The sequence below is a fragment of the Parambassis ranga genome, chromosome 21, assembly GCF_900634625.1.
Source record: "Parambassis ranga chromosome 21, fParRan2.1, whole genome shotgun sequence".
Lineage (NCBI taxonomy): Eukaryota > Metazoa > Chordata > Actinopteri > Ambassidae > Parambassis > Parambassis ranga.
This window is the reverse complement of record NC_041041.1, coordinates 12595237-12658079: the sequence shown is the minus strand read 5'-3', so window position 1 is coordinate 12658079 and position 62843 is coordinate 12595237. Positions and strand designations below refer to the sequence as shown.

Here is a 62843-nt window from a genome sequence, read left to right as displayed (position 1 = left end):
GTTTGAAAAAAAATGTCCTCTCTAGCTCTGAGGCATTGTCATCGCCACCATTTCTGGCCAAACAGAAGATCCATCTTTCTCCTAGGGACATTTGCTACAAGAACTTGTAGATTTGAAATAGATTTAAGAGCTATAAAAAATGAAAGAGGATAAAAAAAAGGGGAGAAGGATATGGATTGAGACGGAGAAGTAGCAGGCTGATTACAAGGTGTCAAAATTGCCAGGAGCAAGAAGGTGAAAGCAATCAGGGGTGAGAAGAGTGCAGCATTCGTGAGGGGCAACTAATTATCCATCTCATTTGTGGAGAGAAGCATTTGAGGCAGCTCTAGCCCACTGAATGGTGACAGATTGGTGCGGAGGAGAGGGGAGGTGTTGGAACAATGGAGCCCAGCTCACCATCATTACTGCATGCTAATCAGCAGTGCTCCTGCACCACCAGTCGGTGCTGCAGAGAGTTTGGGGAGACAGGGAAGTCACTGGCTTCAGGGGACTACAGTCATTTCCGAGAAGTGAAGAGAGGGAGGAAACTCATGCACTGTATAGCTGCTGGCACTCGACCACTGCTGCGTCCTATGTAGAGACTGATTAGTGTTCCATGTTTTCGGGTCTTAGAAGATACTGAGTGATAAAAAAGTGCATTATGAAGAATCATAGGTCAGTAGACGGTGTAATACGTCTGAGAAATTCATTAAAAGACTGAAGAAAATTATAAAAAAATAAGTGTTAAAGTGACTGCACTTAATGTCTGTTAGTGACAAAGTGACAATGAAAAAGTGAATAACATAAAAATTATGAAAAGTAAATAGAGAAAAATTAAATGAGACCCTAATTGGGTTAAAGCTAGTTCATATGCAGGGATGCATTGTTTTTAAAAATGTATTTCACTACTGATTACAGAAAACATACATACACTTATATATTATTTGATTCAACATTATCTCACATTACTATTCCAGGAACACTGTGAATGAATGCAGCATTCACACAAAAGTGTTACCTGAGTAAACTGAATGAAGATTAAGAAACCTTTATTAGTCCCACAGTGGGGAAATTGCAAGGAGTCACTCTGATGATGTTTTGCTTGGAATAAGTTGGAGTAAAAACTGGTAAACAGACTACTGCTCTTAAAATGAAAAATGTCCAGCAGCACGACTTGTGTGAAAATGATAAAGGCATAAATAACCGTAATGTAAAATCTGCAACACTGCACAAAGCAGGCACGCTAGTACAAATGCTAACATGTACTCAAATACTTCTAAAAAGTTTCCATATATTTACATGACTGAAATAACTGGTCAATAATACATCAAACATCATGCAGGATTGTTTGTTAGCCAAATCTGCTTAGTGAGCATGTTGCTGACACAAGCTACTCTGCACTCAGTACTCACTTTGTAAGCTTGTTTTACACCTATGTAAATTATAACTGCAGCCTAAATACAGACAGTTTAAAGTTACGCAATTTTGTAATGCAAAAAAACATTTTGTTATTCCATATGCTACTTTCCTTTTAGCTGAGTTCTGAGTGACATTAAGGCTACAAACAGGGCTGCCTAATGATGATCCATCTGTAGATTTAGTTTAGAGTTTTTGACTTTTTTTTTATTTTTATTCACTAATGTTAGATATACAATCCATAATCTGGTTGTGCAAAAAAAAAATGTATTTCTGTATATCTACATTGTAATAGGCTCCTGGACAACAGCTGCTGTTCCAATCAGATACAGAGTGAAAATAATAATCTGTTTAAGTGATATGTTCAATCAAATTGTGAAAATGTATCTTTTAAACTATCTTTTAAGTTATTTTGTTAAATGAGAATAAATATTAAACAGGTATTCTAGCTTTCTGTGTCACTCCTTACATCATTCTTTTGCACAATGTATACAATATATTCACAATTACTCTTCTTGTATTACATTAGACACCACAAGGATGTTTGGTTTCTGACATAAACTGATATCAATTAGTGCACACAATATAATATCCAGATGACAACAGTAATTAAAAGATTTCCACTCTTTGAAACAAACATACCTTATTTTGTATTGGCTGGTAATTGGATTATAACTGCAGTAGACAATAGGCAAATGAGACACCATTCCACTAAGTCATTATTTTCCACAATTACTCTTTCAAATATTTAAACAATGTTTATTAGATCGTGCCTTTGCCAAGAAGATATGATACATGTGGGGGAAAAAAGGAGAGATTGTTAAAGGGTTTAATCAAAATGAAACAAAACAGAGGGATAGCAAGTGGATGAAGGTCACATGGCTGGAATGGCCTCTTCACATCAATGTCATTTAGATAATTAACAACTTAGGAGAGAAGCATATTCAACTGTCTGTGCATTGGTCACCGATGGCATGAGAGACTGCCAACTCTCATGGCATTGCGAGCTGAGAGTATCACCTCACAGTTGTCTTGCCATGCGTTGGGCTCCTTGTCCTCTCTGTGCAGAAGTGGTGGAGCTGACTTTGTGTTCGATTAAATGTGTTGAAGCCATCGCTGCCTGTGCAAAGTCTCAGAACAGCCCCTCTCCATTGTGTTTGTTTCAGTGCTGGTCTGAGAGCCCTGATTTCTGGAGCAGAGATTTGGCAGTCACAGCAAGTGATGACAGAGGCAGTGGTGAGATCGCACCCGGAACCCCAGAGGAGGCTCACATTTCAGGCGGCTGAGAGGTCCGTTCAATACACACAACACAAAAGCACTGATCAGCAGAGTTTGATGATGCTTTTGTTCTACTTTTTTTTTCTTTGTCTTTTTTTTAGGGAGGGTTGGAGTGTTGGGTATTTGTAAACTTCTGAACTTTTTGAAGACATTTGGCTGCCAATTTGAAATAACTGTACAACTGAAAGTCTGGCTCTCAAGATGTCATCCTCCTGTTATTTTATTGTCTCTGTTAAATCAGTGTAGGTTGTTTTTTTCCCTCTTGACACATGGGGGTGGGATTGAGCATGGGGATGTTTGCGGAATGGCAACTTGCAATTCAAGGGTTAAGGCAGCATGAAAGAATCCATTCTCGGTTTAATGACCTAGCCTTGCTGGGCGAGGACGACAGGGAACATGCTCTTGACTTGTACTGAATTTGCCAATTAACACCTCCAATAACAGGCTGCCTCTGAACATCACCAGTGTAGAGAAAGGAGGAGCAACTCTCATGCTTTGTTTTTCAGCCTCTGATCTCGTAATGATAAGGTCCACGATTTCTTTATATACAGAATGTTATTTTGCCTTATACGCAGTTTGTAAAATTTTCTGTCATAGTAGAATTGAGCATAAATCAGCCTGGCAATTAAGTTACAAATACTGTATTTCTCCACATGCTGCTTGAATCCTTATGTAGTTATTGGGCATTCTATTTTTCACACACAGCCATATGGCCATGTGCAGCTTCAATTAGACACATGGCTGGTATCTAAGATACACCGTGCTTGATTAGCTTTGTCCCTTGTTATTGTTATACATGAAAATACAACAGCATTGTCCTGGATAGATATATTAGGGAAAGATCTCTCTCTCCAAATGAAGAAGGTCCCTGTTCTAGTCACCCCTCTGGTTTCACACATGCTTATCAGACTCCCAAACAACACCTAGTACAGGTGTGAATATCAAAATCCCCAGTGAAAATCACAGTGGGTACTCTCATGTTGTCTTCTGAGTCCTCTTACATGCAGCAGTGGCTTTGCATTGGGGCCGAGATGCTGCTGGCTAACAGCAACTGCAGAAACACCTTTGGCTAAGTGTAAGGTGGACCTCCTTACACCAAATTCGCTTAATGACTGGGAAAAAAACACCACTATGATCTAATTGAAAAAGGTGCCTAAGTGTACAGTAGCTGGTTATTGCCCACTACAATCACACCACAACACAGTGGTTTCACAATTCATTAGCAGGTACTTTCACAATATACAATAATTGAAAGATGGCTGCATAATTGATAGTAGTTCACACCAAAGTGAAAGTGCAGCGATCCATCTAATGATAGTAAGTGTAGAGGGTTGGAATGAGGAGGATACCACTTGAGGTGTGAGCTGTGTACATTTGTGATGAGAAAGGCCTTGTCCTAACACTTTGTCAACATAACAGATACAAACACTGCGCGGATGTTAGTCATGTCGGTGAGGAGACTCACAATGTACCTCGTCAAGGTTAGCAGATCACAGCTCTTATTCTCATGCTGACCACCCTTGTGTCATGTGTAGAAGACTATCATCCATGAATAAGATGCTATATACAAATCAATTCATTTATTCAGTGTTAAGAAACCATCTGGCTTGATTAGAGCTGAAAGTCATCCTGGCAGGCCAGTTTCCTGACTGACACCTCATAGAATTAGTGGGAGGACGGCTTAATTTACTGTCTCTGCTCGGCTCAGACTACGCGGCTTCTCATCTCGCTGTACTCTGTAAGCTCAGTTGTGAACTGAAGAGTCTCCGTTACCTTCAGTCTTTGTTACAGCATTCAGCATATCTGGTTGTTTATTAGTCTTAGATAGTGAGATATAACACTTTTTGTGTTCTCTTTGTGGAAGCTGTGAAAATGGCACGCCATATGTAATACACTTGCTTGCTGTTGGTCTTGCCAATTCCCCCGAGATTGGTAATTCCTGTGCCAATGCTCACACTCTCTCTTTGTCCTTGTGATTTGATTGAGCTTGCTTGCTTTAATGCTGCATCTAGTTGTTGATTTGATGTCACTCACAGTCCAGTTAAATTTTGAACCAGAACATACGTGCTCACTTGTACCTCTAGCTAAACTGAAATAATAATAGTAATAAAAAAAAAACAGTAAACAATCACCCAAAAAATGTGAAACAGATACGGACAAACCAGAGCATAATCCTGTCATGTTTTTTTCTCTCTTCTAATTCTGCACAAAACAAATTGGCTGCATATTTTGTTCACACCTTGTGTAACTTGGGGATAGTGAGCGCAATTCTCCCTCGTCCTACCTGTGACAACAACCTGCAAAGTGCTCCCAGTGCCCTAATCTGCAAGGTAGAGACCTGCTGCTGCTGCATGTAGATGTTTTCCTTTTCCGCAGACGCTTGTCCCTGTGGTTTTTTTTTTTTACATTTACACACCCACCAGAATCACACAAGGTAAAAGAAAAAATATGTGTGTGTCTCGCAAGCTCCCAATTTTTTTCCCTCCAAAACATGTCTGTGTCGAGTAGACAGCAATAAAGGCTTACTGATGGTGTTTGATTTAGAAATGGCAGTCAGTCCGTGAATTTAGCATCAACAGATGGCCAGTAGATTGGTTTAAATGAGTAACACCACTGCCTGCCTTAGAGTTGGCTCAAGTAGTAGAGTAGTGTACTACTGTCTTATCATATCTGCTTGTGTGAATGATGATGTCACTGTGATAGATGCTACTCAAGTGGGATCAGACCTACTCAGTGATGCCTGTGGAGACCAGCTCTGGGAGATCCCTGTCTGCCTGCATTATTCAACAATACTCCTTACCTCTCCCAGGGAAAAGGGACTGCTGAATATTTGAAAGATAGATTTGATTTTTTATTTAAGTGTATAGATGTAGATGGAAGAAAGGGGGGAAAAAAATAGAGATAGTGCCAGTCGGTGCAGCCTGGATGGCCACCAAGGCAACTTGCCGAGTTTTTCTAACCGATCTACGGGACTTCTTGGCTGTATCACTGGGGGATGATTTGGAAAAGTGTGCTACTTCGAGCGCCTTTTGACTGTGACTACGAGTTGTCAGATCATTGATCATTTCAGTTTCACAATTATGTGTACCAGTTAGTTTAGTCTCTGTACTCATCACACCTTGCAGACAGTGTTGGACGTAAATAAATGGCAGAATAAAGTATATACAATATAAATATGAGTAATTCTTTATACTTCCAGTTACACAATGAATAGGTAATAATCAAATAGAATCCAATTAAAAGCTACATATGTGAAGGTATTGTTGCATCATTCACTCTAAACGGTAAAGGCAATGTAGTGGAACACTTTCTGATCAAACTGCTACCTGGTAAGCTTCCTACTTAGCTGGATTGCTAACAGACTTCAGATCAGCCAGATCATCAGTAAGCATTGTTGTTAGTTAGTCATTGCTTTCAGTTTAGCAACAGTGGCTTGGTAAGCATTTTCAGAGCTCAAACTACTTTTCACATTTTGCTACTACACATAATACATGTATAATAAGTAAAAGGTTTTGGGTCTCCTCTGGAATCCTGGGCTGTTTGGTTAAATTGAATGAATCAATATTTCAGTTGCAACATAAGAAAGGAAATCTGCTCATTGATAACATACCAGACATTGTGCCAGACAGTGATAGCCTATTTTCAAAAACGGTGGCGTTTAAAAAAAAAAAAAAAAAAAAAAAAAAAGACATGGCTGCAGAACCACTGCTCAGATCCTGACGAGCCAAGCTGAGTATTGATCCATCTGGCTCTGAAGACACTGTCATGTCACCTTTGCATTTAAGTGTTATCTTGTCAGCTTCAAATGATCTAGCTGTCAGATCTGGAAAAAGCTGGCCTGGGTGATGCTGCTTTGTCTCTAACACCCAGTTGTTGCTACAACACAAAGATATTTGAATCCAGTGTTTACAGAGCTTTCTCTGGTTTTGCACGTTCTGCTAACGTGTGTCAATCATGTTATAGTTTTACATGTGGCATGTCGGCACACCTGTGTAATAGCAGAATATTTCCACATTAAGTCCAGTCAGTTTTCATCTCAGTCTTTCCTTGATGTCACCCATTCCTGCAGATAATTAAACAGACAACTTACAGTGAATGTTATTAGAAGCGCAGCAGCAGCACAAACCAAGTGCAAATTGCTTCAAAATTGCTTCCTTTTTTTGCAGCAGATATAACTGATAGTTAAAGGGTGGGAATCTAGTCTTATGGTGAAAGGGCACAAACTCTTTCAACCAAGGTGTGGTAACAGGGTGAAAATTTGAAAGCAAATTCCCCTCCCTGCTAATGTAGCCTCCAGTGCCCCTAATGATAACACTCCCACTGTATTGTACTCACAGCGTTAATTTTCATGTTTTCACTCAAACGTTTGCTGCAAATGTTTTCTATGATTTTTTTCTTCTTCTCTGATACACAAAACAGTTTCCATGTCTGGTTTTGTCTCAGTGTATCAGTTTACGTCTGTGGTCATTTAAAGAGTGGATCAGTTCCTAAAGGCTCTTGGAGATGCTGCAGGCCAGCGAGCATGTTGGGCTACTATAAAGGCAACAGTAGGACATCGGCCAGTGGTTCACACTTGTTGGAGCACAGTGGTGAGGCTGTGAAGATGGATTCTTTCTTGATTCTACGGTACTGTCTGTATTTCTCATCTTTCTAATCAGTGTGAAATAATAATGGGACTGGATTCTGCTCTCTGTTCTGCAGCATGCATCACAGCTCATTCATATTGCAGAGGCACAAATGGATCACTATATTTATTTTTATTCCATGAGAGAAAGTTTGTCAAGAAAATAAACTGGTGTGTTTGTTTGTGACAGCTATAGATGTAAGTAGTGGAGACATAAATCATGTCCGATTTATTTTTCCTCTCAACTTGGAACAGAGTTCTCTTCCCTGTAGAATTCAGAACTGATCATTAACCTTTCCTTTAGTTCCTTCCCTTGCCTGGTCACATTTCCTCTCTATTTGGTTCCTGGCCCCATATGCCACTTTCCTATTTCCTGCCTGCAGACAGCAGGGAGTAGCTCTATTATCACCTTCCTAGAGCTGTCTTTGAATGTGAGAGGCAATTCCATTTCACTCAGCCATGGGGAGGAGGAAGAGAAGGAGGAGGAGGGGGGAAAAAGCACACCATAGAGCACACAGAAATTGGTTTATAGGTTTAGTTCTTATCGTCGAATGTAAGACTATTTTGCTTTTCTTGCTTGTATTGCCGAGATTTAAGGACTAAACATCGCAGAGTCTGCTGCAGGTTTTTTGTAGTTTCAAATCAGAGCAAAGGTTAAGTGTATCATGCCTGGCTGTTGTGTGAACACTTTATCGTAAAACTACATTTAGAAGTGATCTTTTTAAATATTTACAACCCTAAAGCAGTTATATTACACTACTGTGAAGCTGTGCTAAACACATCGGAAGATGCCTCTAATGCTTTCACTCTCATGTGTGCTCACAGTACATTTTGCGACATTTTACTCGAAGCATGGTGTTATTTTTGGGCTTCCCTGAGCCTTATATTCTAGCTTTTATCAGCATCTAGTTCTTTTGGAATGGTGGGGCTCTTGACAATATTGCTCCTAGATAAATTAAACATGAGTTACGTAGAGTGATAATCTGTGGGCCTCTCTTTTCACACTGCATTCCCAATGAGCTGCGTGTTGGCCTGGTGTTGTTGCCTGTGATTTTAATGAAGATTATTCTTGTAACACGACAGTCGCCTGTTTGCTCCTTATTCTCCCCCAAATATTTTCTCTTCAAACTGAGAATTTTGATTTTTTCTTTCAAGCGGCCTGTGCAGCATTTGTGTGTTTTATTTTTCTAAGTATTTCTATCACAGGTCAATCACCAGTTTGTCGTGGACATAATTAAAATATAAATCTGGATTCTGAGCTGTTGTTTTTGGATCATCATCATCAACCTAGTTATCGATTAAACAATAGACTGGCAGACACAGCTGTGACTAGGTAATTAGTAGGGTGATTTTCTTCCTGTCTAAGCAATGCACTGCAGGCTCGCGTCAATAAAAAAAAACAGACAAAGATTAAGTTAGTGGATTAGATGCTCTGTTTCCTATTGTTCAGATTTAGACTGATAGTGCTCAAGAAACCTCAGAGGATCCTCACAGGAGTGAGTGCACACTTCATGGCATGGCTACTCTTAAAATGGAACTGATGTTTTATAAATAATTCCAAAGTTACAAACATCAGCCTCACAATCACAGCGATTCAATGATATTCATTTGGCATAAGTCAGTTTCATTTCTGTGTGCTTTTCATCAGAAATGGCTTAAAAAGTAGAGTTAGCCTGAATTTTTCATGCCATGGGCTTACTGGGGACAGTGGCCATGTTCTTCACTTGCAGACGTCTGACAGTGCATGGCAGCAGAAATAACAAAATGGTCACAAACCCCAACTGCACTCCCAGGGTCACACAGGCTCTTTAAAATTTAAAAGGACTAGCAACGAACCAAACAGTTGATAACGGGTCAGAAGCAGGTGATAAAAGAAGTTTTGGTAGGGACATTAGCCCTTCCACTAACTTCCTGACATTAAATCCTCACAATTTGTTAAAGCAAATAATACACATCAGAGGGCGTGAAGCAGTAGCAGGCAGTACTCTCAGGGACTGCACCCAGAGGAGTACAATATTTCACAAGTGTTACTTTGCTGCAGGAATGGTATTAGGTTAAAATTCACACTTCTATAATTATGCATAAATTTTACATACCACCACCACTATTCACATTATTCAAGGTTTTGTTAAAGGGGAAGCTCAGCTGAGCAGTGTGCATAGCTTAGATTTCGTAGGTGTGTGTTAAAAGTGCTGCTGTGATGTAGAGATGCAATGCAAATGCTCAAGTGAAAAATGACTAATAACAAGGTGTGTTTTATTTCAAGATATGTATGGCTGCCTCGAATGAACTGCAAAACAAACAGTAAAATAACAAGGGTGTGTAACAAAGTGGAACAAATTAATTTAAAGGCTAGAAATGTAATGATACTAATAATAAAAGCTAAAATGTAACTATTTAACATTGTTCACCTATTTAAAAAAAAAGTCATACAGAATGAATTTAACTCAATTACTAGAAGCACAGCAATAAAATCCCAAAACCTACATTCGGAGTTTTTCTTTGTTGTGCACATATTGTTTTGGAGTGAAATCCCTATAGTGCAGTTCTGGTATGGTTTTAACACTGGGGCCATGTTTCACTAATATTTCCACTGAACACCATGATCACCTGTCCTGGGGTTAATTTGCTGTAAGCTTTTGTGGTAAAGAATCACGTTTTGAGTCTGGTCTGACTGGGCGACCCTTAAAGGACATCAATAATGAGCAGGTGTAGGAGTGCACTTCTGCGTAGACGCATGTCTCTGTGTGTCCAGGGAGGACGGCTAATAAGGGTTTAAAAGCCACAACTGTCCACTCCGCCCCTTAGCAGGCTTCCAGCTGTCTTTTCTGTCAGAAAGCACCCTGATTCCCTCTGACAGAGCAGATCACTGTTGGCAGAAAACCACAGGGGGCAATAGTTATATTAGCATATAAGGCACCACCAACACTAGGTTGGATTGCTAGTTAATTAAAGACTTAAGGTAAATACAGGTTTTGTTGTTTAAAAAAAAATCAAAGAGCAAAGAGAAAAGAATGAAATCCTTCACTTTGATTTATTGATGGAAATTGCAATGTGACATCCAGCAAACAACATATAAATAACTTAAAGGCCATCTTAAATGCATTCCCATGAAATTTTTAGAACTGCTGTAATATAAGCCACTACCTGTCATGAATCTCAAATAACCTTGGCTCTATCCTCTTAGTTCAGCCCAGTGTGCCTCATTCCTTATTACTGGCCTGACAAGGAAATGTTTACCCATCCGACAAGAGACAAGCCACTTCATAGTCAGAAAAAGCAATTTCACCTGACTGGAGTAGCACACTATGTCCCCATATCCTTGCTGGCTATAATTTTGTTGTCATTTTGTGTGCTGTGATCATATCATTGAAGTGACAGTACTGGGCATTAGGTAAAGTCCCAAAGCTGGTGCTCACTTTCAGGCTTTTTCTCTCCTTGTCATTCACATTGATTGGATTAGACCCAGGTGGCGAGCAGATTTCTTTGGCACAACAATATAAAAATGGCGATAGTGTGCTTGAAAAAAAATGCATTGTGTTATTCTCAAATAAACATAGAAAGCATGCATATTCTTATTTTTCCACATTAGACAGGATTCTAAAGCTCTTTTGTTTGGAAAATGTAAATGTATACATCCACATATTTGCTTTTGAATACTATGTGTGTGTCACTGCATTATGCTCAGCTGGTCAGTGGAGGGTTTGTAAAAGGCGGGAGGCAGAAATCCTAACCTGCACTACACTACATCGTCCCGTGGGACAACGCTGGCCACGGGCATAACAAATCAGCTCCCCCTTCCCTCCCCCCCTTTTTTTCTTGGTTGTGTCCACTACAGCTAGCTGTGCCAATAAAGACAGGGCTTAATCTGATAAACAGGCACCTGGGGAGGGAGACACACAGGTGATTCAACAATTGGTTTGTTCAGGAGAAAAAAACAAGCCCACTTTGCTTATTAAAGATCAGTGATGGAAGTGAACCATAATCCTGTAATGAGTAGAGCAGAGAGTGGCCTCTTTTCCTCGGGCACAGACAAGCCTGTGCTTGCATGTTTCACAGGAATAGATTGCTGGACCCAGTAGCCTTTCTGTAATGACCCCACTTGTTAGCTTCAGAGATTCATGGCTGTTCATTAGAGATACAAACTGGTGGTTGTACCCATCAAATGCAACAGGCCATGAATTGGTGTTCTCTTAACCTTTGCTTCAGATTGTGCAGTGCACGCTCAATGGTTAATCACACAACTAAACCAAAAGTAAGTCAGTGAAGAAGACATAATCACACAAAAGCAACATTTAACTGTATCCAGCCCTATCTGCACACATAATTTAATCATACGTGTTATAATTTACTTTTTGACAGTGCTGCATAATTATTGCATATTGTTCCTGAAAGTTGGAAATCTAGTGTAATTTGCAAAAGACTCAAAATCAATGTGAGAGGAAAAAAAAGTGAAAAAGTGTATCAAACTGCTCCCCTCAAACAGCAGTATGTGTTAACTTGGAAATAACCTTGTTAGTAAGTTAAGTCGGAAGGCATTCATACTGGCTGCAGCTGCTCTCTCTGCTCCTGGGACTGAGTCACTTCAAGTTCTACCCACTTTATTTTATCTTTTAAAATCAGCACTAATTTATTAAACTAAAGTATTTATATTCCCAATCTTATTTATTTACATCTATAGATGACAATAATCTCATTATCGCTGTTGTCTGAGATTTGGCTTCGATCTGGCTTCTTTATTTAAAAAACTGGATTTTATGGAAATTGTAAATAATGGCTACTCTTACAACTACCTCTTCAAAATTATCAAATTAAACCCACTAAATTTGAACAATTTCAAATCAACAGCCCCGGATTATATTTCGTGTTTTAAGATCTTCTAGTGAGCTGCGTTTATGCCTCAGCATCCCCTGTTATCAGTGCACTGCTTCATAACTTTACTGCATAAAATATTTACCAGCACTGGGACTCATAAACACATCTTCAGTGGGACGCCATGATTTCACGCTATATCACAAACATTTTAAGGCATCAGATGCACTGCCTGTCATGGTCTGTCATTTTCGGGGTGTTAATAATATATCTTGGCTTCTCCGGGCAGACATACTTTGGCACTCATGGCGCATAAATAGGTAAATAACGCGTATTAAAGGTAAATAAAGCGTCTGACAGGAGAAAACAATCTTTATAAATATTCTGATTTTTTTTATTGTTTTTTTGTTTATATATCAAGAAAAACAGTCGGAGTCCATATGTTTTAATCAAATATAGGCCCGTGTCACACTACAAACAAATCGCAGTGCTCTTCAGATTGTCCTAATTGAGAGCTGTCTAATTAAATTACAGCGTTGAGTTAACCAATGGCAATACTTGTTTCATTAGCGAGGCAGGGAGAGTGATGGAGAGAAAATCCTTCCTGATTGCAGGATGGTGTCAATTGGCTAATTTGCTGCCTTTGGTACCTCAAGTCATCGCAAGGCGTTTTCATAGTGTTAGATTAGGAAAGGCGTGTGCAAAAGCTTGTGATATAGGTTCAGCTAATAGTAGCTTCCTATTGAGCTATGCAGGTCGAGAATTGCATCTCGCCGGCGAGTGATCTCTCCAAGAAATTTATGAATGTGGGCAGTGGCTTTTCGAGCTCCAATGGATCAGAGCTTTCGTTGCAGGACCATCCTATTATATCTGCAAGTGACAACCTGGAGAGAAGTTCACCTCTGAAAAAAAACTCTAGGGAGATGACGAATCAGTCAGAGGCAGACAATTTTCCCGACTCCAAGGACGCATCGGGGGACGTCCAGAGGGGCAAACTCTCTCCTGATCTTCACGGAGTCTCTGACATCCGTCATAATTTCGATGGATCTGCAGGAGAAAGGTGCATCTTTTCTCCATCCACCCAGCCGCAGTCAGTCTCAGCAGCTTCCAGTGCCATGTTTCCATACCCGAGTCAGCATGGACCCGCGCACCCGGCTTTTTCTATTGGAAGTCCCAGCCGCTACATGGCCCATCACCCGGTCATAACTAATGGAGCTTACAACAGCCTTCTAACCAACACTTCTCCGCAAGGCTACCCGACAGCGGGCTACCCTTACGCGCAACAGTATGGACACACATACCAAGGAGGGGCTTTTTACCAGTTCTCCTCGGCGCAAGCAGGACTGGTTCCGGGGAAAGCGCAGGTGTATCTGTGCAACAGGGCCCTGTGGCTGAAGTTTCACAGACACCAAACAGAGATGATCATCACAAAACAAGGACGGTAAGTACGCGCGCACATTTGTCTCCCAAACACCTGCAGAATGAGTCGATTTTTGGCTGCATTGAAGCTTTATTATTTAAAGCCTGAATTCAAATCTGATTTTAATTAATCAAATCAGCTTTTAAATCGACATAAACAGTAAAAAACGACAGAGTTTAGGTCACGAAAAAAATCCATAGAATTAAAACAAAAAAATGTATCTGCTTTTGTGGCTTTTTTGTGATGAGAGACGTTTTCTAATTCGTTGTTCATCTTTCTCCGCAGACGAATGTTCCCATTTTTAAGCTTCAACATTTCTGGCCTCGACCCAACTGCTCACTACAACATTTTTGTGGATGTAATACTCGCTGATCCAAATCACTGGCGATTTCAAGGAGGGAAGTGGGTGCCATGTGGAAAAGCAGACACAAATGTGATAGGTATATATTTTAAAAATTACTACTGCAAAGCTGAAATATCAAATGTGTTTTTTTGTTAGGATTGTTTTTGGGAATGTTTGTAGAAGTTTTTTTTTAATAAAAGAAAGTCATGTCATCATATTTAAGTTTCCTAATCTGATCTTTGCAATTTTTCATAGGCAACAGGGTTTACATGCACCCGGACTCGCCAAACACCGGCGCTCACTGGATGCGTCAAGAAATATCATTTGGAAAGCTGAAGCTTACAAACAACAAAGGTGCCAACAACAACACGGGGCAGGTAATGCAACAACAGATACAATACTAAATCATGTTTGTGTTCTGAATATTTATACAACACCAGATAGAAATTGTCCTCATTCTTCTTCGTTTTTTTAATTTTCCATCTGGATATGTTATTTTGTGCACGTGTCCTTTACGGCGCCTTTTACAGAGTGTTACGATATAAAAATAATAACGAGTTAAGTCAGTAAGATTTCTTGCTTAAATCTTTCCAAACTTCCAAAGTGACTTTCTGTCGTGCGTCTTTAATTGAATCTCCAGATGGTGGTTCTTCAGTCTCTTCACAAGTACCAGCCCAGGCTCCATGTGGTGGAAGTAAACGAGGATGGGACAGAGGACACCAGCCAACCAGGAAGAGTCCAGACTTTCACCTTCACAGAAACGCAATTCATCGCTGTCACAGCCTACCAGAATACAGATGTACGACCTCCTTTCATTTGATACAACACTGGACATGTCCATTCACAGAGCATTTCACCATTTAACACCACTCAAACTATTATAACTATTTTCCATTTAGGATATATTTGAAGGGAATTAAGAAAAATATTATAACTTACTGGGATTTATCCCTCCTCCTGTCACAGTGTTTGACTATAATATGAGTCCGTTTCAAATGAAACTAATTATTAGTATCCTTGATATTGACGCTGCTCAGTGCTGAATCCTATCACCCTATACGTCAGTGATAAATGTATTATTTTCCCCCACAGATTACACAACTGAAAATTGACCACAATCCATTTGCTAAAGGATTTCGGGACAACTATGACACGTAAGTTAATTGTTGCTGTTTTTCTGTTTACAGTATATTTCAGTACACACTGCTGTGGTTTTTAATCAATCAAAAAGTTATCACATTGCTTCCTATTAAAATATTGAATCTCTAAAATTGTGCGGAATGCTGACTAAAATCCTAAAATAAAGGGAGCGAATATTATTTAGAAATATGTTCGATAAATTTAAGCAAGTGGTCTAAATGACGAGAAATAATGTTTACAGTTTCATAAAAAAAATAGTCGCCATATTCTGTTGGTGATAGTGGTGCTTGTTCTTTTAAATGTGCTTTTCGCTATAAATGCGCTTGAGAAATGATTTTTTTAAACAACAGGACAACAACTTAGACCGACAACGAACTTTTTGGCATTTGATTATTTCTTTGAATAAAGTCGGAGGCCTCTTTCGAACGTAAAGTAAGGATTTCGTGCGCATTTTCAAAAAACCTTACAGTAATTCTCACCTCTACAAAGTGCGTTTGTTTCTAATTTATGAGATCTTAAGTTCCATATTTAACTGTTAAACAAACCCTCTCTTTTGACCTAATTTTCCTTTACTTTTTGGAGAGCAGACCGTGGCGCACAGTTCATTTTCTGAATTGTTTCTCTGTTTTTCTCTCCATCTTTTCAGTGTCTACACAGGCTGCGACATTGACCGCCTAACTCCATCACCGGGTGACTCTCCGCGTTCACAGATCGTGCCGGGTGCGAGATATGCCATGCCTAGCTCTTTCCTGCAGGACCAATTTGTCAGCACTTATGCCAAATCTCGCTTTCACCCTGGCGTGGGGACTGGTCCTGGCACGGAGCGCAGCGTCCCACTCGGCAACAGCTTGCTATCCCCGCAGCAAAGCGAGGAGCCCACTGTTGCCACCCCCCCGCAGCGATGGTTTGTCACCCCTGCCAACAACCGACTGGACTTTGCTGCCTCGGCATACGACGCCGCTGATTTTGCCGGTAACGCGGCCACCTTGCTGTCCTACGCAGCGGCCGGAGTGAAAGCTCTTCCCCTGCCGACTGCAGGCTGCTCCAACCGGCCCCTTGGCTATTACGCAGACCCGTCTGGCTGGGGAGGACGCACGCCGCCACAGTACTGTGGTGTAAATAGTAAATCCAGCTCGGTCTTTTCCTGTTGGCCCGCTAACTCCATCGGCGGCAGAGCAGGCACCAACTACCTGTCCGAAGAAGGAGACTCCATCACGACGGAGAGGTCACCGATCGGCGGTGGCACGGAGGAGACCAAACCAAAAGACATGACATCTGAGTCGAGCTGGATAGAGACGCCATCCTCCATTAAGTCAATCGATTCAAGCGACTCTGGTATCTTTGAACAGGCCAAACGGAGGAGAATCTCACCTTCTGCCACGCCGGTTTCAGAGACAGTGTCCCCGTTAAAATCTGAGCTCTTGGCACCGAGAGAGTGTGAGAAAAATTGCACAAAGGACATTGGTTATTACAGTTTTTATCCTCACAGTTAAAACAAATAATAATTCTATCTATCTATCTATCTATCTATCTATCTATCTATCTATCTATCTATCTATCTATCTATCTATCTATCTATCTATCTATCTCCAAATTAAAAACATGAAGGACTGTCCCATCATGGCCAAAGTGTAAAATTTCTTAGACTACTGACTTGTTTCCACGCTGTTCAGTATGAATCACTGTAATTATGAATATAATGTACATAAAGCTGGACATTTTGGTGATAGTGACTGGATGTACACAAAATAGCTTAAATCTGATCGATAAGTAGTGTTTAAAAAAAGCGAACCTTCTTCTGTTAAGTAGCCTAAATTGTTAGTAACAAAATGATATGGAGAATCCTGTACATGAAATGTTCTTGTGTAGCATATACTGGCATAATAACCCCTGTCAGTGGAAAGAAAATAAATATGTATTTTGTACTTTATAAAAAGCTGTAGGCTACCAAATGTTTAAATGATCACTGCTACATTCATGATACATGTGGTTAAAGACGTTATAAATGTTGTTATTTATGTAGATTTAGGGTCTTTTATTTTGTATTTATTCATTTGAGCCGTTTTTTCATTGCCTGTATGCTGTTGTGAAAATCTTTGTATCTGCTGTAACGTGATTGAAACATAATAAATGATCTTGTCATCAGGGCTTACATGTTTCATTACAATCCCACGGATATATATCAAGAAATAACTGAGGTTATAATTAGCTATTGTCCTATTTTAATTGGAAACTATGCTCTCTTCTGTGTCCACAGATTGGCCCGGAATATGAGAAAAAAATACAAATGAATTCAGTGAGACTTTTAGATGGCAAAAATTGAAAAGCGAGGAGGACGAGAGGGAGCAGGGGACAAAATGACTGATAATGGGAAACACTGTAAATGGTAGACTTTAAAATGCGGATGTGAACTTTTATACCCGTGATAACTTATGGATAATTGGCGGATCTACATTACATTATTTTTTCTGACTCAGTTACATGACATATGATTGGAATGACTTTGCCATTCAGTATATGCCAAGGACTGTAGAGTGAGATCTATTTTGTTTAGTTGTAGACTACATTACAGAAAACATTGTTTGGCAGCCAAACGAAATGACACAATAAATAGTCCCGACTATATAGGGATCATGGATAAATCTCCCAATACATATGATTTTACGCAGAACTATTGACGGCTTGTTTTGTTAATCAAACCTGTATTTATGCTCATTATTAATCGGGTTTTCATTGCTTCAGGTGAAAAATTAAATTATATCCTATATAATTAAAAAGGATGCATGGTAATGTCATTGCGCGCCTAATTGGGATTCAGCGTGAATGAGAGCGCACAGCTGTCAGCAAGAGGTGTGGCATTTAGCTTGTCATGATGCTCACTCTGTCAGGCCTTCCCGGGGATAAACAGCAGATGGCGATAACTGAATGCAGCTCCTGTATTCAAACAGCTCGTTCATTTAATGTCCGCGGAGCTTCGAGGAGGGAGGTCACTCAAAGGGATGCTGAACTTGTAAGAAAACTGAAGCGTGGCGTTATTTACTGATTTAGTCCATGCTTTAAAACAGATATTTATTCATAAAATTAAACTTTATTTATTTAACTGCAAGTCTGCCACTGACTCTCCTCTGGGTTCTGGTGATCTACACCAGATGGCGATACTTCACAATTTTTGTAGGAATGCAGCAACAGCAAACTGAAATCAAACCTGCAGATTCAATACATCCACAAATAGACTATTTTACACGTGTCACTGCAAATAACACAAGTAAACTGAACTGATTGGTACCAAAGTGTCCCCCCTGCAGCACCTATGCATCCTCAGATTTATGAACTAAATGTCCTCATGATGGAGTCATTTCACAACAATGTGATAGATGTTGGCAGAGGAGCACCACGTACAAGGATTCAACAGGAGAATTAGACAAATGTGCCAACAATAGGGACGCACGATATCTGTCGTGACGACGTTAGAGTGGGCACGCAGGTGCCACGTTGACATGCAATCTCTTATTTCAATGCCTAATAATCTATAGATGTACGTCTTTCTTCAGAGTTTTACGAGTTTTAGTAAGCACCGTGATGTAATTTAGAATAATGCATCCGTTTATTAACTCTGTATTAAGGTTAAGTTTAGAACAAGTCTTAAAGCAGTAAATAAAAAAAAACTCAATAAATGTACTTTTTTGCAAATGGTCTCTGTTCTTTAAAGAATGTGTACATTAAAATGAAATATTTACGTCACATTTATTTACAACTGAATTACTTGGTGAAGTTTAATTTCCTTTAACTTAGTGAGATATTGTTTGGAAAATGTGGGACAACACACAGGCAGCAGAGCGGAGAGACGGACTGCAGCCTCCTCTGCCGTTTGTTTCTGCGCTCACTGAGTCACAGTCTAATAAAAACCACAACCAAATAGTTATATAACTCGGAGCACATTCCATAAAAGCAACCCCGGAGAGAAACCATACTCTTTATCTCATGCGTCTGAATCCAAACATTAGAGGAGTGACGTGTCTGCGTTCTTTGCGCATGTTTCCATCATTTGATACTAATCACCAGCAAGCTACAGCCCGACAAAGATAAACATGTGAGTGACCGCTGAGTGGTGGCTCAGTCGCTGTTACACCTGCTGGGATTATAGCACACTGCTGCAGCTCTCTGTTAACGGTGAACTTGCTGAGAGAGGAGGATGGAATCCACGGATCAGGGGGCTCAGATAGAGCCGCTGCTGCCATCGGTAACCGTTCTCTTATAGGACAAATTATCTGCTGAATATTTTTAAGATTATATATATGTGCTGTGTGGAGACAAATGTAAATATGTAGCCTAAAGATGCTGCATCTGATTTACATCTCAGGTGAAGTAATTGAGCAGTTACCTGAAACTCTTCACTTAGAGCTCCAATGAATGACTTTGATTCGTCAGCTTAGAGCTTTAGACCTAACTTCACTTTTTGAGTGAGACTTTCCCTGGTTCTTTTGCAGAGTAACACAATGAGTGACTCAGGGGAATCCAATTACTTTAATATGCAATGCTGCAATACAATTTTATATATGGTAAATGACAGATGTCCAATACATGGAGAAAATTCAGACTGAAGTGACCCTGTACCATCATATTATGTAAATATATGTGACATACCATGTGCCACGTTTAAGTAAAATATTACAAACTGAGGCAGCTCTCATATACTGTACTTACAGACTGCACTATGATAAACAGATATACAGGTTTTATTTATAGTTTTAGAGAAATTATTCCATATGGAAAAAAGATAAAGTGTCATCAGGGGCTGTTTTCAGAGACAGGAGAGCCCCTGGCCTTTGCTGATCATTTTTGGAGATTTGTTGTCATTATCCACCAGCTGTTTATACCAAAAAAAGATTTTCCCATTTGGCTGAAGGATGAGACTTTCCTTGCTCTAAAACTACTTTAAGAGCTTTGGATTTTCAAATGTAAGGTCACAGCCTGACCTTTAAACTCACTGGACAGTTAAGAATCTAGTTAATCTTTTATGTAAGCGCATCTGAATGTGGATTTTTGATGGTTTCTTAATAACATCTGTGACTTTCCTGTTGAACTCAAGCAGTGATTAATTGCCTTTCAGGTCAATTCTTCCTTTGGGTGTTCTGTTGGTCGCAGAAGTTTGGTGAGTTATTCCAAAGATTTTAAACTTCCACCATGCTAAAAATAATTCAATTAGGACTTGGTAGTGTATATTAGCAGAACAATATATTTTACTGGTTTGATTTGACACAACAAAGAAGTGAAAGGGAGTAATGCAAGGCCTAACAGAGATACATATTTAGGTTATAATCAAGCCACAGTTACATACAGTATTAGAACTATTAGTCTATATGCTGAAATGTAAGAGTAGTTGTAGTTTTGTTGAACGTTTGCTGTTCAAACTGCTCCCAAGCAAGCTACCTAGATTGCAGACTAGCTACTTAACTAGCTTAAAATGTGAGTCTGGCTAACAGACAGACCAGCGAGAGGAGAGCGGTGACGTGTTACATATATGTGTGATGCACAATGTATTTGTGTCCCATAGCAATAATGAGTACCTAGATGTCTGGAAACTTTTAAACAGTGGGTCTTTTGTCATTTTTGCCTGACAAAACTGCTGTGGTTAGACTTCTTCTAGCATTACTGTATGAACAATCTATTGATAGTTTGAAAATAAACTACAAAAGGCTGTAGTTTATAGTTTATTATAATTAAATATTACAAAACCCATTTAAGGGTATGTATCCTGTAATCTGTGGTAGAATACCTTCACATGAGAGAGAGTGAGAAAAGCCTTTGATTAGTTGCTACTGAGAAGCAGTGATGATGTCACTGCTGTAATCTCATAGTGAGAGAGTGGTGGCACTGTTGATAGATGCTCAATCATAAATTACAGTTGTTTGACACAACAGAAGGGCATCAGCCTGTATCAGACATGGTGTGAAGCGGGGCAGCCGGAGTTTGCTCAGAGCTCAGCATTTAGACGGCACTGCACAGATCACAGAGCAGAAGACGCAGGGGCAGCTCATGTATTCTGAAAACTTAGAGGCTCCTTGGTCCTTCAGCAATCAGGTAGGGCAAAAGCTTGACTTGGAGTATTTTTACATGATGACACATTCAAGGATACTGCATGTGTTTTATTAACCTGTAGCTTCGTAGTGTGTGGAGTTATGGAGGTGATATCTGTAGTTCTGAGTGTATACAATACAAAACACTAACAAAGCTGATGCATTAAAGTTTTGGATAATTTTAGGGTGGCTCAAAACTTAAAAAACAACTTAAATAGCAGCTTGGTTAAAAAAAAAAGTGTGTTCTCTTACAGGAAGTTTAACACGGAGGCATTGAAGGATTACAGTACATTTTGTGCCACATGAAAGCCTGGGCAGTTAATGATATTGCTGCCACCGATTACGGTTTGAAAATTGCCCCAGCCATCTGTAGGGATCAGATCCAAGAATGTGCCACATCCTGCCATGTCACTTCAGCTGGGTAGCTTTGCCAGTCTGCTGTGTAGTGGCTCATCCTTTAGCTGAAAAGCAGCCTTATGTGTGTGTGTGTGTTTGTGTGTTGTGGGTGGGGCATGGAGCAGTCAGAGGCTTGGTTAAGTAAATTGGCTACTATACTTGCATCTGCATTTTATTATTTCATAACTTTGATGATTGTTTTATGTGTTTTTTTTTGTTCTGCTAATATAAAATGTATTAAAATAAGTCTGCAAATACCCCCACCCTTACAAAAGTACATGTTGTGTTAACACTTCAGCTTTGTTTATTAATCCGATCTTCTCCTAATCAGATCTCAGCTTCTTTCTAGGATGTCTGAAAATAGTATATCAGTCTGTCACTGTTATCTCCTTGCCCAGTAAACCCATTTAAATCGCAAGAAAAACAGTGTAAATACAACACAGTTTTGTGTGTGAGTCTGTTCATATGGTTTGATAGACAATCCTCGGCTTTGTTTTCCGAGGGCTCGAGGTAGGCTTCTATTTCTAGACATTAAAATTATTATTTTAGGATGCTAACGTTGACTGGAAGCACAGTGAAGATTTAATATGGGCTAATGTGGGTGGTGTTTTAATAACAGATCCTGGCAGTTTAATCTGGGCAGGGATGTTGATCCTTGGCTTGTGTATGTGTAGACAGATTATCAGCATCGGCCTCATGGCCTTGCCAGCCCATGTGTCACTGCAGCTGTGAACAGCAGCGTCCTTCATTATGATAATGCCTTGATGGTCAACTAATGGTCAATATCTCAGGAAGAGGCCAGTATAGGGCTTTCGAGATAAAAATACAGACAGTAATAAGTGCTTTAAGTCTGTGATTGCAAGTAGACAGAACTGCAGGACTCTGTGCAGCAGTTGCATGTTTGTATTTCCCACCCCAGCCATTGCTTCTTGGATTTACAGTAAATGACAGTGTCAAATAAGTTTAATTCTTAAGTCCAGGTGACTGCAGCACTAGTCAACACTAGCATAGTACAGCATTATGATTATGATTAGTAAGCATCTAGGTATCAGCTTTATTTACTAACATCAGGTATTGTTTGTAGTAGTAATGCTGCATTTTGTTTTTATTATTTCATGTCTGCTTCCCATGTCCAACTCGTCAACACCTCACTGTAAAACTGCATTGATTGTTGTATTAACACTTAGGCTTGGCTGCAAATTAAACACTGTGTAAGACAGGAATTAGTGAGATTAAGAGGTACTGGTAGAAAGTGCCAGAAGAGCTGTTTCCAGCATATATATTACAGAAGTATCAATTTTCCAACAATTTTCTCATCTAACGTAAGATAAAGGATGTCACAATCAAAGTTTTATAACGCATTTGCAGATGTTCATTCTTCTATGTCATACGGGAATACTCTGCTTCACTTCCTTTATCTGATTTACTAGACATTAAGAGTAATGTTTTACACCGTGGATAATTTAGCAAGCGCTTAAAACACAACACTGTTAATCTGACATCCTATAAAGAGCGAAGTGTTGTCACACTCACACTTAGATGCCTATGACTTGTTAATGGCTTTTTTTTTACTCCAACTTCGCACATGGTTTTATTTCAGTAAATGGACAAGAGGTATAATGACAGTAGCTCCACCTCCTGCAGCTACAACAGCGACATGCTGCTCACACACTATTTTACAGACTGAAAAACTGCAGTCATGGACAGTGACCTCACTCCAGCCTCTTCATACATCCTAACATGCTGGTTGTGTCACCTTGTCCCTTCTTCAGTGTTCAGTGTTTGAGGCTGCTCTGCTCTGTATTCATATTCAGCATTCATCTAAAGCTTGAGAGCTATAATGAATCTTTTATAATATCTCATTCAGCTGAGGAGGGTTTATAAAACACGTACAAGCTGGTGTTGAGTTTGTATCATTGTGTGGAATGAAATGTCTGCTGGTTTTAGTGATACCCTCTCACCACCTCCTCACTCTCATCATTCTCTCACATGTATTACATAAGCAGGCCAGCATTCACACCACAGACTGCTGGTTTTCTCAGAGATCTGAGTTTTATCAACAAAATCCATGTTCCGTAAATCCATTGTTTTGCAAGCAGAATAGTAAATTTACTCTTGTATAAGGTAAAGCACAGCATATTAATCTATTATAGCAGTTTATTCAAAAACTATTTGTGTATGTTATGAATCCTTTGTAAACTAAAAAGAATGCCTTGTAGACAGTCCAGTACAAAGCAGCTCTGCACCACTGCACCATTACCAGCTCCACTCACATACAGCAATTCACCTCCTTTGCAGCAATATGATTTGCAGTTTGAGCAGTAACCAGGTGATGCAGAATGCATCCTTTGGTGGACCTTTGCTAGCAAATGAACAGGGAGCAGGCTGCATGGATAACTAACTGTGCTAGAAGATGGATGTGTTAACAACCAATGAAGCCAAGCTGAGATTTACTATTTTAGCTGGGGTCCCTTTAAGACAGCAGAACAAGTCACTGCATCTTGAACAGAAGTTTAATTGTAGGTGGGGACTTTATTGTTCCGATAATGAAAAGCTTTCTGTTTGGACGAAGATGATACACTTTCCCTTTTCAAGATAAGACGTGCAATTAGTTTCCACGGCAACTGCTTTATTCACTGGGATAATGTGTTTGTTCATAATGCCCTCAACTGTGAGGGGACACTAAGTCAACAAACATTTTATATTCATGTTGTTGCATTTGCAGGGTTTATTAGTATACTGCAAAATATGTTTCTGGTATAATAATGTTTGTTTCTAGAATAACGTGTATGATAACAAACATGTGTCTGTGTGTGTCAAACAGAGGAATGATGACGAGGCGGTATTGGACAGGGGAGGAACAAGGTCTGAACAGAGAACCAACTTTGAGCAGGAAGATCTCGAAGGTACTATACCTGGAGGGAAGCTAATTGAATGCTAAAAGCATAAGGCAGCAGTGAGCGGCTGCTGCAGCTGAGTCCGCCTACTCTGTCCTTACAACTGCTGCTTTTCTCTTGACAGTTTTTAAAGAGATAAGAGCAGAGTGGGAGGCAGAAACTGTGGGTGAGCTGAGTTTGCATCAGTAATTTCATACTGAAAAACACAAACAATCAAAACAAAGACCATGCAACTACACAATCTTATAACTCGCAGCTTTACAATTTTCTGTGAAAGTAGATAGCAAAGTATTTCAAAATGTTTCACTAATTACCTTAATCCTACAAGAGGATCATGGTCATGATATTGGGTTAGTGTAAGAGAGTATATAACGTGTGTTGCTGTCTGTTTTGTCTGTGCCATTATTCTACAGTACATAGAAAGAACTCAAAGAAGAGATCCTGGAAATGAATTAAAAATGTTTTTACAAATGTCATGGCTATGAAAGCTGGGATGGGCCTAGTTTTTTGATATTTGGATTTGCTTATTTATATGTTTTTATAATACTAAGAGATAATCAACAATTCATCAATCCAGTTTTTTTAGCCTTCCGGCTTATGAGCCACAATTTCTGACAGACAGCATAGCATCCCATAAATCAATGAAAGGGAGTTGCACAAATCCTATGTTATGTAAATAATGTGTAAAACCTTTGGTACTCGGTAACTAGAATTATGCTGCCTTGCATTATGTCACTGCTGCAAAACACAAAATTCATTTGGGATGTAAGTACAGTTGGAAGAAACTATTTCTTTAAAGAATGTAACACTAAGAGACCCCAGATAAGGTTTCCCAGTTAATTTAAGAAAGTGAGACACACTATATTTGAAACATCTTTGCATGCTTTTTTTGTAGGATATTACTTGTGTCTTCACATACCCAGCATCTTGAAATAGCCATGCCAGTCATTCTGGAGAGTACTGTACTGTGTGTACCTGAATCCTCATGTCAAACTGCAGTGAGCTGAGTGGGCTGATGAGACATGCTCTTTCCTCTTTCTCTGTTGCCTCGTCTCTGTCATACTGCTTCATACCTGGAACACACATACCAAATTCTATATAAAATGTAGAAGGTGGAAAGAAGCCATACATTAACAAGGACTATACCTTAATTAAGGTCACAGGCCATGTATTTGTGTGTAAGCGCAGGGGGTTTACACACAAGAACAGATTCCATATGACGTATAGCAACTGCAACATCTTATTGTGTGTAGTTTGTAGTGTGTACTCTGAAGTAGTTATAGGTTCTACACCAGAACTATATTATTAAAATACATACTTTCAAATTCAAAGAGCCCTTTGGCTGACTCAATGCCTAGACAATGTCAAAGTCAGAATTTCTTGATTTAAATGAACAGAAAATTGAACTCATGATATTTATAATGCCTGACCTCCTTGTAAACATTGCTGCTTAAAAAAAACATTACACAAGTGTTTATTCAATCCAAGTTAATGTCTTTACTCACGTCTGCATCGCCTCAATAACACTAGACAGTTTTAAAGCTCATCATAGAATATAGATATATAATATATAGATAATATAGATATAATATATAGAATATATTAAATATATTGACTTCTTAACGAGACTAAGTCTTGATATTTGTTTCATTATATTGTTTACAGGCTTACTTAATGTCAATCTTATATTGTAATAGCAAAAATGAATGGTGATAATGTTTCTTTGTGTAACACAAAAGGCTACATTAAGTTAATGCTCAACACTGCGTGGTACACAGCAGCAGTATAGGCATTATATGATTACATATTATCTGTACTCTTAGAGACACATGATGAAGCTTAATGGAGTAACACAGAGACGTAGTGCTTAACCATGATCAGTGAAATCATGATTATCTGTAAAGCTTCTGAAAGCAAACACACACACACACAGACACACATGGGCACACTGATGTTGATCCTCTGTGGGATGTGTCCCCAGGCCACAGGACTCTCTACATTGGGGTCCACGTTCCCTTGGGCAGCACCAAGCACCGCAGCCATCGCAGGCACCGTCACCATGGAAACAAACACAGCAGGAGGAGCAGGGAGCGGATCCTTCCTTTGGTGGAGGGGAGAGAATCTCCTGTCTATGGTACAAGGTCCTAGTCATGGACTCCCATGCATTAATGCCAAACTAATATTTGGTATGACCTGTTCCATTTGTTACACTCTTTCCTCAGACACTCCCTCCCAGAGAGTCCAGTTTTTGCTGGGGACCGAGGATGATGATGAAGAGCACATCCCTCATGACCTCTTCACAGAGATGGATGAGATCTGTGTACGGGATGGAGAGGATTCTGAGTGGAGGGAAAGTGCCAGGTACTGCTGACTCCCATGTCACTATCGCACTGGTGAAGAGTCAAAATACACATGTCATTTCGGAAAGCTCAGCCATGCCTGTGATCCCACTTATTCCAATGAGAACTGTAGTTGTGTGTTTTCATTACATTTGGTAATTGCGTTTTTATTCCCTTTATGGATAATTGTCAGTAATGATAAAGATGCAGACTTTACTTATCACACAACTTAAATGTGTGAAATTAATGGTTTTCAATTTAGAGGTGATATCAGACATATTTTATTTACAGTGCTATCCTGATGAAAGGCAATAAAGGGACAGAGTAAATAAGTAAACTGAGAGAGTGCTTAATGTGAGGAGAGAAGAACTGTGAGTGTATGTATGTCTTTACTGAAGCTAGAACAGATGGTTGGCTGTCTGCCAACCTTACCTGACAAACGTCTCTAACTCCTGTTTCAGGTGGCTAAAGTTTGAAGAGGATGTGGAGGATGGAGGAGAGCGATGGAGTAAACCCTACGTAGCCACGCTGTCTCTACACAGTCTGTTTGAACTGCGCAGCTGCATTATCAACAGCACTGTGCTGCTCGATATGAGGGCAAATACTATTGAAGAGATTGCAGGTAACTGTCTTAAGGCTGCTATATTTGTTTGGTGCATTAATTTCCTATCGAAACTTTCTTGATAAAAATCTCCTGAGTGAACCCTGAATGCCAACAGCTTGTGTTTGTCTACCTCAGATATGGTCTTAGACCATCAAGAGTTGTACTCACCACTTGGAGATCAGCTCAGACAGAAAGTGAGGGAAACGCTGCTGAAACAGCATCATCACCAGAACCAGAAGAAGCTGGCCAAAAGGCTGCCGATCGTGCGCTCCATTGCTGACATGGGTCGAAGGAGCTCAGAGCTCCACCTAGACAAGAATGGTGAGAAAAAGTACAGAGTTGTGATAAAAGCTCATTGGAGTTGCTATGTAAAGAAATTGGACAACATTCCTGTCTTCAGGGCCTTTAAGTATTAAAAGGAAGTCACAGCAGTTAAAATACAGTGAAGAGGGAACCACTACATTACTGGATTGTTTGAAAACATGTAAGAAGGCAACTTCCTAGCTATACCAATCTTGTCTGCCAGAATTAGCAAGGTCCTTTCTCAACCCGCATGACTGCATGAGGATGCATATCAACATATACAGAGAAAAGCATAGCAAAACTGAACTACAGCTTTATGAACATTACTGGTTGTGCACACATTAAGGACATTATTCACTGTTGGCCAAGAGCCTAAATTGTTTTTTAAGATGAATATATTATGTTTATGTTTGACGTAATTTTTTGTTGACTCACTAATAAAATACCACTTCATGGCACTTAAACAGCACTGTTGAATATGCTGAAACTTGAAAACTGGACTATTATGCCATAATTTATGTAAGAGCATGTTTAAGTGCATATTTCTGTATTTCCACCACCCACCTGCAGTGGACAGCTGCTGATTTATATGGAGACTGGCCTTTACCTTAGCTTATATCTTATATTTAAAAAAAAAATCATTGCAAACACATTAGTAAGAAGTGAATATAGAAAGGACAAGAACAGAAGATGATATAAAGAAATGGGTTTAAAAGTTTGTATGCAAGTTTTATCTGGTACCAGAACTATTAGGTTGTAATCTGGGCTAAATTTAGTTCTGAACAGACTTGTAACTGGGAGCATTATACATCTTTGCCAACTACATATTATGGGCTTCTGAACGCCTGAAAGCCACATGACAAAATTAGCTTCAAAATGTAACAAACTATCTGTCAAATCATTTCTGATGAACACCAGAGTTTTATTTATCTAGTGTTGCATTTCATCAAAGTAACAATCTCTGATCTGCGTTTTAAACATATTAGACACTACTGTAAAGGTTGTTAGTTCAGTTAATTTTTGACCCTACCCTTTTTAACTTTTTGATAACTACAATGCTATATACTGTGGTTCATAATGACCTGGTTTGGCCTTTTTAGGTCAGATGACATCCTCCCAGTGTCAGTTAGCAGGTACAGATGGCAAAGGGGACATCAGCAGAGAGAACAGTTCGGTCGACTTCAGCAAGGTAGGATATACATGTTTTTCAAATTATGTGCCTGATAAATTTAAAAAAGATTTTATGATCAGAATACATTCATTAACATTCTGTCTGCAATGTTTACTCTGAAATTTACAAGTAGTTGAACACTTGCTGGTCAAAGTGCTACCAAGTGAGCGACCTACTCAGGTGAAATTCTTCAAACAGTTAGATAGACCAGGTAACACTGAATGATGTGTAAGTTGTTTCTGCCAAATTATTTATATCCAGCAGTCTTTAAAGCTCCAGAAAAAGTTTGTGAACTAAAACTCTGTATAAGAGCTAGCTTCCTCCTGTACAACTTTGCAGATCATTGCTATTTATAATCATCTATCTGCTATGGGAAAACAGAGAAGGTAAAATCTCTTCTGTTGCCATTTTTATTTTAAGAGGATTAGTTTTAACGCAAATAGAAAAACCTGATTCTGTGTAAAATAAAAGTGATACAAGTTTATACACTATTTTGCATACACACTGCTGGGACATATGTACATATTACATAAGTAATAATAATAATAAAAATAAACTCTCAATAAAATCTAAAATCATAAACGTTCAAAAATAAAAACAAGATAAAGCAAGATTAAACATAATCAGTCAATAAAAATCTGGCACTATTAAAAGCACGCTTATAAAAGTATGTCTTTAAAAGGGATTTAAAAGCAGATAGAGACTCTGCCAGTCTGATCTCCTCAGAAAGATTGTTCCATAGTTTTGGGGCCATAACAGAGAAGGCCCATCTTCAGCCTGAAGGTTTTAGGTTGTGACCAGTCACACAGGGCACAAGTAGATCATAAATATATCCAGGAGCCACCCCCACTGTGCTTTTAAAATCAGCATTAAAATCAATTCTAAAACTAACTGGGAGCCAGTGCAGAGAGACTGAATCAGGTGTGACATGCTCTCCCTTTTTTCGTTTAAGGAGTGAGGAGTCTGGATCCAGCATTCTGGACTAACTGAAGCTTGTGGTAGGCATGTGTAGAGGGAGTTGCAGTAGTCTAGGCAGTAATATATAAATGTATGAATCACTGTTTCAATATCATATCTGGAAAGAGTGGTGTTATGCTTGATAGCCCACGTATTTACAGTATTTAACAATAGGCTTGATGTGGCTTTCCAGATTCAGATCAGAAATAACCCCCAGATTTCTACAGCTGCTGGATACATTATCTGACAGACTCTACATGTTGAGACTAACCATTTCGTGCAGAGTCTGACCCAATAATGACCTCAGTGTTATCCATATTTAGTAAAATGTTTTGTGCTATCCAGCTTTTGAGGTCAGAGATGCAGTGATTGAGATTATTCATGTGGCCAGGGTCATAGTGATTTAAAGACAGATAAAGCTGTGTGTCATCGGCATAAAAATGGAAATTGACATTGTGGCGGCATACATCTCACCCAGGGGTAGCAGGTAAATAGAAAATAAAGAAGTCATATCTTTATTTTGAGTAAAGATATGGTTTATAGCACAGTGATTGAGAGTACCACATGTGTATGTCTTCCAATTACAGCAAAGTCTCCTCCAGCAGATAAAGAATTCCACTCAGCTGAATTTAGTTGTTACGTTTATACCTACGTTTTGTCAGTATCATTTCAGAAATTAATCGTTATCGGCCAAATGCCACGATTAATCATGATTAATTTTTTTGCCAATATTGCCCAACTCTAATTGTGTGTAGTGTAAATAGTCAGTCGTGTGGCACAAGCTGAATGGCATGCTGAGTATTTGCTGACACGAAACAGCTAAATCATTTGAAATGAATGTTTCACGTTTTTCAAGATCCTGTGCCGTTAAGAGGAAGTCAAACTCCGCTGTGATGGTTGAGAATGCTTCTGGAAGGGCTCTTCTCTGTTCTGATCAGATTCTCCACTCTTGGCTGAGAGTGACCTAATTGCCATAGACACTGATCCAGGTAGAGAGGAGGCACTTAAGTTGTGCTCATCAAGTGTGCGGGTTGGGTTAGAGGTCGTCTGTTTCGGGAAAGGAAGCTGGAGGGCTTCACCTGCCATCAGACAGAGCAGCAAAACAGTTAGTGGGGCTCAGGCTAGGAGGGACCTGCCCAAGCCTTTCTGATGGCTGCAGACAACCACCTTGGCCCAAGGTAGTCTGTAATGGTTTGGACTTCCTGCTACAGATGTCTTGGATCCCTGTTTAACAAAGTTGTCTTTGATCCTTGTTGTTGACTTTGGCTCAGGAGTGTCGCTCTCCTGTCATCCATGGTTCCTGGTTTGAGTGCACAGTGATTATCTTTATAGGTTTTACGTCATCTATACACTTTTTGATGTAATCCATGTGTCTATTCTGGTAGATCTATGTGTTCATTGAGGGTAGTGGCCCCTCTGAAGACATTCCAGTCTGTGGTTTCCATACAGCCCTGTAAGGCTAAGATGCTCTCCTCTCCCCCCAAAGCTGCTTGGAGCAGGAGCTCAAACTCTCGCAGTGCATTTATTGGAATTTATTAGAACAATCTTCTTATCATGTCTAGTAGAATTTGAGGACATATTTACATTACTTTACTTATATGTTTTTGATGGAGCAACCAGGGAGGGGCCACTGCAACCGGATGTGCCATCGCCATATTGCCAGTAGTCCATATGCAAAAAGTATGTCATGTCTGGCGAGCATGAGCAGACTGTTATTTAATGGTGTGCTTCGAACAATGAATCGGACATTGTTGTTGGTATTTTTAATGGATAGGACATTTAGTAAGGGATTAGGATTATAACCATGTTAAGTATACAAAAGTCCTTCCCTACAGATGATGATCACCACCACACACAGTGTAGACAAAAATAAAATCCTTGTTAAAACCTTTTGCATAATGTATATGAGTTTTATGTTTTGTTCAGGTTAATATTAAAATTCCTATTTACTGAGAAGTACATTTAAGAACCATTAAAATGAATGAGCAATATACATGTTTTTGTAAGTGTTGCATAATTTACACATAATGCAGGTAATGTTTTCTCTCTAAATGTTTAAAAATTAGATCAATTTTACTCTAAGTGATGACCCATAAGAGCGGTTCTTTTTGATGGGACATATGAAGCCCATGAATGAACAGACAACACTCCAGCCTTGTCATCTCCACATAATTATCACTGAAAAATCACCACTTAATATTCCTGAATTTCCTGTACAATTTTATCAAAGCGCAGAAAGCATTGCGTTTCAAAGAGGATTACTTTCACAGTCAGTGTCAGCTTTTATACACTATTTGTGGGAAATAAATGATACTCTCTTTTATGTCATTATGCAACACATCAATTTCATGTCTAGTATTTTGGAGTATTTCATATACATCTGTGACTTTATTTGTTGCATCCTGTGATTCGCAAACTGCACAGCGTGACTATATTTTTTCAAAAGCCAGTTAAATTCCTTAAACTAGGGCTTAACATCAGGAGTAGCACAACAATGATTCATTTTTTGAGAGCCATATTGTTGTTCAAGGTATGGTTTGCCCCAGAATCAAATGATCATGTCTGTGTGGTACCATCAGTACTATTTATCCATTTAGATTGTTGTGGTCTGAGTTGACTATTGGATAAAAACAGACCACAGGAAAAATATGAGTATTTTTAAGGTAAACTTTCCATTTCAGTTAACAGGAAAGCATTAAGATGATCATATTTATGATTTCAGATAGATCTTCATTTCATGAAGAAGATCCCCACAGGTGCAGAGGCATGTAATGTGTTAGTGGGAGAGTTGGAGTTTCTGAACAAGCCAGTGGTGGCGTTTGTCCGTCTGTCACCTGCAGTCCTGCTCAGCGGACTGGCTGAAGTCCCAATCGCCACAAGGTTACTGCAGGCTGATATACATACTACACACGTTTTCTTAAAATTAGAAGCTACTGTATATCATATCTAATTTGCATTTGATTTGACAGTTAATCAAAACATGTTTTTGCCTTTAGGTTTCTTTTCATTCTTTTAGGGCCCATGGGTCGAGCTCCACAGTATCATGAGATTGGAAGGTCTATTGCAACACTTATGACAGATGAGGTAAGATTTCACTAAGGAGCACTTTCTACTGTACTTGTTTTTATCCCAAAGGATTAATCTGATCAGAAAATGTTTTTGGGTCTGTGTGGATTGGTTTAAATGTTGACCAGATGTCAGACTCAGATTTTTGCAGGCACTTTGCATAAATTCACAGCACAGCACACAGAACTCAACAAATTCCCAAAGTGAGGGAACATTTCTCAGCGTGAAGCACAGCTCAGAGCTTTTTATGATGTGCCTTTGCCGATTAGTCAGCCCATCATGTTCTTCATTTTGGCCTGAATTTAGGTTTTCATCCATCATGACTGTGAAAAACAGATCTACTTCAATACAATAAAAACTTAGTCCTGTCGATGTGGAGTGTGTACAGTGTAATTTAGTGGTTAATTTAGTCTGAGATGTTGGACAGCTTTAAGTGCACTTAAAAGTGAATTTACTCAGCCTCTCACCTTCAGGTCTTTTGACAAATATGCTGATTTGTTTTGTATTTTTACTGGGCGTGCCTGAGATGCATGCACAAATGTGACTGACTTTTTGAGCACAAACAAACTTGAACCTTAAAGACCAGGTTTTGTGAACTCACTTACAGAGCTGCATACATTGCACCACACTCAATGAGAGACTTTCTCTGTTTCCAGGTTTTCCATGATGTTGCCTATAAAGCTAAAGACAGAAATGATCTGATAGCTGGAATTGATGAATTCCTTGATCAAGTGACTGTCCTGCCTCCAGGAGAATGGGACCCAACCATACGGATAGAGCCACCCAAAAATGTACCTTCTCAGGTTAGTGCTAGCCTTTTTTATCTCTACTTATATAACCTGGCAAGGGTGTTTATTATATAACCTGACAATTGTTTATTAAACAGGAGAAGAGGAAGAAAAGTAATATTTTAGCAAATGGATTAGTGGAGGGGGAAGAGGAAGAAGAGCCTGATGGCCATGGAGGTCCTGAACTGCAGCGTACTGGAAAGTAAGTCACACATGCAGATATTTTGGTTTTGATCAGCAGTATGAGGGGTGATAGATACATCTGTAACATAACATATTTTGTATGTATTTTGTATATATATTTTGTATAGGAAGCAAGAAGTGCAGTTAAATATAATGAATACAATGTGTGTGGTATTTTGCAAACGTTCATTTTTTTTATACAATACCACTAATATTCTGTTCTAAGTACAGAAAAAAGCAAAACAAAACATACATATCTTAGCATTGGCACAACAATATGTTTTGCCATTTGTCAATACATATAATCTTCCTATGTTTTCTAAAATGTGCAGAAACTGTCTTAAAATCAAGACACTATGCTGGAACCTAAAGCATACTGAAATGCTGACTGGCTATTTCTGGGAAAACTTGGTCTGTAGTTGCAGTCATTAAGAGGTTTCCATAGAAACATCCTACAGTATCTCCAGTTCTACATGTTCAGCTAGACTTTTCCACCATAGGGACCGACCACACAAGGGTTGAACAGTAGGTAGGGTAATGGAGCATATTGTGATTGACGCTGATATGACAACTTTCTTTTTTTTTCTCCTCAGGTGGTTTGGTGGTCTTTTTCTAGACATAAAGCGCAAAGCCCCTCACTACCTGTCTGACTACACCGATGCCATTAGTTTGCAATGTGTCGCCTCTTTCTTATTCCTGTACTGTGCCTGCATGTCCCCTGTCATCACCTTTGGAGGACTACTGGGCGAGGCAACTGAAGGACGCATAGTAAATTCTCTGCCTTTACCTCTAATTCTCCTGAGAACTGCACTAATCATTTACTTCATTAACTCTGAAAAGATTTAACAGTGAATATGGAAACTGATTTTTAAAATATTTGGATATTGTTAAATTATTTGTCCTTTTCCATCTTCCAGAGTGCAATTGAGTCACTGTTTGGAGCCTCACTGACTGGAATAGCCTATTCCCTGTTTGCTGGGCAGCCACTCACCATCTTAGGGAGTACAGGGCCGGTGCTTGTGTTTGAAAAGATACTGTTCAAATTCTGCAAGTATGCATACATAAATTAACTGTCATTTCATTAGGAAAACAACATTACAAACACTGAAGTGCCACTCTTTAATCTCCTCACAGGGAGTATGGTTTGTCCTATTTGTCATTGAGAACCTGCATTGGCCTGTGGACAGCTTTTCTCTGCATCCTACTGGTGGCTACAGATGCCAGTTCCCTTGTATGCTACATCACACGTTTTACAGAGGAAGCCTTTGCCTCCCTCATCTGTATAATCTTCATCTATGAGGCCTTGGAGAAGCTTGTGCACCTAGGAGAACACTACCCTTTCAACAAGAACAACAACCTGGACAAACTCACAGTGTACTCGTAAGTGGTTCACGCTCTGTGTACTGTTTGACGTAAGAAGGAATAATTGCTAAGTATATTTCTTGGAGGTAAAGCACATTTCCAACAGATAAAGGGTTATTAAGTCATGCAGATGTTCCTGCACTGTCACAGATGTTCATGTGTTGAGCCTTCTGACCCCACCAATGCCACCCTGAAGTACTGGGAGATCAACAACATCACTGCTTCAGAGATCTACTGGGAAGCACTGGAGGTCAAGGTACGATTGAACATTAACAAAAAAAAAAGAGCTGGTGTGCGATGGAAGCTTTTTTTTTTTATACATACAATTGATAGAATTATTGACAGTAAGGAAAAAAAATAATACATCTATGTTTTTTACCTTAAAGTGGCAAGCTCTTCCAGATGGAGGGAATGAATAGAAGAGATTAAGGGCATGTGGGCTGGATTATATTGGATTACACAAACTGCACTGCAAATCACTATAAAAGCACATTTTTTTGTACTGACTTACTAAGTTTTTTTGTGGAAACGGAAGCTCATAAATCCTGTTTGTTGAAACCTAGAGCCTGGCGAACCTAATGCTGGCGTATAGCTATTATAAGACTGATTTATGCTGCCCTCTTGCTCCCTGCAGGACTGCATTGAAAAGCAAGGGGAGTTCGTGGGCAGTGCCTGTGGTCCTCATGGACCCTACGTTCCTGATGTTCTTTTCTGGTGTGTCATTCTCTTCTTTTCCACGGTCTTCATGTCCGCTTTCCTCAAAGAGTTCAAGTTCAGCAGTTATTTCCCCACAAAGGTACAGTACACCTCTCTTTAACATGTCATCATGAGTGAAATATGAAGACAAAGGTTCTCTCGCTTCTTAGCACAGCTTTGCTAGCATAGTGCTGTGGTACACTCTAGTGGTTAATCATGAGTACTGCATGATTTGCTTCTTGTTTTTTAGGTAAGGTCCATCATCAGTGACTTTGCCGTTTTCTTCACCATCTTCACTATGGTGTTGATCGACTACGCTTTAGGGATCCCCTCTCCAAAACTAAAGGTTCCCAGTGTGTTTAAGGTGAGCCACAAAACATACATCAGAAGGACTAGTAAACACAAGTGAATACTTGTTTGTCCATATGTATATGAAGGAGTTATCATTTGCTGTTGCTCTTGTCCAGGCTACAAGGATATGCCCTATTACAGCTTAATGGAAGGGCTGACAAAATCCACAGTTTCAATGTCAAAATACATTCAAAAAGTTTCTAAAAGCTTCAGCACTCTGTTAGTCAGATCAAGTGGCTGATAAAGAGACTTTACAGTACAAAATTCCTTCAAATGTACTACAGCTGGCACTAAGAAGATTATAAATTTATGCTCATATGCACAGGCCTGTTAATCATCAATGACAGGACAAATGCCTACACCACGAGTTGCTCCATTTAGGGTGACTAGAGAATAGCACTGGCAAAGAAAAATATTTACAAGAGCTTCTTTATCTAAAATTCAATGAAAGACAATAAGCATAGGCCACATAGGTTTTTATGAGAGTGGAGGCTGTACACACCAAAACTAAGGTGCTTTTAAAACACTATTTTAGACAAATGGTCTGCTGAAACCTTGCTTTCAAATCACATACATTTTAGAATTGTCTTCGTGCCTATAAATTTGACATCTTCATCTTCAAACCTTGTATCATAACTATGAATACATTCAGTATTAGATAGTGGAGGAGGTATTTGAATTACAGACAGGCAGATTTTTGAATGAACTGAAAACACTATAACCATATTCCTTAGGCATCATTTGCCCTTAAGCCACTAATGAAACTATCCCATTGTCAGCCAACCCGAGATGACAGGGGTTGGTTCATTAACCCGCTGGGTCCGAACCCTTGGTGGACTGCAGTTATAACAGTGCTCCCAGCCCTGCTTTGTACCATTCTCATCTTCATGGACCAGCAGATCACAGCTGTCATCATCAACAGAAAGGAACACAAACTCAAGGTACTTTCCAGTTTTGACTGCAGGTCATCTTGCTGAATTTTATTAAAATTTCTGAATGTGAATTTCTGGTGACTCCTCCCCCTCCAGAAAGGCTGTGGATACCATCTGGATCTTTTCATGGTAGGGGTGATGCTGGGAGTGTGCTCTCTGATGGGCCTGCCATGGTTTGTAGCAGCCACCGTCCTTTCCATCACCCATGTCAACAGTCTGAAACTAGAGTCAGAGTGCTCAGCACCTGGGGAGCAGCCCAAGTTCCTCGGCATCAGAGAGCAACGCTTTACCGGCCTCATGATCTTCACCCTCATGGGCTGCTCCGTGTTCATGACATCAGTGCTTAAGGTGGGACAGCAACGATTCAGCTAATATCTCAGTACTTTTAATGTACGCTATTTGAAATATACCTCTTGTTGTTTTTCAGTTCATCCCTATGCCTGTGTTGTATGGAGTATTTCTTTACATGGGAGCATCTTCACTAAGAGGGATTCAGGTAAAATATTTATGTTTACTATTTTTACATTCCAATCTTACAAATGTTGGAAAAATATTGTGCAGTCTGCTACAACAAGAAGTGCATATCTCCATTAGCATGTTCAGACAAACACATAGGGGCAATATTTTAGATTACACCAATCAGAAATTTATGTTTTTGAGAAATTAATGAATGAAATGAAAATGGCATATAGCAGCTTAAATGGGTCTTTGACCATGTCCTTATTGACCTTCTTGGGGGATAACAACTAAAAACCAAGGTAGCGAAAGACAACAAAAACACTAAAAGACAATGCTGACTTCTTCAATCACCCAAAACCGATATACTACAAAAGTTAAAACGGCAAGTGTACATCATATGTCTGACTAAAACCAAAATGGAGCAGCACATTACTGTGTGTTGTAACGTTATCTGAATCATTCTTACTTCATTATTTCTCATTTATCCTTTGCAGTTTTATGATCGTCTCACATTGTTTGGTATGCCAGCTAAACATCAGCCAGACTTCATTTACTTACGACACGTACCCCTAAGGAAGGTGCACCTCTTCACCATCATTCAGCTCAGCTGTTTGGCTCTGCTCTGGATCATCAAGACTTCTAGGGCTGCCATAGTGTTCCCTATGATGGTGAGTAAAGAGTCCAGTTATTAAACATGCAAAGGACGTATACCTTAGCTAACAACATAAAGCTGATAAAGTTATCAGTTTGTTGCAGTCTGCAACTTCACCACTTGTTTCCACTAAATCCAACACACTGATTCTTTAGAAGCAAAGAAAATAACTGGTTAATAGTAGGTAGACCGTGGTCATTGCACTTACCACACTTACATTTCATCTAACCAAAAACACAATTATTTTTAATTATAAATAAAACAGCAAAAAAGTGATATCTATCATCATACATTCATATGATAAAAAAAAATATAACAATCTTTCTTGCTACATCACTCCAGTTAGTTTAGATCCATCCACCAACTCAGCCTCCACTTCCTTACATGATCCTCCAGGATTTTGTTGTTAATTTAGTGCCTTTGATTTTCTATGCTCCAGGTGCTGGCTCTGGTGTTTATCAGGAAGTTAATGGACTGTATCTTCACCAAGAGAGAGCTGAGCTGGCTGGATGACCTCATGCCAGAAAGCAAGAAAAAGAAGCTTGAGGATGCAGAAGAGGTGCTTGCATACACAAATGATACAATATTGCATCACTAATTTTATTAATATTCACATGCATCTAAACTGGATTGTTATAACTACTTTTATCCAACCTTAAGGAAGAGGAAGAGAGTATTCTAGCAGAAGATGAACAAGTAGTGCAAGTGCCGTTAGAGGGGTATAAGTAAGTTATTGAAGCTCCGACAGTAAACCACTTATTTGTGTAATGTTTTTTTATTATACAAAATATGCTAATTTGTGATTTGCTGGCTTCTGTTTTAACAGAGGAATACCCATCATCAATATTACAGATGAAATGTCAAAAGGCTCTTTTGGAAACACTTGGAATGCCAACAGTTAAGACATTTAAGAAAGACTGAAGATCACAAAATAATATGGTAAGACTGGTCACTTAAAATGACTTTGCATCTCTTTCATTCAATAACCCACTGGCAACTAATTTGACTAATGTTTCTGAATAATAATTCCAATAACGTACACACACACACAATTTCTCTATTGTGGGCCAATAAAGGTTTTCTTAAATCTTAATCTATGCAGTAAAATTAGAGATATAAGGCAGAAAGCTGCTACTTGCTTTAGCTTAGCATGAAAAGCAGACTGGAACCAGAGGGAAACACCTGGGCTGCCTCTGCCCAAGGGAAAGAAAGTACCACCTACCAGCACTTTTGAAGCACACGTTTACACTCTATAATTGAATTATTTCATACAATTATGTCTTTTAATGAGGACCTGTCAGCATCACAGCAAGCTTCATTACACTATAGATTCAATACCATTGTATAATTAAGGGGATGATTCAACAGAATGAGTTCTTTAAGTTTTGATACTTGAAGTATATTTTGCAGGTAGTACCTCTACACATACCAGTCACCCTATCCTGACCCAATAAAGACATCCAGTCTAAACAGTTGCAACAGTTCTATAAGCATACTATGTTCTACTCATAAGTCTGTCTTCTCTCTTTTGATTCTCTAATTTATCCACACCGCTAACAGAATTTCTACAAAAAAATCAAGAGTGCAAGATGACAAATGTCAGATGGAGAAGATGGAGGACAGTGTGGGCAGTGTTGTGAGTATTTGTCACTGCTCCTTCTGTGTGTGTGTGTAAACAAATCTGCATTGTGTGCTGCAGATTACCAATCCTTCAACTTTAGCCCTTGTGTGTAAATGAATTACAGTGTTATGTCAAAAATTTTCTGCTTTCAGTGTCATCAATGTCAAACTGTACTTTTTAAATTTCAGATACCGTATTGTTATACTGAACTAAAAAAGCACACAATTCTAATATATATTTATGTAAGGAAAATATTTATTTTGAATGTGATTGCCAGGCAGGAGTGATAAAGAGTTAAAGAGTCTAAAGAACCAAAAGCAATAGCCCTTTCTGTCAAAATGGCAATACTCTATTTATATAATTTACCTTATTATATTTTATTTGTGCAATAAAATAAATATGTTTTTGCTCAACTGTGTCACAACCTAACAGACTTACAGTATTTTGCCTTTGTCTCAGTGTTTTAAATATATTGTAAATGTAAATTTTATTCAGATGTTCCTAATTGTGTTTTAATGTTTGTTTCTGATAAATTATGATTTACTATCAAAAGCATTTATCCTTGATAATCATTCTGCATTCTTGCATTTCTGAATATTGCAATGAAGATGGGTTCATTTTTAAAAATACTTACCAGTTTTACTGTATAGCTTGTTGATGTTCTAAAATCAATAAATTTCTATAAGCATTCTTGCTTGTCATTACGTCATTTATATATTCTATCAGAGAACATATAAACACAAGAAACACAAGAAAGCAAAGAGATGAATGTAGATTGGCAACTTAAAGAATTTCAACCAAATGGCTCCTAAAACATCTAGCAGTATTAATTTCTGGAGAAAATATTTATGGTGGCCAATAGAGAGGCTGTATTACAGCGTTGTGTCTTTTTGCTGGCATTTTCTGACATTGTGGTGCTGTGAGTTCTCTTGTCTACAGTACAATATTACTAACCTGAAAATACGTAAATAAATAAGCCGTTTAAAAGAAATAAAAGCAAACAATCTTTGCAAACGAACTCTAATAAACCACACTAAAGCACACTGACATTTCCAGTCTGTTGTATCCAGATTTTGAACTGTATACACCACAAAACTGTACAAATTACTGTAAAATACAGCTGCTAAACGCTTAAAATGAGGCATCACAACTAGAAAAACAAGAAACAGTGTGGGAAAAGCTGTTAAGACAGAGGCTCCACAAGAGCAGTTGGATTCTTAAATCAAAAAGTTAGGCTAAACAGGTGAGGCCAATTAGCTAGTCTACAACACAACAGGTTTGTCTATGTCAATAAACGAAATCAAATTCACGAACAAAACGTCATATTACCTGACGTACGTATGTACGTCAAACACGTACAACTTACACGTACAAAAGATACACTTTAACAGGATATTTACCTTTTATTAGCTGCAACTGTTTCCAGGAAACGAGACCAATGACCGCCGGGAAAAAGATGGCTTCCTACATCCGGGTCACCGTCACAGGGGAATACGATAGCACCGCCATCTCGTGGCATAAGTCATAAATTACAACTTTTATCCAAACGGAATACAACCAGTATGACAGTAAAAACTATGGACAAAGCGTCACAGTCCGCCAAAACACCAAATACGGACAAAGAGGGTAGGGGGAGTACCTAGTAGGGCTACTGGGAGCATGAGCGCAGATTAGGGGGGGCCTATACGGTCTATGGGGCAGGCGATGGCGGAAGCACAAAACCCGCGCTGTGATACGGCAACTGCCTGTCACTCAAAGCGGTAACGCCCATAATTAACGCCCACACATCACAGTTAGAATTTTTTCCCACTTTTGAGTTAAATGTCAATGAATAAACAAAATGTTTATAAAATATCTAGCAGACTAAATAAATCAACATTAAAAATGTATTTTTATAATAATTGATAAGATACAATAAGAGATTACACTTACACTCCAAAAAATCAGTCTTACTAAAATCAATAAATAGCAATAGTAATATTAAACATTTGTACACTTTAAGGCAGGCCATTGCATGCAGAGAAAACAGTACTGCAGCTGCATTATTGCTCTGCTGTCACTGCACATTGCACATTTGCACATTAGTATTCTGAAGTAGGAGGTGTACTTCAGTTCAGAGTTCAGTATATTAATGGCTTTGGGGTAATAACTGTTCAGAAATCTGGTGGGGTGTGTTTTGATGGATCTGTAATTTCCCTGAGGGCATCAGTTCAAATAGGTAATGGCCAGGGTGGGATGAGTCCTCTAGAATGTTTTTGGTCTTTAACAGGAAGTGAAATTATCATCCAGATTAGGATGAAGTGATTTGTACAGCTTTTCTTTTCAGGTTATACATTAGATCAGCTCTTATGTGCAGCTGCCAATGTCCGTGCTGCTGTGCACAAATGCCCATTTTACACCCAGCTGTCATAGCTTTGTCCAAAGAACAGACAAAAGTGGGCAGAGTTTTCTGTGGGTAATCAACAGATGGTTTGACGTGCTGCAGATGACAGCTCTGAGAGGTGGCACATCCCAAAGCATGTCGAGCTGCTGGCTCATGTGAATTATTGTTTTGTCTCATTGCCAGGAGGAACTCAAGAGTGTCGACCTAGTCGTTGTTCCCAATGAGCCTGGTACCAGGTTGATTGACGTGATTTTCTCCTCTTTCATTTAGCATAGCCCTCCTTGGTGTGTTCAGTCACAGCATCAGTGGGAAATCCTTCTTCAACGAGCAGCTGACAAGTGACACACATCATTGTGTTACCTGCTAGAAATCCCACAGCACACTTCTCCCACGGGAGTGACGTGTTTATTGAGTTCTGAACAGAATGATTTAAGAGAACAAGACAGCAAAACAGGGGTACACGATGCCTAATCATGCTTAATAAGGATGCTCAGCAGCTCTTATGTTCCAATTTACCAATGGATTAAGATAACCATATGTTGTATTGTATTGTAATGGTGGGTTCTGTGCAGAAAATAGCTATATGTGAAGCCACACCACTGGATTCTATGTCTCAAAGAGGGGACCTCAGAGATTGTACACATTTCTTTATTGAAAACTAAATATGACTTTTCTGAATAATAAGAAAAAATATTGAGACTATCTACAGACGTAATCAGCAGACTCACAGTTAAAATCAATAAAGTGATTGCAACATACAAAATTATGTAAAAAGAAAGATGCCAAAATGAGAAAAAAAAGATTAATGATAAAAATTCACACAGTATTTCTGATTAAGATGCATTCCAAACATACTGTGACTTTTTGGATTTTAGGAATATTTCCTTCAACCACTGAAGGCTTCTTGTGAGGGCAGATTAAATAGCATTAACAAGAAAAAGTCAACTACAGACGGTGAAACACATAATGGAACAGAGTCAGTGAGAATTGTTGCATTGTTTCAGTGGTGGGTGACTTTATTCCCTTCTGCCTCGGCCAGTCTTCAGCCAGGACACAAACTCTTTCGCTGCCTGGTCCTGCAGGTAGGAGCTGACATCACTGGTGTAGGTTCCATCCGCATGGCGTCTAAATAGACCCCTGTAGAGGATGAAGTCACAGCACACCTCACAGTTACAATCACGGTCTCCTGTTTGTTTTGAAATACTAGTAGTAGAGCAAAAATAGGAAGGCACTTACCCATTCCTTTTTGAGTTTTTCAGCCACTGGACAAAGTCTTGTGCTCTTCTTGTCTCCAGGTATTTACTGTAGTCATTGGAAAATGTTCCCTCTGAATGTCTCTTCATGTTTGGGGGCTCGATGGGTTCAGTGAGCATGGAGTTTTCAGTCAGGAACCTACAAACAAAAACACACATTGTGCGATCAAAGAAGGACACACTTTCACCAGTGTTCAGCTCTCTGTTCATGACCCTGCCTGAGACACCACTGTATACACACCATACTACGGTACTCACAAATCTGGATATCACTGACACTGCTCCTTGTTTGTATGCAAAGACGAGACAAACTGACACTAAGCTTCTTCTAATTTATTTCTCATTATCTTCAGTTGACAGTTGAACAGAATAAAATCAGCAACTTTAATGCCACATAAGGTGATGAAATTGCAAAAAACAAGGATATAATAATAATAATAACTTACACAGAGTTCTGGTCTGTGTCCTGGTCAGGAACCTGCCAGCTGCTTTGGATGATGATGAGGAGCAGGAGTCCAGCTAAAGAGTGAGCACTGTTCATTGTTTGAGGCTCTGTGCAAAGACGGAGAGAGACACAGTAAATATACGCTGTCCTGAAAACACACTTTAAAAAACATTACGAAAATTCTCACCTGTGCTTCTTTTCTGTCAATTGGTGCAGAGTTGAATTCAAACTATGTGGACCGGTACCTTTCTTCTCCTTCTTCTTCTTCCTCTCTGGTTTCATGATCCCCTCTTGGTCTGCTCGTCTCTTATATAGCAGAGCTGAGGAGCTCTCTCCCAGGTGACTCTCCCCGTCATAGAAACCTCTGTTACTTCCAATCCATTAGTCAGCTTCCGTCTCAGCCCCCTGAATGTATTTGACTTTGGTTTAAAAAAAATATAAAAAACATCATCTGGCCGGTAGAATCTGACAATTCAGGTGTCAAATCAAACATAACCTCTAACCTGAGAGATAAATATAGACCTACATACATGTGTTTGAATCTTTGTCCTCCAGTCACACTGTATTAGTTTACATAACCAAAATAAAGTTTGATTAATTTTAGGGGTTTCTTCTGTTTACTGAATAAAGCCGGCATAATTAATTCTTCTAAAATGCAGTGAGAATATCTGTACTGCATGTGATTTATAATAAAATAAATGAAACTAATATATTTGAACATCATGTTTATTTTCCCTTCCAACATTATTTCAACACAAAGGGCACCAACCCACAACAAATTAGTGCAGTGTAATACTGTAAGTTATCCAGTGGTGAAAAAACATATTCAACCTTCAGTACTAATACCACACTATGAAGAGACAACACAAAAAGGCTGAGCTAATTTGAACTAATTAATTACACAGTTGGATGGTTTAATCAACAGTTTTAATAAGATCATTGTGTGTTTGTGTTGCTGTCCCACTAAAAACACATGATTTGTGAAAAGTCAATGTTTCATGAGCTCATAAAAAAGACAAACTGCTACTTATGTCTATACAAATTCAATACTTTGATCAACTCATACAGCAACACTTAATCCCGAAGAGTATCTTCAAGTGTATCATATGCAACATGTTGATTGGACAGGAAGGCTAATATTAAATGAACCTAAAGCTGGCAGATAAAATGCTGTGGTTGTATGGAATGGAAACACACAAGTATCTCAGATAATCACAGGAGCAAATGTACTTTAACTCCTGAAGGCATCATAAAAATGTGAATGCATGCAATGCCTTTTATTTTTAAATGTCACATATTTGTACACACACATAATTACACTATGTAACAATCCATCATTTGTTACATAAAAAGAAAGAGTCCAACACTTCAGCATAAAAAGAAAAAATGTAAAAAGTGGTCACTATAAATGCTACCACATTCTTCACATCTATTTGGGATTAACGAGGCATTTCTGCAGGAAATGACTCATGAGGGTGTATATATGGTGGTAGGCTGATCCTCTGAGAGCATGGTCCCGGTCTGTGTACCACTGAAATTAACACACACACACAAAGAATCAATTCCTGATCACACATAACATCACACGTGATTTACATTTTATTTTGTACAATGCACCCCCCCCCCCCCCCCAAATATAAAACCCCTCATTAAATCAACACCATCTAGTCCTATATTGGTCCCACTTCCCTCAGCCAATATTTACCATTGTTTCAAACTCCACTTGCTCGTCCACTAGAGCTTTGGAGATCTGTGCAGCCTGCTGGAAATGGACATTGTCTACAGGAAAGACAGTGTTTCACTACGTGACTGAACAGTGAAGCTCAATTTTCCGCATTTTGTGCATGCTGCTCTGTTACCTGGCACCTTGATGAGAAACAGGCCAACACATAATAAAAAACAGAAACCACTGAAAGAAACGTACCATCTGCTGTGCCATGAACCAATAGATAGTCCACTGTTTTGAAATTCGTTGCTCTGGATGTCACAGTGGAATTCTATCAAATTAAAAGACATTTTTATAGCATCTGTGCAGTCAGAACTGAGCAGTAGTGTAAAAGGATAATTCACTTGTATGATATTTACTTTGTAATAGTCTGAATTCTCAGAGGGCTTTCCCATGTAGCGTTCAGTGTAGACCGCATCTGTAAAGGAAGACAAAAACAAAGTAAACCATGATCACTGAACAAACACAATTTAGGGAAGGCTGAACCACCCCAGCTATTAGAAAATATATATATCAATTAGTTTATTGTCTATTTATGTCTAAAAGGGTTATAAAGAGGGGAGGTTTAATAAAAGAAATGTACATTTTGCTAGCATAACAACCAATCAAATGAGATTAAATGAGATAAAAGACACAAGGGCCTTACAAAAAGGATTAAAAGTTTGTTTTTAGAAGTAGGAAGGATGTAGCTTTGTTGCTCTAAAGGGAGTCATACAAAGAGTCATGTTACTGGCTGGGTGTGAACGCTACAGAAAGAGTGAAAGAAATGTATGTGCATAGATTACAAAGAGATGCCTGAGGTCAGCTCAGGGCTCCAGTTCTACAACAACACTGACCTGACAGCAAGAGAATTGGATTATGGGTAATGTCGGCCCTCACCTGCAGAAAGCTAAGTTATTCAGGTTAATATGTTTGCTTGGACACCCACCATAATATTCCCACTTTGCCACAGGGGCCACCGCAATCCCACACTTGAAGAGTCCAGTGCCAGCACCCAAGGCCATGGAGGTGACATAGCCGCCATATGACTGAAGGTCAGAAGAGATTACATTCAGTGAAAGTAAGAAAAAAAGAAAAGAAAGAAAGCAACAGGACAAACTTACCCAGCCCCATATTGCTATTCTGTCTTTGTCAATAAACCCCATGTCGATGAATTTCCTGTAACACAGAGACAATTAACTGGCATAAATGACAAAGTTATATTGATGTGAATGTCAGCTTTGCTCATTAACAAATATCTCAGGGATGAGTGAAAGTTCAGACCTCACAGCTGTTATCTGATCCTCTACTTCAAACGTCCCCAGGCGCCTGTAGATTGCGTGCAATATTTCATCACCTTGGTAACCGCTTCCTCTTCCATCAAAGCTGGCAACAATAATCTCATGTGAGCTGGAGAGGTATGTGCCCCAGTTCAGCTTGAAGCGATAGTCCACGCTCTGACTGCATGGACCGCCGTAACTGCCCGGGACAGCAACAACACACACATACGGTGTCATCCAACACTAACAGAGATTCCATCAATATCACCACAAGGGAGCGATCACTTACACGTCGATGAGGAGGGGATACTTTTTAGACTTTTTGAAATTGGGAGGTAACATCATTTCATACATAAGATCTGTGGACAAGAAAGAGGAGAAAAAGTGATTTTTCTACATTTACTAAGACAACGTTAGTCTAAAAAGGACCCAAGTTCCACTGAACAGGTGTCTATTTTACACACATCTTTATTTAAAGCATACAGACGTAACAACAGAAGTCACTCTGAACTTGATTCTAATGTGAAAACTTAAAACATCCTCTTGTATTCTCAGTAAAGTACATTGTGCCTGTAAAAAAACAAAGACTTCCTTTTATCAAAGAGAGGATGTTTTTCAAAATAATTTCTAAAAGACATTTCAGGAAGGGATCTTTAAGCATGTCAACACGTCTCACCATATCCTGCAATCTTTATGGTGCCGTACTGCATTGTTGGCATTTGGAATTCGGACAGAATATTTTCCAGATCTTTGTTGTCTTCAAGAACGTTGAGCTCTGGGAAAGAAAAAAGACAACAATGAGTGTTGCTCATGAGATTTTAAAGGACATTACAGCTTATTGTTGTTAGTTATGTTCTTATGATCATTCAGCGGTTCATGCTGACAAATTCAGTAGATATCCTCCAACATTTTAACTTGTAAGGCAGCTGGATTTTTGCATGAAACACAAGATCACATAATCAGGGTTCTGGGTAAATTTTAAGTGCGATAGTGATATGATATGTGAATCTGGGATATGAATTGTTGACATGATTATAGTAGCCAGATGTTTAATACAACACCTGCTTATTGCAGTGTATATGAAAGTTGCTGCTCCTTTTATACTGTTTCTGCAGAGAAGTAACCAGATTCTGGTTCTGTGTAACTATCTGATGTATCAGATTTAAAAACATTTACACTTTAGGGAGATATTTGGAAGATATTAATTATTAATTTGTCAACCTCAGACAGGCAAATCCTCACTTTTCCAATTAAGTAAAGGGACAGGAGGGATGAGTACAACAGGTAAATCTGTTTTAATGTTCATGTGCACTGGACCATTGACTTTTAACTGTGAAATGTTGTAATAATAATAAATACATAGGAGTAAGTAAACAATCATTTCATGAACATACGCACCTACACCTGAGCCCCTGTTGTCCATGAGTGTGTAGAGTGGGAATCCAGGTCCTGAGCAGATTAAAAAAAAAAAGAAAAGAAAACTTTATCTCTGATCATTGTTCACACCACACATGGCTGAGTTATTGCTCAAAGGAAACTGTGGATGTGTAACTGACCGTAGCAGTCCATTCGGTAGTAGGAGGCGTCGTAGCTGAAGTAAGCTGAGTTGGACTGACACCTGTCCTTATACAGGTTACAGGTGAGACACTGAGGGGCGGAGAACTTGCTTCCAATTGTAACCCTTGGGGGAAAAACAAAGCTCATTTCAGTAATTATGTTTTGTCTGGTTCTAAATATTGTGAAGATAATACCTTGTACACACACATGAAGGGTCCTTACATGTAAAGATTCCTTTTTGCAGGGACTCCTTCATGTTGATTACTCACAAAGTATCTGTGGAAACAAAAATCACACGTCAGATTCATCATATTTATGTGGTTTTAACAGAAATTTGGTTCATCACTTACATGGCATTTTTTGTTAATTTTGATATGTAGATGACTTCCCACTTCCCGGAGGTAACAGGTGACGCTTTACCCTTAAGGAAATCATTTAATTTAAACACCAGGGAGTGCAGTAAAGGTTCCATAAATATGCATAATAAATACTTACATCTTTCACGTAGTGGATATGCTTGAAGCCCTGTGTATCACTCATCACTTTGTAGAAACTGATCTTGTCTTCAGCAAAGAAAAGAGGCAAGGGCACATACTGAAGAAAAAATATAAAATTATTATTATTAATATATATTTTAAACATACATCAAATCAGAGTCTGAGGATCAATTAATGCAATAAGGAGCAGGAACTTTTAGGACACTTACATGGCCGACCCAGCCTGTCTTACTCGTTTGATCAAATCTCTAAAGACAGAAAACACATCATCAGTTAATTAGAATCGGTCTACTCACACGCTGAGTTAATGCTTCACTATTGAGATAATCTGAGTGGAGATCTGTTGTGACTTCCTGACTGGAGAAGCGACAGCTACCTGTTTTTCTTTCCAGTTTTGTCCATCAAAGTCATACATCTGTACAACCACATGATTCTGTTTCCTCGTGAGCCACTGCACAGCGACGCGCTCGTCTGTAACCCAGGTCACTGAGCACATGATGTGATCACTGAGTAAAGGCAACAGAAAGTGACAAGGTGTTCACATGAGTCAGACTGTGAGCATATTGCATTACCCTCTGCTTTAAATTATGATGATTCAGTGATGATATACAGACCCAGCAGCAATAGAGGCGGGGGCAACCACCTGTGTGCGGCGGGATGGATCTGTGGTGTCAACCACAAAGAGTTTCACCTTAGTAAGGGTTGTTCCAGCCTTCAAGACAAATGTAAGAGTCTTAATGAAGAGATCAATTATATTAACATCCCAGATAATAACATGTGAGCACTTGACAGATATCTCTAAATAACTCATGAGATGGCCTAAGGTCTCCTCCTTTGTGATCTGAGGGATCAAGTGGATTAAGTGACACTCTTGTTGTCATCTTGGACCTCCAGAACATGGTTCACAGTGCAGACATCATCATCATGACTGTCCAAAGGGAGAACAGCTGACTTCCTTCTTCATCCAAGGCAAGAGGGTATCAAATCAGGGGATAACAAGGCAGGAGTTGGCCAAGATAAAATCCACATTCCTGGATGGGTGCCAACAACTGGAGTGTAGTCCTGGGGCAAGAGCAGCCACAGATCCTCTGTGAGCCTTCAGCAGGTCGCTCACCAGCAGCGCTCCCTTCACATTTCAGAAAACAGACGGCGTCCTCTTGCATGCAAACATCACTAATTTGAGTTTTTCTGCTGTTTTGATTCTTCTTTTGTTTCATCCATGGTTACAAACTGCTGGAGAAATCTTCCTGGATCTGACCCTTGACATGTTGCACCTTATCTGCTTCTCGTCAGGCTCAAAGAGGGTTCAGGAGGCAGCGACCTTGCTCATTTGTTTGAACTGCGTACACATTCCTGGTTTCATTGGTGTCTCTGGCCTTCCACACTCTTCCATGAATTCAGACATCCATGCTGTCAGAAGGAGCACCAGCCTGTCCTCACAGACCTCCTTGTGTGAGACAGAGTTGTAGATGACTGCACAAAGGACGATGTTGTCCATTTTCTCTGAAATACTACAAAGAGTATTGTCTCCAAACTTTTTGTATTTTTACTCAGATATGAGAGCTTTCACCTAAGGCCAAAAACTCATCAATCACATCCTTGTAATGTGCTTTGTAAACATACTGAGTGCACAACATCAAATGTAATCTCCTGATGGATATCTTGTGTGTAAATAACTGATGTTTGACAAAGTCACATGCTCCCACCTTTGGGTATGGAACAGCCACTGTTTCAGGATATTGTTCATATCCATACCAAGAGAACTCCACTTTGTGAACTTCTGTATCATTAAACTCTGCATAAGCAAAGTATTTGCTGGTAGACGACCACCAAATGGCACCATTGGATGCAAACACTTCCTCTGAAATTGTTGGAGAGAAAATGAAAAATGCAGTAATTATTTTACACAGATAAACACAGAATTCCGGCACATACCCCCATCTGGCAAAGTGCTCTTCCGGCATACCCCCTCCCCCTCTAACCACAACTGGAACTGTTGAGATTTGGCCTGATAGTGCCTCACACCAGCAGCAGGACTGCTTTAGGGGGACCAACTTGCAGGTTTTTGAACATCAAGACCTGAAAGAGCATACTTCAGCTATTCTGGGCTACATCAGGCACTGCATGTGTGCTGTCACAGTAGACAAGTGCATCCAGGCCTATACCCAACCCAGAAACCCTGGATGACAAGAGAGGTCCAGAGCCTCCTATAGGATAGGAATACTGCCTTCAAGTCCAGTGATGGGCACATACTAATGGCAGTCCTCAACCATTGTCCCCTTGCCTAAAGAAGCCCACCATCAGCAGCCTTAATGACTACCAGCCAGTGGACTTACACTGGCCATGATGAAGTGCTTTGAGAAACTGGTAAGGGGTCACATTCCTTCCACCAGCACTGGTCAGTTTGGTCCTACAGGACCAATAGATCCACCGAGGATGCTATAGCTACAGCTCCGTCTCATCTGGATCAAAACGGGAGCTATGCTAAACCAGGACGAGGCAAAGTGGCTTTCTGTGTGGTGCACCAAAAATAACCTGGTGCTCACTAAGACCAAGAAGCTGGTCATAGACCTCTGAAGGAAAAAGAACATCCATCCAGCCCATATTTATTAACAGGAACTTGGTGTAGTCAGGGAAAACTTCAGGTTCCTGAGTGTCCACAGCAGCACATAATGGAGATTTTGCTAAGAAGGTCCTTACCCTCATACACCCAGTCAGGGACACCATTAAGGATCTCGTTCTTTTTCCCATTGTGTGTCACCTGTACAGCTGCAGCAGTGACACTGGGTTTGTAATAAATGTTGAAGTCTGTCACATAGACCTGTGAAACACAGTGCAGTTATTGTCTCATTCACAAATAAGCAGTCAAAGAGACAAAAAGACATGATAGTGTGCTCACGTATTTGTTTCCAGTCGGTGCCCAGGTAAAGTACTGCACCACAGGTGGAAGATTCACAGGCGTGACAAATGTCCTGCAGTGAAATACGACAAATATTATGGCTGATAATCATTTCCAGGTGTGTCCGAAAAGACAGGACAGATCGTCACTACAGCTCTTTTAAAATACCACACTCACGAGCTTTCCCTGTTGTAGATGGAATATGAGGCTGTGAATGAGTGTCTCCATTTCTGCAGGATTTCAAACACACAAAAATACTTAGTAAAAAACTAAATTCAAATCTGTAGAAACAAAAACACAAATCTAATGGTGCTCCTCACCTTTGTGAAATTGCTTTCCAAAGCGATGTACTTATAATCACCTGACAGCAAGTAATCTTTGGCATCTACTTGGGCCTGGAATAAATCAATAAAGTATTTTTATTAAACATATTATTTATAATAAGCTGCGACATCAGTGTGTTCAAAGATATATTACAAAGGTTGAATTGCTCAGATAAAGTGACTCCTCCTTTGTTTCAGCATTGTAGAGAAAGACATTCCCATCTCCATCTTTATGCAAATATTCCGTATCTGTGGATACAAAGAGTAATGATTAAACTTCCATGACATTTGTACCCAACATAAACATTCATGTAGCTGCCCAAAATGTGGTGCGACTGACACCTGATATCCAGTACAGGTTGTAGGATCTGTATCTGATGGTGTCATTGAAGTAATCTTCAAGGGTGAAAGGCCTTTTGAAAGCACCGGACCCTGAAAGAACAGACAACGCTGCATTAATTTACCAAAAAGTGACTTTAACATCAGATATATGAGTTTATTCTTAGAAGCCCCTTCCCTCCACAAAAAAAAGAATTCAAGCTTTTGATTTTTTCTCTTTTGTCTTTTTTTGACTTTAAACTTAAAGACAAAATTAATTTTAAATTCATACTACTTCATACTTCATTCAGAATTCATACTAATAGAAAGTTTGTATTTCTAGAAATGCTTTTTATTTACCTTTATTTCTTATCTTTATTTTGAAGCCAGCAAAGACTTTGTAAATACATACATACTTTTCTTACTTTTACTAAAAACAAAAATAAAAACCAGTGTGTATCTGCAACAGAACATTTTAGAATTTCCAGGATAAATAAAACTTTGACAGTAAACACTGAAACACAGGCTACATGCTGTTGCTGTCTGTCTCTTCATTGGAAACAAGTTTGTTGGATCACCAAAACAAACAGCTGCTAAAACAGACAGGAGCCTGAGCAGCGGTGACACACACACACGCACGCACACACACACACACACACACACACACACACTTGTGTAACTTACTGCTGTATAAAACTGCTGAGATGGTTATTAACGTGATGACGAGAGCCGCCCCCACCACCCCCCACATCACCTTGCTGCAGCCCTGCGAAAGGTGACACAAAAGTTGCGAAAACAAACGCACAAGCTGCAGGATGTAGTAGCAGCCTGATCATTTACACACACACACACACATATATATGTTCAGAAAGTTATTTCAACTCTAAAAGCTGAGGGATTACTGACCATGATGCAGATGAAGTCTCCGCGAAGCTCTCGAGTCTTTTAATAATCCTCACAGGTCGGATTAAACATACTCTGTCACAGCAGAATATGCGGAAACTAAACAGCACATAAGAAAACTGAGCTCCGTCCTACTTTACTGGAAGGCGTCCTGCACTTCCAGCTGCATTCCTGAAACCAGCCCGACACCAGACAGAGAGATGCCTCCCTGTAGTCCGCAGCCCAACTTTCCAGGGGCGCACAACTTTGTGCTGTAATAGGAAGTGGCTTGTCCAGTGAGGGAGCAGCTCACAGATGCAACAAAGAGAGCAGGATTCATGTCTGCCTGTTTATAAAACGGGAGTTTGTCTTTGTTGTAAACTATTATTTGTAAACACAAAAACATGAGAACAATAAGCCTGCTTTGGGTGTTTGTGCCTGTCAGTCATCTAACACAGGTAATCTGTATGTATGCGGAAATAAAAGCTTTAAAAAAACTGCATCTAAAAATAGCAGCGCTGACTTAGTGACTCACTAACAGTTGAACTGAATGGAGAATCAGCAGCACCTGTTTGCTGACAGGTGGCCTCTGAGGGGCGATCACAGCCTCAGCGACTCCCATCCCAGGAGACCACACAGGTTCCAGAGAAAGAAAATATATTTTATTGTTATTATTAGTCCAGTTCATTCGTGTAAAACCAACACACCACAGTACCTGACACACCTGAATTCACCTTGAATACTTATATTATTATGGCTATGAAATACAAACAGTAAACTGCACTTCCATCACCATGAGTGTCCACAAACATGCATTGCATAGAGAGGGTATAGAGGGTTTCCATACTGTGCAAATCACATCGCTCTACTGCAGGTTTCGACAGTACAATAAGAGAAATCAGTGTTTCTATGATTGGTAATAACAACGCATTATTGTCATTCATTCCGAGTCTTCGTCATCAGAGGTCTCTGCAAAGCGGAACGCCTGCTCAGCGTAGTCGAAGGCGGGAAAGTTGATGGGGAGTTCCTTCCACTTGGCAAATTTGTGCTTTTTCCCATTGATAGTCACCAGAAAGTTTTTCACGTGGAGGCAGGGGCAGTCGATCCCACGGTACAACATCATCGAACCCCATGTCTGCAACAGAGCATGTTGACACATGAAGGCTCAATCTTTGAAGCATAATGGCTATACACACACAAAACAATCACTTGTGGGCATCATGGTCTACAATCAAATCAAATCACTTTACCTCCCCACACTTTTTGCACGCTATGACACCATTGGTTTCGTAGTCCAGCCGTCGTTCTTGAAGAGTCTTGTTCTCTCTCTCATTGAAGAGTTCTCTGCAAAGACAACATGGTGAAATAAATCACCAGTGCTCTGAGACGACTGTGGGACGCAGTGCATTCAGCAAGTGTCCCGTGTACCTGAACTGTGGAGTGACATTGACTTTGTGCATGTTTTCAATGATCTGGATGTCGTCGCCTTTGCAGACATCCAAGTTGCAGCTTCGGCAGCTAAACATCACATCAGCTGGGTTCTGCCTCTTTATGTCTTGCTGCTTCTTCTTGGTCAGTCTCACTTTCTCCTCCAATATAGCCTGAATCTGAAACTCAATGATCTGATGAAAGAAAGACATAAAATCACCTAAGACGAAGAAGAAACTGCTCTGGAATGACAAGACAATACCATTATTTATGTACAGTATATGCGATAGCTACATTATTCTCATACACTAATTACCAGGAGACAGTCTGTGCTACAGCTTTAACAGGCATTCAATGAGCGAACCTGTTTGTCATATTCTTCTTGCTTCATGCCTTTGATCTTCTCGATGGCTTTGTTCATCAGTTTAATGCGGTACTCGTTGACAACCTCCTTCTTAGCCACCCCAGAGTTCTTCACCTCCACCAGAGTGTAGGTGCTGTCCTCAGCTCTTCCTCTGCCTTGAGCCTGGAAACATAAATACAGAGTTAACTACTGTAAATTGTAAATTGAAAGTACAGGTGTGACTGGTAGTCTCCACTTCTCCATGCATGAATGTGTCACTGACCTGGATCATAGCGATCTCATTGGTCACCAGGCCATATCGGATAACAAAATTGCACTCCGGTATGTCCAAACCTTCCTCAGCCACTGTGGTAGCAATCAGCAAGTTGACTTCACCATTGCCGAATTTTTTCAACACGTCTTTCTGTTCCGCCTGAACAACATTAACACAAAAAGTTTAAGTTGCATGCTAAGAGGTTAGCGTAGGTGTATGTGTATGTGATGTGCACTCACAGAGGTCATCGGTTTAACAACGCTCTGGTCTCCTCCTCCGATAACATATGAGGCTCTCACTTCCATATCAGCAAACTTGGGGTTTTCCTTAATCCACTGACACAGAGCCATGGCGCTGCGGCGTGTTTTGGTAAAAATGATTCCTCTGGCCTGCTCCCTGCTGCTGAACTCCTGCAGAATTTTAACTCGCAGTTTTGACAGGCTGTCATTTTCATATTGTGGATTCTCTGTGAGCTTCTCCAGCATTTGCTTGTTCTCTGTAGGACACACGATTAAAAAAACTGAGGAAAATCTTTCTATCATCACTCTCTGAGAGTTAGTTAAGAAGACAGGAGAGTGGACAGCCATAAACAGTCCCGGCTGAGAACCAGGGGTGACTTGGACCTGCTTTTAAATACACTTTTGTTAGCCAGGTTTCTCTTTATTTTATTATTATACATATTTAGGACTAACTAGGAACTCTTACTTTTGGTAATACAAATATTACCAACAATACCTTGAAACAAATTGAAGAGGAACCTCTCAGTATCTGTGATCTGTATTTTCTGCTCCGCGTCTGGAGATGTTTTCCTCTTGTTCTCCTCCACGTGGTAGTTGTTCAGGAAGCTAAAGGCGTCACACATGCGGATGGTGTTGCTGAGAGTCAGGCCTTCAGTGTACTGTCGGAGGTGCTCTGCACAAACTCGCACTTTCTGATCCTCCTCCTTTTCAGCTAAAGCAGAATGAGACCAGCTTATTATCAAACCAGACTGTCCTCATCAACAGGATAAGAGAGATGACCTTGAACTCACCGGTTCTCAGCTTCTGAACGACCCACTGTTCATAATTCTGAGAGCCCAGTTCACAGGTGGGATTCAGCCCAGCATGGGAATGAATGGTGTTCATGATTTTCTTGATCACATCGCCAAAGGGATCCTAAAAAAAAGAAATGTTTGGTTTGATAAACACAAACAGATCAAAACTTGATATAAAGTTGACCATCCTTTGTTACCTCTTTTCGATCTTCCACAAATTCAACCAGCTTCCTTGGTTCCTTTTTGTGCTCTCCAAGATTGCATGTCATGATTCTGGAAGCGTCCAAGTTCGCACAAATCTGCAAAACAGATACACAACGTCAGAGTAACTCCTATTTTTAGTGATTCTACTTGACTTCTGCACGTCCAACACAGAGTTAACACCACAGAGCTGATCTTTTTTTGTGGCAGTGGAAACTTTATGGCTACCCCGCATGCAGGGTGGAACATTGGAAACAGCTTGGCTGGAAGAAAAAGATCCTCGATGACTATGGCAGAAAAACTGGGGAAGGATTTATATGAGCACAGTATGAAATTAAAAAAGCAGCAGCTGTAAAATGACACCTCCGCTGCTGCTTCTCTGAACATTTCTTTTGCCTTCATACGTGTGGACAGAAAGCCAGGAGCAGTATTTACACGCAGAACGTGCTTCTGGGCGTCCTCCATTTTTGCGGCTCCTCCGACCCCTGGTGAGGCGGTCAGGCCTAGGATCTGAGGGAGGGGCTTGTGCTTCTTCCCCACTTTCATGAGCTTTTTGTTCTTGTGCTTCAGCTTCAGGTATTGCATCATTATGTGGTTGTAAACTTCTCCTTTCTGAGTGTGGTGACACTCATCGATTACAATCAGACTCAGATCTGCAAAAGAGAACATACATACGAATTAAAACTGCATCAGAATACACAACGGTACAGCCAGACTGATGTTTAGTGAGATTACTGTTTGTTTGTTAAAACAATAATCTCATTTTTCCAAACACAAAAGTGCTCACATAAGACTTTTGATTCCTAAATAAAGCGGTGACTTCCCTCACAGATTATAGCATGTCTCTGTAAGAACAATCCTCCCACACAAACCAGCACTTTTCTTGGAGCTTTGACGCAGCAGTTTCAAACCACACATTGTCACACAGTGTGTCCGTTTCAAAGAATAACTCCAGATAATTTGTGTTTTCACAAAAGCTAGGTGAATTAAAATGATTCACATGTACAAGTCTGATCGCAGTGATACGAATACGTCCCTGGAGAAAAAGAGCACGGAGAGTGGCAGCTTGATGTATTGTGGGTGCTCTCATGTGAATTTGATTAGCCACACGCTGATGGCTTGAACAGACGTGTGGCCTGGAAAGCAGTGGGTAAAAAAAATAAAAAAAAGTACATGCTTTCAGGCGTTTCAACAAACAGCATATGTTCCACTGAGGTGGCTATTCCACCTTGGACTGGTGAGTGCCAGCAGAGTCGGAAGACTTTGACAAGATGCTATCAGGGGAGATGCTGCTCTGAGTCCTCTGGGTGGCTTTCTATTCCAGAACCTGTCAGTGTCTGAGGCGTAAGCATGGGCAGATTTTCAAATAAAGGTTTGGAATGTGCGTTTGTGTCGTGTTTTTTTTCCTGACAGAAAAGCGCACAGAAAACATCATACCGGTTAACTTCACCCCTTCATCCTCGCCTTTGTTAGACCTCTCCAAGAAGTTTTCCAGAATCTGAGCTGTGCAAATGATGATGTCATTTTTCTCCACGATCTCTGTGAAAGAGATTTTGAGCTGGGAGTCTCCACTGACTCGCTCCACTTTATATGTTGGCCTCAGAAAGGGCAGGAACTCTGTAGAGTAGTGCTGCTCAACAAGAGGAACCTGCAGGGTACAAGAGCACATTTTCACAATAAAGTCCAGAAATAACAAATAGAATAATTATGAGTTAAGCAGCTCCTCGTGGTGAGGGCGTGTTTGATAAACATGCTCAGAACTTTCTTCACTTTGATTGTGATATATTGTTGTTTGTGGCCTACAAAGGGAGTGCTGTAGACACTTTTCTGATATGTTACTTCTGCTCTTTTCACTCATGAGGAATGACTCAGTGTCATGACGGATCAACGTTGTGCTTTGAAACAGCTTTATTGTTGGAAAACCTTTCATTTGAAATGGAAATGTTTTTCCCAGTTTAGAGCAGAGGATGACTTTTGTGCCAAATAGTAACAAAGTGCAGGGGAATATCTAAGTCTTATGGCATGTCATTTGTGGTAAGCTGACCCACATAGTGCAAAGTGACTGAATGTTTTCTTTGGATCTTAAATGGACACAAGTAGGTTATCATAATAGTGCAAACTAGTACATCAGGTACCTTGTTCACCAGGATGACCACTTTCCCTGGCTTCCCCTCCGCCCTCCTGCCGTCCAGATGTTTTTTGGTAATATAAACTGCGACTCTAGTTTTACCGCTTCCTGTCGGGAGGCAGATGATGATGTTTTTCCCCTCCAAGGCAGGTCTAGCAACTTCCATCTGATAATCTCGAAGAACAATATCATCTTCTTCTGGGCCTCTGGCCGCTGCTACTGAGTCACTTCCATCTGCAAAGCAGAGCAGGAGGTTTAGAGACACAAAACGTCATGTCAGCAAGCCACAATTACAGACGGGGAAAAAACTGCTTTTGTGGTTTTTGGTTTTGTAATGGAATGTTTTTTTTTCTTTTCCTCTCTTTTTTTTTTTTTTAAAGAGGCACAGCTAACAATATGCAACCATATTAGAGAGCTGTTAAGGCTCTGGTTTAAGCCACAGAACTGAGTAGCAGTAGCACTGATAAAGCCACATCTCATCATTACAACATGTGCACTATAAATCATGTCACTGAGAGGCACTGTTGGACCATTTTTGGCCTAATACAAACCATCCAGGCCAGTATGTGCAGCAGATGATTCTAGTATGAATAATCACGTGTTATCTGGCATTACGATTTAGATCTAGCATTCACATTAGAAACGCTGACTGTACAAGCTGACTGTGTTTATAAATCTTAGGAGTTAATGTTTTCCAATATGTGGCAGCCTTCTTTTTGTTTATTTATTTCCCTAGAGCAGACTTACTATGATCCGCTTTGTTCAGACACTAAGTTGCTTGCAGGCTGTGATTCATTTGCTCTGTCTAGTTTGGGGATAATACATGACTAAGGCATTGTGCATGTACCTCCCCCCACCCCCCTAGATTCTAAGGAGGTGGCCTAGAAAGTTATTTTGTTTTTCTCAGAGCAGACAGCTTTTAATTTTCCTCATCAGACTCGATTGCCTGAAGGTTAAAGCATTGTTACAGGCGACCCAGACTAAGCACACACTGATGGGGAGATATACTGTAGCTTTGGCAGCAATAACCCTGTAGTCTGTGTAGACCCCCCTTTAACTTTGTATTAGGCAAATAAATAATAAGATCTTTTATGAATACCAGTCAAACCGGAACTGAACTCAGTCACAAAGAATTCCAGTGTCTCCACTCCCACTGGGACAAACTCAACATGCCTGTATTTCCACTGTTATTAGCCCATGTGTGTGTGCTGTCAGTGTGTCCCTGTTCAGTCAGAAATGCACTGAAAATTAAACCTGAATCAAAGCAACCCCAGTTCAACTTCTCCTTTACATTTCATACAATAGAGTCAGCATGTGGTTTTCATTTGTAGCACTCGCTACGCTCTCCCCTCTCTGCTGTTCATCACGCTACACACATGGAACTTATTCACTGGTGTCAAGCAGGCAAAGCTGAGAAATGTTTCACCAATTTTTGCACCACCAGCTACAGGTCTGTTGTGTTTTGTTTTTTTTTTGCGTGTGTGGTGTGCTGTGGCAGAACAAACTTTTTATATTACAGCATCAACAAGGTGAGAGAGGGTGAATCAGTCCCACCTGGCTGTGACAGCTCCGAGCTGTTTGGCAGATCAGAGCTGGCGTACATGTCTGGGAGGAGAAAAACAAAAGAAAAAAAGTGATGAAAAGCAGAAGCCACCTTGTTCACCATGATAAAACAACCAGCTGGTACTAAGGGACACTTCACACAGCTAGTATTACTTTTGGGGGGGGGGGTGTACCCCACCTCTCGCTCATAGATAGCTGGGAAAGGCTCCAGCCCTCCATGACCCTGTACTGGACAAGCAGGTTCAGAAAATGGATGGACAGTTTGGGGTTTACTTGCCAGGACGTAAGAAGTCCTAAAAACATTGTATAGACACATGCTGTCTCCTGTGACTATGTGCTAGATCTCAGTTTTTACAGATGTGGAAACAAAAAGCAAACAAGCAATGTGTCCAATTAATGAACAGTAAAATGACCAATAGCTACATGGTCACACACGGTAACACACAAGGTAAGAGGTGTGACCCTACAGCCTCTCTCACACAGCCTGTTAGCTGCAGGGTTGTTTAGAGTGCATGCTGTACTGTGTGCGAGGCACAGAGGCAGAATGACGAAGCATGTTGTTAGCAGTGAGTCAGCAGTGGAGATAGTGACAGTCCTAAACTGACCAATGTGTGGGCACAGCGGACTCTCCACAAGAAAGACACTGACACAAGGCACACCTCTGATTGCACCACGCTATGTAATACCAACTGAGGTGACATTACGCCTGCTTCACTTTGTGAATGGCTAAAGGTGGAATGAAGTGGTGGGCCTTTAAAAGTGGTTTTATAAAACATTCTGTGTAAAAAGGGACTAAATGATTTCAATGCAATGTGTGAGACCTTCGTCCTCAGGCTCCTCAGTCATGCTGATCTCCAGCGTGCTGTCAAAGCTCTGACTTCCTGCTGCTTCACACTCCATTGCTTCAGTTCCTGCAGGTTCATCTTTCAGTGAGAGCATCTTCTCATCTGAAGGGAAATGAAATGAACAATGATAAAATAACCTTTGAGGGTATTAAGGATTGTCTACAGTCAAATGTCCCTTTAGTCACCTTGTGTATCGTTGTCAGGAGATGATCCAGTGAGCTCGTGATAAAGGAACACGTGTTCTGTTTCACGCAGAATTCTGAGAAACTTAGAAAACCACTCTGGTCGGCCCCTCACTATTCTTCTCAGAAGTTCTCTGGCTCCACTTCTTGGTCCTCTGTTTGCTGTTTCAGCTGTAATCTGCAGAACAGGAGTATGTTTATATAGCCTACTAATCTGGCTGCAGGTACAGTCTCAGATGTGGTGCATTTGTCTGCCACCTTGTGGTCTGAAACTGACAACACATGCACTGTGTGTGTTGATATACAAAGTTACACTGTTGCTGTGCTAAAGCAACAGATTGTGATGATGTGTACACCTTAAACAGCCATACTGTGACCTGTTTAAACTTCAATAAACTAATCAGCTGATCAGCATAAACATGACGTCACTTTCCAACAGCGTACTCACAGCTTCGCTGTCATCTCTGGTGAGGAGGCCCTCAGAGAAACAGTGCGCGCACACCACGCCTGTCTGCATGTCCACCAGGCGGGGAGACAGCAGCTCAATGAGCCGGACGCGCCCGTCGTTCTCCGCCTCCTCCTTAGGGTCGGGTAAGTTGAGCTGCATGTAGTCCGCCGCGTACTGACAGCCTCCGTTTATCAGCGCGTCCACAAACTCCGTGAACCAGCCTTGACTGTGGGGCCGCCTCAGCACTGCGTTTATAAGGAGACCCGCAGCCGACGAGTTACCTTCAGTTTTTGCCTTATGCGCGATCTGTTCCTTCTGCACATCTTCGATAAAATGTATGTGATCCAGAACCTGGTCTACCCTAATATACATAGTCAACCTAGGCCTGAAGTCCTCAATGAGGCGTTCCTGTGTTTCATCACCGTCAGCTGCCATTGCGACTCACCTAATCGATAATCAGCTACAGGACTGACCCCAGCCTGCTCATAAACTACTGATATCCGAAAGAATGACTCGGCCCTTCTGACAGAACGGAAAGTGAAACAGTTTCGGTTTTGTTTCTTCCAAAACACCCTTTTATTCAAAGTGGCCACTAGATGTCACTGTTGGATCATGATAGTCCTTTAAATGAGCACTCACAAACATCATCAGCAGTTTTCTGTTGATAAAGATATTTGTAACATTTAGATTCTTTAATGGTGGAAGAGTATTCAGCTCTTTTTCAGTAAGTACAATGTGAAAAAAGACTGTCCTGCTAAATTTAAGAACCGAAATTAATCGATAGCAGGAATTTTGTCTCTTTTAAGAGAGCTGGTCCTTATGAATCTGGCTCTTTTGGCTCCTCAAATTTGTTGTTGCTTAAATTAATTTATTATCAAAAATTATGTAAAATAATTTGAGAAATGAATTACCAGTGTACAAAACACGATATTGTTTTCTATGACTTATCATACACAGAGTTCTACAAAAAAATCAATCAAAAAGAGGAAA

General features: G+C 39.9%; 5 protein-coding genes across 9 annotated transcripts; 2 read left to right on the top strand and 3 right to left on the bottom strand.

Moving 5' to 3' along the window:
- The first annotated feature begins 12858 nt into the window (after positions 1 to 12858).
- Positions 12859 to 16505, top strand: tbr1b (T-box brain transcription factor 1b). The gene is made up of 6 exons (XM_028393945.1): positions 12859 to 13550; positions 13815 to 13969; positions 14128 to 14249; positions 14513 to 14671; positions 14965 to 15026; positions 15659 to 16505. Exons 1-6 carry the CDS (start codon positions 12859 to 12861, stop codon positions 16503 to 16505), a joined length of 2037 nt encoding a protein of 678 aa, XP_028249746.1.
- A 2699-nt stretch (positions 16506 to 19204) lies between these two features.
- On the top strand, positions 19205 to 39201 carry slc4a10b (solute carrier family 4 member 10b). Of its 5 annotated transcripts, none has more exons than XM_028394499.1 (25): positions 19205 to 19252; positions 20123 to 20164; positions 24310 to 24391; positions 26364 to 26516; positions 26605 to 26743; positions 27183 to 27343; positions 27461 to 27646; positions 28729 to 28817; positions 32479 to 32636; positions 32753 to 32840; positions 33479 to 33625; positions 33709 to 33812; positions 34387 to 34561; positions 34711 to 34844; positions 34928 to 35173; positions 35306 to 35411; positions 35790 to 35951; positions 36102 to 36215; positions 36982 to 37143; positions 37231 to 37482; positions 37562 to 37630; positions 38088 to 38261; positions 38685 to 38804; positions 38906 to 38970; positions 39072 to 39201. In XM_028394499.1, the coding sequence occupies exons 1-25, from the start codon at positions 19205 to 19207 to the stop codon at positions 39145 to 39147; spliced, it is 3252 nt and encodes a 1083-aa protein (XP_028250300.1). In that variant the 3' UTR covers positions 39148 to 39201. The 5 variants fall into 5 exon arrangements, with proteins under 5 accessions (XP_028250300.1, XP_028250302.1, XP_028250303.1 ...); XM_028394501.1 differs by lacking the exon at positions 20123 to 20164 and adding an exon at positions 21094 to 21116 and having other exon boundaries at positions 19205 to 19258; positions 24312 to 24391; positions 26364 to 26519; positions 26599 to 26743; XM_028394502.1 differs by lacking the exon at positions 20123 to 20164 and adding an exon at positions 20500 to 20522 and having other exon boundaries at positions 19205 to 19258; positions 24312 to 24391.
- A 3680-nt stretch (positions 39202 to 42881) lies between these two features.
- On the bottom strand, positions 42882 to 44222 carry gcgb (glucagon b). Its single transcript, XM_028393916.1, has 4 exons — positions 44135 to 44222; positions 43949 to 44054; positions 43486 to 43641; positions 42882 to 43386 (listed from the first exon to the last, which is right to left on the bottom strand). The coding sequence occupies exons 2-4, from the start codon at positions 44041 to 44043 to the stop codon at positions 43266 to 43268; spliced, it is 372 nt and encodes a 123-aa protein (XP_028249717.1). The 5' UTR covers positions 44044 to 44054; positions 44135 to 44222; the 3' UTR covers positions 42882 to 43265.
- Positions 44223 to 45033: 811 nt separating this feature from the next.
- Positions 45034 to 53688, bottom strand: fap (fibroblast activation protein, alpha). The gene is made up of 26 exons (XM_028433750.1): positions 53433 to 53688; positions 53211 to 53292; positions 52551 to 52640; positions 52363 to 52457; positions 52206 to 52280; positions 52063 to 52115; positions 51886 to 51958; positions 51687 to 51807; positions 50693 to 50847; positions 49601 to 49698; positions 49363 to 49492; positions 49196 to 49234; positions 48985 to 49083; positions 48840 to 48910; positions 48712 to 48765; positions 48489 to 48613; positions 48331 to 48381; positions 47609 to 47707; positions 47222 to 47291; positions 46937 to 47131; positions 46777 to 46831; positions 46602 to 46701; positions 46033 to 46091; positions 45872 to 45944; positions 45653 to 45726; positions 45034 to 45478 (listed from the first exon to the last, which is right to left on the bottom strand). Exons 1-26 carry the CDS (start codon positions 53433 to 53435, stop codon positions 45377 to 45379), a joined length of 2241 nt encoding a protein of 746 aa, XP_028289551.1. The 5' UTR covers positions 53436 to 53688; the 3' UTR covers positions 45034 to 45376.
- Positions 53689 to 54048: 360 nt separating this feature from the next.
- ifih1 (interferon induced with helicase C domain 1) lies at positions 54049 to 62411 on the bottom strand. Its single transcript, XM_028433749.1, has 16 exons — positions 61854 to 62411; positions 61409 to 61583; positions 61200 to 61325; positions 60370 to 60420; positions 58823 to 59049; positions 58125 to 58335; positions 57123 to 57340; positions 56684 to 56785; positions 56484 to 56607; positions 56189 to 56404; positions 55693 to 55949; positions 55463 to 55612; positions 55201 to 55362; positions 54837 to 55030; positions 54659 to 54752; positions 54049 to 54543 (listed from the first exon to the last, which is right to left on the bottom strand). The coding sequence occupies exons 1-16, from the start codon at positions 62286 to 62288 to the stop codon at positions 54349 to 54351; spliced, it is 2937 nt and encodes a 978-aa protein (XP_028289550.1). The 5' UTR covers positions 62289 to 62411; the 3' UTR covers positions 54049 to 54348.
- Between the last annotated feature and the right edge of the window lie 432 nt (positions 62412 to 62843).

Bases quoted from the DNA above. Each gene is read 5' to 3' on its own strand.
- tbr1b (XM_028393945.1), top strand. From the start codon at position 12,859: ATGCAGGTCGAGAATTGCATCTCGCCGGCGAGTGATCTCTCCAAGAAA. The intron at 13,551-13,814 runs GTAAGTACGCGC...CTTTCTCCGCAG, and splicing joins ATCATCACAAAACAAGGACG to ACGAATGTTCCCATTTTTAA. The intron at 14,672-14,964 runs GTACGACCTCCT...TTTCCCCCACAG, and splicing joins CAGCCTACCAGAATACAGAT to ATTACACAACTGAAAATTGA.
- slc4a10b (XM_028394499.1), top strand. From the start codon at position 19,205: ATGGAATCCACGGATCAGGGGGCTCAGATAGAGCCGCTGCTGCCATCG. The intron at 33,813-34,386 runs GTAAGTCACACA...TTTTCTCCTCAG, and splicing joins GAACTGCAGCGTACTGGAAA to GTGGTTTGGTGGTCTTTTTC. The intron at 38,805-38,905 runs GTGCTTGCATAC...TCCAACCTTAAG, and splicing joins AGCTTGAGGATGCAGAAGAG to GAAGAGGAAGAGAGTATTCT.
- gcgb (XM_028393916.1), bottom strand. From the start codon at position 44,043: ATGAACAGTGCTCACTCTTTAGCTGGACTCCTGCTCCTCATCATCATC. The intron at 43,642-43,948 runs GTAAGTTATTAT...TTTTGTTTGTAG, and splicing joins GACACAGACCAGAACTCTGT to GTTCCTGACTGAAAACTCCA. The intron at 43,387-43,485 runs GTAAGTGCCTTC...CATCCTCTACAG, and splicing joins AAAAACTCAAAAAGGAATGG to GGGTCTATTTAGACGCCATG.
- fap (XM_028433750.1), bottom strand. The intron at 50,848-51,686 runs GTAAGGACCTTC...CAACAATTTCAG, and splicing joins CCCTGACTGGGTGTATGAGG to AGGAAGTGTTTGCATCCAAT. The intron at 45,727-45,871 runs GTACGTTTCTTT...TCTTTCCTGTAG, and splicing joins GGTTCATGGCACAGCAGATG to ACAATGTCCATTTCCAGCAG.
- ifih1 (XM_028433749.1), bottom strand. From the start codon at position 62,288: ATGGCAGCTGACGGTGATGAAACACAGGAACGCCTCATTGAGGACTTC. The intron at 60,421-61,199 runs GTCTCACACATT...TTCTCCTCCCAG, and splicing joins TGAGGAGCCTGAGGACGAAG to ACATGTACGCCAGCTCTGAT. The intron at 55,031-55,200 runs GTTCGCTCATTG...TTCTTTCATCAG, and splicing joins AAGAAGAATATGACAAACAG to ATCATTGAGTTTCAGATTCA.